Source organism: Propithecus coquereli, unplaced genomic scaffold (assembly GCF_000956105.1).
Source record: "Propithecus coquereli isolate 6110/MARCELLA unplaced genomic scaffold, Pcoq_1.0 Scaffold209, whole genome shotgun sequence".
Classification (NCBI taxonomy): Eukaryota; Metazoa; Chordata; class Mammalia; order Primates; family Indriidae; genus Propithecus; species Propithecus coquereli.
In genome coordinates this window covers 834992-891507 of record NW_012145967.1, presented here as the reverse complement: position 1 = coordinate 891507, position 56516 = coordinate 834992, and the positions used below count along the sequence as shown (strand labels likewise).

The 56516-nt window shown below is 51.6% G+C and overlaps 1 protein-coding gene across 1 annotated transcript; it reads right to left on the bottom strand.

The window, feature by feature from the left end:
• Positions 1–17770: 17770 nt before the first annotated feature.
• Positions 17771–38729, bottom strand: ADAMTS15 (ADAM metallopeptidase with thrombospondin type 1 motif, 15). Its single transcript, XM_012644288.1, has 8 exons — positions 37773–38729; positions 28336–28468; positions 27657–27824; positions 27139–27422; positions 21803–21980; positions 20649–20830; positions 20369–20544; positions 17771–18727 (listed from the first exon to the last, which is right to left on the bottom strand). Exons 1-8 carry the CDS (start codon positions 38727–38729, stop codon positions 17953–17955), a joined length of 2853 nt encoding a protein of 950 aa, XP_012499742.1. The 3' UTR covers positions 17771–17952.
• Positions 38730–56516: the final 17787 nt, after the last annotated feature.

Sequence of the window (56516 nt, the reverse complement as noted above, 5' to 3'; positions counted from 1 at the left end):
TATTTTCTTATGATTGGAGTCTATTACTGGAAAATTATGATGTTCCTTTGGAGGTGTCATGTTTTCTTGCTTTTTCATGTTTGATGTTTCCCTACACATGTCTATGCATCTGGCGGAAAAGTCACCTCTTCCAATTTTATGGAGTAGGCGTCATAGGGAAAGACTTATGTATATTAATGGCTCATAGGGTATGGGTTTGGTAGGGTGCATTGGCTTTGGTTCTAGGAGGACACAGCAGTGTAGTCTCCATGTAGTTTCTTCAGATGTAATCCATGCCAGTGATATTTGCAAGTGTCTCAGTGTCCTAGCTGACAGAGATTGTGGTGGCAGTGGTGCAGTTTGCCAGCAGTTGGGCTCACCAGGCTGTTTCTCAGATCAGGGGTGCATGTATGCACATGATGGATCAGCCAACTTGGAGCTGGGGTTGGGAGCGCAGAGCTGTTACTGTTGCCAGGAGCATGGTAACACAGTTGCTCAACTGGCCTGGGGCTGTGCCTGCCGGGAACAGACTGTGTGGCTGTTTCTCAGGTCCAGGATGTGGGTGTAAGGCTGCTCAGCTTGCCTGGGGGCATGTCTGCTAGGGGTGGCCCATGAGGCTTTTTCTCAGGCCCAGGACACAGGTACTAGGCTGCTTGGCCAGCGTGGGGGCTTACCCAACAGGAGTGACCTATGGGGCTATTTCCCAAGCCCAGGATATAGGCACACTGCTGCTTGGCCAACCTGGGGGCATATCTGCCAAGGGCAGCCCACAGGGCTGTTTCTCACGCCCTGGGTGTGGGTGCATAACTGTTCTGCTGGCCCAGTGGTATGTCAGCTGCTCCAAGGGTTGGGGGCCTCTCCCACTTGGGAGGATGCATGGCAGTTTGGCCAGCTCAAGGGGCAGGTTTGCCCAGGGCAAGACTGCCAGGCTATTCCTCTGGCTGGATATAAGGGTGGTAGGAATTGGTTTCCCTGCTGTGCAAGACCAGAATCACAGCCAATTCTGGACCTAGGCTTCATGCTGCTAGAGTTGTGGCGTGCAGCCACCTATGCAGGCTTGGTGGAATGAAGAGGGAGCCCCAGACCCAGAGAGGTTCAATGACTACTGGCCCCAGAGCAGGGTGCACTTCAGAGGCGGTTCTGGTGTTAAGATGATGCTGTGCTACAGCAGCATGGCTCACAGGGGTGGTGGGGGTGGCGAGTGTACACGTTGAGCTCCTAATGTGGGGCAATGCAGCTGTGTGAATTCCCAGCAGCGCTCCAAACTGACCTCAGGGCTTGTGAGGACTGTGGGATTCTCCTGTAGTAAGGACTGTAGGTGTTTGCAGTGGCATTAAAGGCCAATGGGGATCTTTTGCTTACCTTTTCTGCAAAGTGGGAATTTTTCCATTTGTTTACATCTTCATAGTTTCTTTTCTAGCAAATTGAATCCAACAGCACATCAAAAAAATAATTCACCACGATCAGGTGGGCTTTATCCCAGAGATGCAAGGCTGTTTCAACATACACAAATCTATAAATGCAATTCACCACATAAATAAAAGCAAGAACAAAGACCATATGATTCTCCCCCCTAACTCTCAGCAGTTCCCATCCAGGCGGGGGAGACAGGGCTGCAGAGGCTGGGTGCCCCCACACTGCCCTCCTAGACGGAAGTCACCACGGGTGTGTCTTCACTCCCCACTGCACGCCACCACTCTCCCTTTGACACTCCACAGAAATCTTATCTGTTTACTTATGCCCCGGTCCTTTCTTGTGGGGGAAGGAGTGCCAGGTATCTCCAGTCGCCATATTGCTGACGTCACTCTCTAAAAAGTTTTTACCTTTACAGCAACTCTCTGAAACATGGACCTCATTTCAATATCCAGTGTTTATAATGAAGCAAGTCAACCAGGAGTCAAATCCTACCTCTTTTAAAGATTGTGTTCCTGACCCTCTATTGCTCAAACGCCCCCACCCGTGGCAGGCTGTGACCTCTGCACACCCCTCAGCTCCATCATAACCTTATGGGACCATCATTGCATTTGCTGTCTGTCGTTGAATGAGGTGTTATTATGTAACAAAAAACCATAATTTTCACTTAAGAACAAATATAATCTAGACTTCAGTTGCTATAAGTCACAGGACCAACCTTCAACATGAAGCGGCCAATGGGATGATTATAACAGTAACAACGTAGAACTGGGTGAGTAGACAAAATTTCCTTCCTCTCTCTGTGTTTACTCCATCCTCTGTAAAACAGGGATAGTAGCAGTAACAAAAGGTCCATGTGGCCCTACCTTCTCTCTCCTTCAAGAATCAGCTTAAATGTCACCTGTCTTCACAGTCTGCCCTCCTTCCTCATCTTCACATAACTTCTTCCTCCTCTCCACTCCAGTAAACTTTATCTAAACACTCCCACACTTTCAATCTTGTGTTATAATTAGATGAACATGTCTGATATTCCCTAAACTGTAAACTCCCTAAAGACAAACATTTGTTTTATCTTTATTGGTCCATATTCATAGTGCCTGGTATGAAACAAATAAAGTGGGAAGTGAGTATTTGTTGAAAGAATAAATTAGGAACAAATTGAGACAAGATATGAGGAAGCCCTTTTAAAAAGTATAAACCATAAATTGTAAAGTGTAAATGTACGGCACATATGTAAGGTCTGATTACCACTTAATGAAGGTGTGATCTTGGGCTGGTACTTAAACCCTTTGTGTTTCTCACAAATGTGGCCGGCTCTATGGACGAGGATTGTAGGAAAGGCCCAGTTGTATTCTGTTTGCTTTTGGTTTTAATTTCTACCACTCCTAATTTTAAAGAAACGAAATGAAGTTTGAGTACAATAAAACCTTTGTGCCCATAAAGATAAAAGGAAGAAATTGGAAGAGGAAATGGGGGAGATAAGTTAACTGAAATCACAGGTGAAATAGTCACTCTAATTGAGCTTTAAATTTAGCACTAAGCTTCCTGGTAGACAAGGCAAAAAGCAAAACACAATGATGTTCATAGTCCTCATTGCTAGAAAAAAAGATCATACCAGTTATCAGGAAAGATAAACCCTTTCCCAGAGCTGCCTTCTAGAAAGAATTATGGTGTCATTCCTTTAAAAAAGGAACAATGTTATGGGCAACATCCTCGCCTGCCCCATCGCTAAATCAGCAAGGCTGCAGCTGAAGAGCTCGGGCCTGCTTTTAGGGGAAGATCAGAAAGGGCTTGCAGCAAAGAGCGAGTCCCAGCCAGTGTCCAGCACCAGGCAGCTGCCTAAATTGGCCAGTCTCGCCATTATTTAATGTTGTCTGATTGGATGTAGGAAAATGCTTGCCCCAAATAACATTTTCAATCCGGCATGAGGTTGGGCTGTTCTTTCTGACAATGCTTTGCCGTTGAATTGAGGCACCAATTAAAAGAGATCAGGACTCCTCAGTATAAAACATAAGCCATGACAATAAACCATGATGATAGCGTTGGTTTCCTGTTTACCGTGGCAGAAGGGCATGTGCCAAATTCATCTCAAAAGTCATCAACTGTTTGAAAGTTAAAGAGAAGAGCATTGCACAGAGGTGGGGGGCGAGGAAACAAGCAGCAGAAAGTCGGGGCTCTGTGGATCTGAGCCGTGAGTACTGGGCTTTTCTTGCTCTATTCTCTCTGCTTGTGTGTCTTTGAAGATACCCGTAACAAAAGTGTGCTTTTAAAACATTTATCATACAAGATTCTGAATATGGAAAGGGATCTGAACCCTGCAAAGCACCATCCAGGTGAGACTGACGACTCATTGCCGCTGCTGGGACTCAACTGCTCCGTGGGGCTCCAAGTTCACACATAGGCCTTGTCCTCGGGTCCTGGCCAAGGGCACCCGGTGACCGAGTAGATTCCGAATGCTCCTAGAAGCATCTCAAACAATGAGCCGATTGTTCCTGCCCAGTGGCTGGGCTTCGCTCCCTCACTGCCTGCAACAAGAAACTTTGACCCTCAGTGGAAGGGAGGTGGGGATGAAGGCTCCGGCCCTCCCTGAGTGGGGGAGGGAGAGTGTGGTGCTGGCCTAGGGACTGGCGGGTCTGGGATGGGGAGAAGGAAAGAGAAGGAGCAGAAACGGGAGGGAACGAGGGATGCCCTGCCAGGGAAGCGGTTAGCCTTGCAGCTGGAGCTACAGACGCCAGGAGGCCCAGCAAGGAGGAGCCTGGAGAGCAGAGTCCAGCGCGGGGGCAGGGGGCGCGGGCAGTCAGCCGTGCCAGAGGTGGGGGTTTGTGACCTGGAAGTGGGGGGAGCATGGACATGGTGAACCCTCCCCTCCTAGACCCGGTTCGGAGAGACCGCATGCGGCAGAGCCCTGGGTTTGGGTGTGCTGACACAATCCGGTTCGTAAAGATCGGCCCAAGAAAGGGATCTGCCCAGACCGCAAGCGAAGCGGCTGAGAAGGAAGCTCTCTCTGACCCCCTGAGCTCGGCAGCCCCCAGTCCCCAGGCAGCAGCCAGCTTTGCTCTTTTCCTCCCTTTGAAGAAAGCAGAAAAAGAACACGCTTTGATTTCCCTAAAACAAACACCGTGTTGAGTAAAGAGATAAGCCCAGCCTCGGCTGGCTCAGGCTTCCCCAGGCAAGGAAGTCACACGTCATATTTCCAACACGAAAATCCAAGGAGGGCCAGGCCCCGCGCACGGCAGAAGGCGGGGGCTGGTGGCCCGTGTTCCTCAGGCAGGGGCCTACCTGGCGACTGCGGCTGCGGCCCGTTTCCCGCCTGCCTGGCCTGTGCGTCCAGATCCGGTGATCAGCACTAAAGGGACCCTGATGGCGGATGCTCAAGGAGGTGCCACCTCCCATGCCTGGTTGTTGGAAAAGGGACCTCACTGGGGAGGAGCACTGTCCACTAAGAAGCTGCAGGAGCAACACAGACGTGAGAAGCAGGAGGGGAGAAGGCTCACGAGGGGTGGGAGGACCCCCCTTTCTCTCTGCCATCGCCTCTGCGTGGCACACGTAGGGGGCGGGACAGCCAGGCACTCAGCATTCGGGCGCTTTCCCTGGCATGTCCCACTCAGTCCCCTCAGCGAACCTGTCAGGCAGGTGCTGCTGTTTCTCCGTTTACAGTTCAGGGAACCAAAGCACAAGGGCAGCAACATCACTTGAGGTCACACAGAGTTCCCAAGGAGTCAAACTGGGGTTTGCACCCGGAGCTTTGAACCAAACCCCTGCGCCTCAGCCCTCCGTCTCCACGGCTGCAGGGCTTCCCGCACGCCCTCCCACGCTCGCCCTGCAGGGGTGACTGCCCCTCAGGCCCTCACCTGTTCCCCGCACAGGCTGGGCTGGCCACGCCGCACCTCTCCTTGGGCCTCTTCTTGCAGCCCTTTCGCCAGACTTCTCCCACCTCCCACGCCTGGCACGAAGCCTGCGAGTATATATTCCTCTCTCCTCATCGCTCTCACTGAAAGAGCCGATTTCACATGACTTCCCCCAAAGGAAGGAATGAAAAAAAGAAGAAATAGAATATTCCCCCATGTCTGGCCCAAATAGTCCTTTAATTTTCTGTGAAGTTGGGCTTGCCAAGCCATCTCGTAAGATGAAGTGGGAGGACTGGGATGCCAGCGGCGGAGCAGGCGTTCTGGGGTGCGCGGGGAGCGCAGATGCACACGCGCCCTGAGCACAAAGACGGAGGACCCGAGCCTGGTCGTGACACCAAGGCAGCAGAACCCCAGCAACAGGACATCACCAGCACCACCGACGATGGCCACGGTGCTGTTGACCAAGGGTTGCGGTGGGCTAACAGGGGCCCACAGAGAACGCTGTCTTCTAAGACAGGGAAAAGAGACGAGAATCTGCAAGAATCTTTCAGAAATAATCCATTAAAAGCAAATGTCAAAAAGAAGCCAGTCTCTTCGGTGGGGACAATCATCTAAGAAGCTATGACTTGTCTCTGTGGCGAAGTTGTATTTAAAGAAGTCGTTGGTCACCAAAAAGGAATATTGAGGAGAAAATCTGTCAGATTTCCCCCTGGTGTTGGCAGACAGCACCCTGAACGGCCACCACAGGTATTCCAACCTGCTTGGAGAGATGTCTGGAATAAGCCAGGCGCTTCATGGCTGTGGCACTTCCCTTAAGTAATTTTTCCTGAGTCTTTATTTCCTGAGCTGCCTTCTAAATTTAATTTTCCAAGAGGTTTTGCTACAAAAGAGAAGCCAATAATAATAACAACAACCGTTACCATATATTGAATTCTTACTAAGCGCTTTATAGACATTTCCTCATTAAACAGTCATAATCCCCCTCTGAGTTAGGGTTATTTTATAGATGCAGCCGTATCTGCCTCTGGTTAAGTTACTCACAGGCAGACGCTGGTCTAACTACCTCCATTCCTCTGCACATTTTAGTGCAGTGTCTTGCATATATGGTAGACTCTCGATTATTTGTTCAATTAAATTGAACAGGATTTGACACCACTCTGGGATTAAGAACACCACACTTCTTCACCATAAATTGCAAATGAGAGCCTTTTTCTTTGTTACCATAGTAATAAGAATAGCTCATACTCATTCGTCATACCAAGTGCCTAATGCATTACATTCATCATCTAATCTGACTGTCACAAAAATCTTATTATTTTCCCCATTACAAATGTAGCTCCAGAGGTTTAGAGAAGCCGTTACAAAGGGGCAAAGTCAGGATTTGAGCCTTTTCTCAGATTAAGAGTCAAACATGGGGGAAATGCCCATAGTTCATTCCTGCATGGCCACATCCCTGTCGCCGTGATGTCCAGCACTGTCTCACAGATGTCCACTGTTAAACGTTTGGCATGTATCCTTCCAAATGTTTTTTGGTATAGATATATACATATATGTTACATATATACTATTTGTTATCAAAATGGTTATCATACTTATTATATTAATGCTGATCTGCAATTCGATTTTAACAATTCTAGGCACCTTTCTATGTGAGTATGTATTTAGCTTGTTATGAGCTGAATTGTGTTTCCCCAAAATTTGTATGTTGAAGTCCTAACCCCCAATACCTCGGATTGTGACTGTATTTGGAGATAGGGTCTTGAAAGAGGTAATCAAGTTAAAATGAGGTCATTAATCCCATATGGTTGATGTTCTTATAAGAAAACAAGATTAAGACACAGACACGCTCAGAGGGAAGACCACGTGAAGACACAGGGAGAAGACAAACCAAGGAGAAGGGCCTCAAGAGAAACCAACTCTACTGACACCTTGATCTTGGATTTCTGGCGTCCAGAATTGTGAGAAAATGAATTTCTGTTGTTTAAGCCACCCAGTCTATGGTATCTGTTTTGGCAGCCCTAATAAATTAGTACATAGCTCTACCACATTTCTCTTTAACTGCCACATAGAATTCCATTTTGTAAATGTACTATAATTAATTTAAACAATTCCCTCTTTGGTAAGTATCTAAATCTTGTTTTCTCTCTTTTTCTTCCCTCCTTTTTTCTTTCTTTTTTCTTTTCTTTTCTTTTTTTTCTTTTTTTTCTTTTTTTTTCTTTTTTTTGTGTGACAAAGTCTCACTCTGTTGCCCTAGGTAGAGTGCAATGGAATCGTCATAGCTCACAGCAACCTCAAACTCCTGGGCTCAAGCAATCCTCCTGCCTCAGCCTCCCCAGTAGCTGGGACTACAGGTGTGCACCACTATGCCTGGCTAATTTTTCTATTTTTTTGTGGCAATGGAGTCTTGCTCTTGTTTAGGCTGGTCTCGAACTCCGAAGCTCAAGCAACCATACTGCCTCAGCCTCCCAGAGTGCTAGGATTACAGGCGTGAACCACCGCACCTGGCCTTTCTTCCCTCCTTTCTTTCCCTCTTTCTTCTTTCTTCCTTTTCAATTGCAAGCAATGCTATAATGAACATTCCTGTAGATATATTCTTGCATATTTCTGAGTGAGTGTTTGGGTAGCTTAGGTCCATTAAGGAGGAGTTCCCATGTCAAATAGAAGCATATTTTATAAGTCAGCACATATTGCCTGGGAACATTGAGTTTTGCATGTATGTTTTGTTAAATAATTCATCATATTTCTTTCCCCGGACTAAATTAGCTTCCTGTTCTCCTTCTATGTGGCCTGTTTCATTTTTTGGATTGCATTTGACCTTTTACATAGAGGGAGTTAAAAGGGGAAGAAAAAAAGAAAAGAATCAGTCACATACTTAACTGCTGAAAATGACAGAACCCTCAACTGCACAGAAGTCTCTCTCTCCTTTCAGCTTGGGGTCATCATCTCTTGAGTTCCCTGAGCAATTCCTTAAACGTGCAGAGACCATACTAAACGACCAGAAAGCGATGCAACACTAACAGTCAATATGGTTGTCACCGTTAAATATGTCGTGGTTGTCATGGCTAAATCCCCCCAGGAATAGTTCTGGGTGGAGACAGGCACTGGCTCCACAGTGTTGGAGAGTTCTCCATAGTTGGGTTCAAAGAGCTCAACACATTAATGCAGACGCTCATTTCCGGCACAAAGCATATAAATCTACATTCCTCTCTCCTCTCCTCATTTCTCTTACCTAGGAAAGTCAATACACAGGATTTCAGACTACTATTCCCTTGTTTAGAAACCAGACTCTCATTGGTACGGCTCAGCATACACTTTCTGGGCGGAACGCAAGCCCCCCACGGCCTGGTTCTGCACCCCTGTTGCCCACCGCGCCTCTCAGGCATGGCGCCCCTGCTCCACGCCGAGAGTCCCCAATGGTCCCTGCCTCACGCCTTTGCTCAGGGCAATTGTATACGGTCTCTCCATGGGACCGTGAGATCTCGGAGTGCAGATGGCGTGTCTCGTCCTCCGTACTTCCGGAATATACTGAGAAAGTAATAAAACATTGAAAGGGGGGAAGGAGGAGAGAAAGAACGGGAAGGCACAGCCCCTGCCTCAAGGAGATTACCCTCCCAGGCCCTCTGTGCCACCTCTCGGCTCTCGTCCTCAGCCTCCAAATTCGAGCCATGCTTTCCTCATTCATTTCAATTCCTCCTCCTCCATAAACTGTTTTTGGCTACTCTGTAATATTTCTGTATTTCCAAGTAGATACTCAGTGCACAGTGCCCTGACCTGGACTATAGGCCCTTTAAGAACAAGGCCAATGTTTTTTGCTTCTTTCTTATTCCCCACTGCTCCAAGCACTCACACACTGCAACAGGTAGTTACCGAACTGAACTGAAAATACTGCCCATCACTAAACCCATTCTTCTCTGACGCTTGAGATAGCAGGTGAGACAGAAACTTAGCTGTTTAGAATCTCTATGAGATCAGAGGCCCGGGAGGAACCATTTTCACCGTTTTTAACCCTAAATTCTACCAAGCCAGTTATCACTGGCCAACTTTTATAAACATCAGTTTTCTAATCTGCAAAATGGGGATAATAATAAAATGTAGTTTATCAAGGCACTGTGAAAACAAACAACATGTAACGCATAAACAGTTATAACCTATAAACACACATAACCTATAAACACACACAACATGTACAACATACAAACACTTAACAGTGCCTGAGTGTTGAGAACCTTCCATGAACAACAGCAGCAGCCTTCTCATCTTCCCATCTTCCGGCAGGAGTCCAGGTTTCTTTCCCCGGGGCCCATACAAAGAAAATGCAGTGATGAGAGCTACCCACTGGGCGGCAGTGCAGAGTTCAAAACGGATTTTGTTTGATAGGTATGGGCATGATACGTCCAGGGAAGAACAAGAAATAGGTATCACCTTCCTGGTCGCTGACATCTAAAACTACTTTAAAAGTCAAGAGGAACGAAGGAAACCACAGAGGCTAATCTATATCCTGAGATTTCTCAAATATTTACTCTCCTCTGGAGGGCTGCCTCCAGATGGAAGAGCTGGTGGACATGCCTTGGGTGAGGAACTTCCAAATAGGAGCAGAGAAGCATGGAAATTTCCAGAGCGTATAGTGGAAAAGATACGTCTCCTTTTGTTTCAGAAAAAGTGGCAGACAAAAGCTTTTGGAAATCCTCCTGGAGTGAGCGTTTCAGTTTATGGAATTGACAAGTCTTAGAGCTTGAAAGGGACCTGTAATTAATGATTGAGTCCAATGCCTCGTCTAACAAGGACACGGACGCCCAGAGAAGTCAAGCCATTTGCACACAATGTGACTACGGGGCCCAGTGCTCGCACAGCCTGGACAAAAGCCTGGGTTTGCTGGTTCCCAGGCCACCAGAGCCATGTCTACATAGGTGATTTTTGAAGAAATAAGAACAAAGTGAACGTACCAAGACATAGTGCCCCGGACTCATGGGAACTAGGAGAAACTTTCCCATTCAGCAGTTAGGTATTTATCTAATGATCTCGAAGGCAATCGATATGTGTCAAACTTTCCCAGGATGGTGGGGAGAAGATAGCAGTGGCCTGAACCACTGGAATCTCTTTTTCAGGTAGAGATTGAGCAACAAGGAGATTTCGCCAGACTGCCTCAGGAAGGCTTCCTTGCCCAGATATAACACATAACCTTCTCATTCAGAAGATCTTCATTTTTCTCAGCCTAACTCCAATCCTCTTGCCAATGCCGTCTACAGTGTGTGACACATTAAAGCCACAGGATTCCTTATGGGTAACATATGTTGCTGAAACATATGAAGCCATAATATCTCATAACCCAGTGATATTGTCCCCAGAGTTAATATAACTCCGTTAACATATGTTTCTGCTATTCCCATCCTGAGATACGAGTATTGAAGTATATTATACACAATGTATGGTTAATTGAAAGATACAGGGGGTATATTAAAAAATAAATCTGTTTATATGACCTATGCTGAAATACATTTGAAATACCATACAGTTGCTTTCATACTAGTGTATGTGAATTATCCCTGTTGTTTCCTCTGATCTCTCTCTCCTTTTTCCTTTCCATCTCTTCTGTCTTCTTGTACGTCTTCTTGGTGCCAAGCTAACCACAGAATACCAAGCTTAGAGGTAGGGGTTGTGATGCCAGGAACTAAGGCAGTGAGTAAGGAGGTATGGTAGGAAGAACAATAGGACAAAGTATCAATCATCCCATCCCTCTGAATTGTGGCAGTGCTATATTTTAGAAACTTAATCGCAAGAGGAAATCAAGTATATCCACTTTTCCCCTACACTTCTTGCGTGGTCATATCCATGTGCCAAGGGATGGCCCAATTTTATACTCTTTCGTAAAGCAAGGAAGTCATTGAGATGGAAAACATTGATCTGCAATTTCCTCTGATACTTCTTTTATTGTCATACCCTGCACACAGCTCTTAAGACCAGCTCATACTTCTCCCATATATTTTTAGAATTTATGTCATCCTCTCCAATCCACTTACACTGCCAGGCTTTCATGGTCTTAATTCTGGATTATTGCAGGAGCCTCTTGGTCTTTCTACTAACAGTCACTTCCCATCTCAACCCGTGCTTACTAGCAGCTCGCCCGAGTTGTGAGCTGATAAAAACCTGATCTGATTTTAAATCCCTCCCTGGATCTCTGTTGCCTATCAAACAGGGCACGAACTCCTTAACGTGGCATAGAGGGCCTTCATGGTCAGACCCCCGGGCAGCCGGGGCCAGCCTTGAGCCCACCAGGCTCTCCCAGGCATTCCACATTGCAGCCATGCCTCCGTGCCATTGTGCATGCTGGTCACACTTCAGGGACTCTCTTTATTCGCCCAACAAATTCTACCCATTCTTCAAACCCAGCTCAAGCATCATTTCCTCTGTGAGGTCTTCCCAGGTCCACGCAAAGTGATTACTTCAATTGCTTCCTGTATAATCTCACAGGTCTGTAAACATAACCTCTGTCACAGCACTTCTCACGCTGCGTCATGATCATTCGCTTGTGCCTGTCACCCCAACAAAACGAGAGTCTCCTGAAGAGCAGGATGAGTGGTTCGTTCTACAACTCATTCAATAAATAGGAGCTCAGAGTCCTGACTCTGCCATTTACAAATTGGGGGAACACATACAAGGTCCCTGACATCTTTGGTCCTCAGCTTCCTCATATGTAAAGGGGGGCAGTGATAGAATATAATCGATGATGTTATTATGAGCAATAAATACAATAACACAGGTACAGCCCTTAACACAATACTCACATGCAGTTAGTGCTGGGTGATGGGTATTATTATATTAGCACTGTGTGCCAAGCTCCTACTGAGCCAAGAGCAATGAGGGCCTACACTCAAGGTCCTTAGAGCATGACTAAAGAGACAATCAGTGCAACGTCAGAGGACACAGAGGATGCCACGAGAGCTCAAGATGGGGCACCTGCTGTCGAGGCTAAAAGTCATTCCTGAGGGAAAGGTTGAAAGGGGATGGATCTGGAGCCAGAGAGGCCAGGTACGGGCTACTGACATGCTCCAGGTGAGACGCGGTGCTGGCCTGCACTGGAGTAGCAGTGGAAAGGCAGGAAGGGACGGAGTTTGAAGACATCACTGGACGAATGAAGAGACGCTGGGGGTCCGTGCAGGGGGTCCCTGTGCTCTGAGTGAGCACAGGTGGGCAAAAGCGGTGCTCAGATTCAGGATCCATCAATACGTTGGTTTTAACTGAAGCCCTGAGAGAGCATGTGTTCCCCAGGCAAAGTGCATCGAGGAGCCAAGCGGGGTGCTGCAAGGAGCACCAGCACGACGGTGGCTGTGAGGATCGGTGGGGCCGCGTGTGCAGACAGAACGGAGCCTGCACCAAGAAGCATCCTCGTAGTTTCAAAGAAGACAGGCTCCTTCATCCCTCTTGGTTTGGTGCACGTTCCCAGGGGAGCCCCCGTGTCACAGATACGCCCTGACCACTGCCTGCGTCCCAAGCCCCGGGCCAGGTGCCGTGTGTAACTGAAGCTTCGGAGCCAGACTCCTGCGCGCCACAGACCTGGCCCAGAGAGGGTCCTTGGAGAGGTCATGTCACCCTCCTGAGCACGTTGCCTTCGGACTCCCAAGGGCTGTCTTCTCAAAATCCCCAACAAAAAACCACATCAGGAGTATCTGCTCAATTACCCGTGGCAGAGGCGATGGGTCCTCCCTGCCGAGACTAGAATCCCAGCCCCATGAGGCCATCGAACAGTTGGCCAGAGGTCCGGGCAGCAGTGGCTGAAGCCCCTGTACACTGGGACTGTGGCCAGGTTGGGGAGGGTGGACGGGGGGAATGAGAAGAAGGGGATTGTTTGTAACAACCCAGGGGTGCAGCTAAAATCTCATCGGCCTCCAGCCATTCACCGTGACAATATTTTCACCCTCTTCCCAGTCCAATTTTTAATGAGGAGATTCCCTTCTCTCTTCATCTCCCTCTGTCTTGCCCTTTCTGCCAAAATTGCGCTCCTTCGGAAACAAATAGTTCTGTTTCTTTCTCGGAATGCCTCCGGAGGCCAGGAACTCTCACCTCCTCCTTAACAACGTCTGGTCAGTGCTTGGAATGTGATTTACGTTACTGACCACAGCGCCGGAGAGCAAAACAAAGGCAGCGCGGCCCGGACGGACGAGCACCCTGGGCGGCGGCCGGGAGAACTGCGGTGCCTGCGGCGGCAGGGAAGGGTGAGAGCCCAGAGCTGGCGCCGCTGCCCTCTCCTTCTTCGGGCTCGTGCTTGGGCAGGGAACGTTTCGTGGCAACCCTCTCGCAGCCGCCGTGGGTGGGGGTGCGCCGTGGCCATGGCATCTGAAGGGAGCCGCTCCACTCCTCTGGGATTTGTTGCAGGGATCGCAGGCTTCGGGGCTGACTCACCCACCGAAGGCTGGACGCAAGCCAAGGAGCAACGGCAAGACTCCCGGGTCACACACGCTGCCCGGGCTGTGCCAGCTCAGCCTGCTGGAGCCAGCCAGGGCTGCTAGGCGGGCAGAGGGCGACCCAGGGGGCAGGACCTTCTTGCAAGTATGGAGGCTTTTTCTCACTGGGGCAAGAACGCTTTCCCCTCCCTTGGATGGATTACAGAGCAAATTGTTCCTGCCTCTCTTCAAAGGCCAGTGAGGTTAGGCAACTGCTCCTTCCTTCTCCAGAAAGCTTAAAAATACAGGCAGGCTTCTTGCCCTCCATAACCTTACCTGGAGCTCTTCTGCGCCTCCAGGCCGGGCCTCGAGATGGGACCACGCCTCCTCTGCCTCCTCTTTTATTTGCTGACCCCCCCAGCCTGCCCAGGGGACCTTTTCCTTAGAAAGACTTTACTGGCAGTAGCTACAATAGAAACCAGAAGGGGTAACAAAAGTAACCCCAGGAATGTGACAACGTTTTGGGCAATTTCACAAAGATCTTACAGTTGCTGTCTTCAGCTTAGACATCAAGCCAGATCCCTCCGGGCCTCCAGCTAGCTCACAGAGTCACACAAACTCTTCTAGCTGTTTCCTCTCTCTTCCAGAACCTTCTATCAAGTGCTGAAGCTTTGTCCAAGCACCCCGCCCAGACCCCTCACCCACATGCTTCAAGGGGCAGCTCTCCCAGCTCATAAGGACGTCATTCCCCCGTGGCCTCACCCTGCAGGGAAGGGAGGGGAAACCTATTCCTCTCTGAACCCCAAACTGAAACCAAACAGTCAGCTACCAAAGTCTAAACCATAACCATGCCCGGAAACCCAAAGTGTTAAAGCTGAAGGCGCCCTTAGAAAAACATTAACTCTACCCTTCCCACTTTGCAGATAGGAAGTGAGGTTCCAAGAGAAGATCTTGGACCTGGGACCAACACAAGTTTCTAGATGTTTTTTAAAATGCATCACACCTCTCCCATGCCTGTCTATGTGCTAAAATTGCTGAGTCAAAACAGAACTAGGAAGAGGGAAACAGTCTCCAAAGAGAGGGAAACTTTCCCTCGGAAACTCTGGGTTCCTTTAAGGCAGGGGGCCCCTCTGGCCTCTTCGTGCCTCACCCCCTCCCCAAGGTGCAGCCCCAGAGCCCTCCCTCAGGCGCTGCACACCCGCTCCGCCGGCCCCCAGGCCCATCCCCTTTAACAGAGCCGCTGTCTCCTTCTTCAGTCTCCGCTCAGGGGCCCCGTCCTCCGAGCCCTTCCCTGGTTCTTCCACAAACACCCAGACCCAGGTTCTCTTCTCGGCCTCTGTCGGCATCTTCTTCGCACTTCCCACCATCTGTCGTGACCCCGTCCCTCTGACTGTTGACCTGAGCTCTGCCCCTCCGGCCACCTGGGAGCCGCACAGGACCGGGCCTGTGCCTGTCACAGTCGCTGCCGCCTCCATAGCTCCTAGCACCGTGGCTGGCACAGGCGGGCATTCCGTGAACACGGGGAATGCATGATGAAGGAGATGAAGCCACCAAGGCAGGACACGGTGTTAAATACTCACGACTTTATTAGGAGTAGGCCGTTGTCATGTCAGCAGCCAGCTCCCACGTATACACAGTATACACAGCCCAGCCAGCACCCGGGTCCTCCACCCTCTGCAGTACATGGAATGCAAAAGAACCCCACATAGAGGGGGTCTACCAATGACAGTGTCCAGTGCCTTCGGGAGCCAACTCCCAAGCTGGGGACACTCAGGTCTCTCAAACTGTCCTCGGCTTCTTCCAGCCCCCCACTCCAGTATGACGAAGTCCATAAGGGTCTGTTTGGGTCAGACTCCTCCAATCAGTGCACGTGACAGGCAGAGGAGGCCAGGGAATCCTGAGCCCAAAGCCGTGTTGGTCCCCACCCCACCGAAGAAGCTGCCGGAGCTCCCAGAATGTCCTTCTTCTCCCAGAGACACGACATACCACCTCAACTTTTTATTGCATTGCCAGAAACCTGTGCTTTGGGTCTCCTCTCTGGATTAACGAAATGTTCAAAAACAAGACAAATTTCCCAAGTTGTCTTGGTCATACTTCTTTTAAAAAGGAAAAAAGAAAAGAAAAAAGAAAAAACACCACAACAGAAAAGAGCATTGAGGCCTGGCTTGTGTCAGGAGCAAAAGTGGTTGTTCCTCCTTGAAGTGATTTGTAAAGTGACTGATGGCAGAAGCCACTCTGCTGGGGGCAGCCACCCCCTGACAGCACCTGCCTCCCACCCTCCCTTCGCCCCTGCCCACTCTGCACAGGCCCCCGTGCACCCTCCTCACCGCAGAGGGGATGCCCCATGCCCAGAGCACAGCGCTGTCATCGGCTAGCAGAGCTCTGCTTCCACCTGGTGCCCTGGGTCCCTTTTGTCCCTATGGTCGCAGTGCTCACCGGTGCAGGGGGACTCCCCCTTGCTCAAACCTTCAGGGGAGACTGCAGCCCTGCCCCAGAGAGCTGCACAGCCCCAGTCCCTGCAGGAGCTCTGTCCAAGGGCTCCAGCCCAAGACTCAACAGGTGAGAACATGAGAACAGCATCCCAGAGTCCTGGCAGGAGGGATGGATGGTTGGTTTGTGGATTTCGACTACAAGGGAAAACCACATCAAAGGACTGAACCCCTCTCCCCAAGGAAGACACATGCTTTGATCTTATCTCCATGAAGTTCTCCACTGAGGTCCTGGACTCATCACCTATACTCAGAAGAAAAATATCCCATGTCCACACTGGGATCTGCACCTTCGAGAAATACCCTGCTTGGCCAAAGGAGCTCGAATCTCAAAATATCTCCCCACTTGGACCTGTAGGAAATGTCTGGGTTTCTACTGCCCCGCCACGTCTAGAAGACAGACAAGTCTCTGGCAGTTCCCCCGGGTCAAGTCATTGATTCCTGGTGCCTCCTGAAACCTGCTCCCAAGAAACCTGAAGAGAGAGACCCTGTCTTCGTATGTGGGGCCCCAGCAGGTGTCCAGGCTGTGCGAACAGGAAGCCATGCTCACACTTCTCTCTGTGGCGGAGCAGCAGCTCAGGCTATGAAGATGACAGCTGGGTGTGGTGAAAGGATCAGGGTGCTACTGTCCCAGGGAAGGGACTGGGTTGGGTTCCCAGAGAGAATAATCTGAGGTAGCAAACAGTGAACCCCATCTCCAAGGCCTGGGGAGGATGCCACGTGACGTGCCTGAAACAGACCGCAGTGGCTGTGGGGATGGAGCCGCATTTGCAGGCACGTGGGCGTCCAGCACCTGGCCCTCCAGGGCACATCCCCTTGCAGTGGGTACAGGACTGTGGCCACTTTGGAGGTTCTCTGCAGCAACGCAGAGTCTACAGCACCAGCCTCATGTACACGTGCCTCTCTGGAGGAAGAAATCATCAGAACCAGCACCTCCTCCTCCCTGTCCCACAGTGGCATCCCCCAAAGCCAGGCCCAGAGCTCAGCACCAACCACCCTAACCCCAGGGACGGCAGAACCCTCCAGATCTTTCCTCAAACTCCCTGCTTCCGTCGTGGAAGCCATCACCTTCTAAGCGTCAGCGTCTTTTGTAATGGCAGCTCTCTCTTAAAGAAGGTGGCTGGCTCCCTGCCAACTTTCTACCTGCAGAGCCTCGGAGGACACCTGAGTGGCTGGACGTCTTCCCACTAGTCCTAAGGCCTGGACGTGAGAGGGAGGAGAGGCTGATCCTTTGGGGAGGGTCAAGCGTAGAAGATGAGAAATCTCGGGACTCCCTGGGCTCACCAACCTCTTCCCAAACGCAGTGGCCAGGCTCCAGTGACAGCTGACCTCACTCTCCCCTCGGCTCCCACCCACCCGGCCAGTTTTCATTGCTCAGTCCGTGTCAGTCAGCAAAGAAAAGTGGGCTAAAAGCACCGTGAAAACCCTGCCTTGTTCAGAGATGGCTCAGAGCTCCCGGGGCTGCCCAAGGGTGCCGAGCTGCTGGGCCATGGCTCTTCCAGCAGCCTGTGCATCCCGGAGGGGTCCCTGAAGTACTGCCTGGGAGGCGCCCATCTCCAGGTCCCTCGGAAACTGGGCCTCAGCACCTTCTGCCAGCACCTGCACCTCTCTCCCCGCAACTGGGCCCCGAGGAGCGGGCCTGAGGTAGACTGTGCGGCGGTTAGCTCCCCTGGCCAGTCCAGGAGGACGAGGGAACCTCTCACCCAAGCCCACGGTCCTTGTCCCTGGATGTGGGTGACGTCGTGGCGTGAGCCCCTGGCCACCATCCTCTGCCCACTGCTCCAGCTGGCCAGAACCAGCACACCAGTGGGGCAGAGAGTGAGGGGGAGAAGGGGGCAACCCCGCTCAGCATGGTCTCAAGATGCAGAAGTCTAGTTCCTGGGGCTTGCGGCGCAGGTTGCACTGGTCCCGGGCCAGCAGCCGGCCTCCGTGGCCCATACACTTGAGCGGACGCCTCTTAAATCCCCGGCCGCAGCTCTTGGAGCAGTGCGACCAGGCACCGAGCTCCCAGGTCGGGCAGGGCTCCCCACAGGCCCGCGTCTCCACTGGCCGGTGGGCTGCCTCACAGGCAGAGGCCACACGCTGCCCGGGGGAGCCCCGACAGTCCACCGCCCGCCGCTGCAGGCCACTGCCACAGCTCACAGAGCAGGGCCCCCAGCTGCCTGCCACCCAGCGCGCTGGGGGTCTGTCATCCGGCTGCTCCACCTGGTTGGAAAGACTGAGGACGCTGTTGTGCAGCACAGACGGGCCCCGGGGGTCCTTGGGGTGGGAGGGCTTGTCCTCCTGAGGCTCTTTGGGCAGGTAGAAGGAGTAGCGGACCCGGGGTGGCGTCATCTTCCCCACGGAGAGGACCTCCACGGTCAGGGGCTCCAGGATGGGCCGGGAAGCCTGCAGGCTCTCCACCGCCGTGCCCGTGCCGCTGTACCGCAGCAGGCTGCCCTTCACCACCAGGTCCCGCTCCACCGCCGACACCACGAAGTGCCCGTTGAGCAGGTACTTGCCTTGGCTGTTCTTCAGGGCCAGGTAGTTGTCATCCCCAATCAGCCCCTTGTAGCCGCGCTGGCGGATGTCGATGCTCGAGGCGCCCACAGGGATGGCCACCACGAAGTTGTAGCCGTGCCTGGGGTCAGAAAGGGGGATTGTACGTCAAACAGAAGCGTGGACGTAGGACCTCACGCTCCAGGATCTTTTTTCGTCAGTAAATTTATCTTTTGGTGAATTCTAGCATGGGAGTAAAAGCACAGGGTTTGGAGTCAGGGAGATTCCTGCTCCTTGCGTAGCGGCTGGTCTCAGGTCACGTGGCTTTTCCAAGCCTCCGTTTCCTCACCTGTCATGTGCAGGTCGTAATCACACATTGGATTGTAATTGGATTAAATAAGCCACAGCACATAAGCATGTAGCACAGTGCCTGGCACACGGCGAGGACCTAACAGACAGCAGCCATGGAAGGGGGAGGAAAGGAAGGAAATCATTCTCTGGTCCCCAAGCCCAAGGCCGGGAGCTTGGTGCAGTGGAAGCGCACGGCCCTGGAGGCAGGGATGGAGCTCAGCCCCGGTTCAGATACCAATTCCCTGGTGACTGTAAGCAACTCAGTGTCTGTGGGTTCCAGTGTCCTCGTCTGTACCACGAGTGGGTTAAGCTAGATGACTTCTAAGGTTCCTGCCAGCTCCAATAGCCTGTGCAAGGAACATGTGCCCCTCACAGTGAAGCAAGTCTGGGGCGTGTGCCTTTCACTCCCCGGGTCCTCCCCACTGCAGGTCCCTGTGAAGGGCAGCCTGGAACGCCAGCTGTCTACAGCACCTGAGCTCCCGGAGAAGGGGCTGGGTGTCCTCCCTGTGTGTCACCCACCTAGCGCCTCCACAGAGATGTCGTATCCAGGGGGACAGTCAAGGCTCCAGGACAGACATCTTGGCCTTCCCATAGTCAGCACCTGGACTCCCAAGTTTTCGGGGCCAACCTCCAACTGGGACCTCAGGTGTCCTGCCTGCCCCCACTTCTACCAGAACTTGGGTCAGGACTTTCCAAGGGGAATGTCTTGACCTCAGAAAGCCAAGCCAGGAGCCTCAGACTCTGGAGCTTGGGCTACAAGAGCCCAGGGACATCTCCCAGCAAGTGGAGGCTCTTTCAGTCCCAGCCTCTCACCCGCTGTCCTTGGCAATTGATTGTCATCTCACCTCAGTGCCATCCGCAAGGGCAGGGCCTCGGGCCCAGGGAGAGGGTGGCAGCTGTCAGGTTCAGCCTTATCATCATCATGATGGACAGGTACTAAGCATTTATTATGCACCCGGTACTATGTGAACCATTTTAGTTGGACCAATTCCCCTACTCCTGTCAAGAGCACATGTGAAATATCTTAGTATTATACCCACTTTACAAGTGAGGACTCCAGAAGTCTAGAGACTGAGCCACTTGCCCAAGCCCGAGCAGAACATGGGGAACAAAGCTCTGAATGCCAGTCAGTCTTACTCTAGGATGCTAGAGAGACCCTAAAGACTCTGCCATCTCCCTGAATATCATCTGCTAGGTGGGTCCCAGTCGAGCATTCGCCTTTGCATTCATGTTAGTTTGCTGAATGAAGAAACGAGTGAGTGAGTGAGAGAGTGAACATCAGCCCTAGAAGGTATGAGTGGCGTCCGCAGCAAGGGGCCTGGCCAGGATCTGATATTCACCCCCTATAACCCGAGCTTCCAATGCCCAGGGGGAACTCCACTCACCCCCTCCCGCCCGCTCCCTGGCGGTGCCCTCCAGGACCCAGACTCACATGGGCTTGGTGAAGACTCCGGTCACCTTCTTGCAGCTCTTGTTGTCTCCGCCGCACACCCCACACTTGTCAAACCTCTTCTTGGAGCCCAAGTTGCCGTCGCAGCCAGCCTTGATGCACTTGCCTTGGACACAGACGGAGGTAGAGTCAGGAGTACACGGCGTACCGTCCACCACCTGCAGCACCCAGGGGGGAAGAGAAGGAAGAGCCGGGCCGCTCAGCCAGCAGCTCTCCCGAAGACCTGGTCCCTGTCCGGCTCTCTGGCCCCCCGTGCGCTCACCTTGGGTGCCAGCACATAGAAGTAGCCGGTGCCGTTGGCTCGGCAGATGAGCTTGCACTTGTCCCGGGGAGACACGCCTGAGTACTTGGGCACCCAGGCCACGGCGAGAGTGAGCCGATTGGTGCTGTGGTTGTAGCCATTGAAAGCCTCGCACTGCTCCTCCCGGAAGCTCTTGCCAGAGGCTGGGGAGGGAGGAAGCACGTGAAGGAGGCTAAAGGCAGTGGCTGGAGGGCTGCAAAGGAGAGCCTCCCTCCCAGGGGCCCTGCCTGCCAGTCTCGGAACAGCCCTCTGCACCCTCGGTGGTTTGATGCTCCTCTGCGAAGCTATGACCTGCCCATCTCCAAGGACGAAAGCAGGCTGGAACCAAAGCATGCAGGGCACCGACGCATCCCTCGAGCAGTACGCTACCTCCTCAGTGACCTAGCCTGCAACTCCCTCCAGGGCAGGTTTCCTAAACATTTTTTGTGCTATGGAATCTTTCAGTGGTCTATTGAGACTATTTTCAGACTAATGTTATTAAATGCATAAAATAAATTATATTTACAAAGCACATCAATTCTATTGATATGCAACTATCAATGTATTTTGAAACAAAACCGTGATACATGTGTTTCTTTATTAATGCATTAAATGACAAGATTCAATAATGAATCTAATAACTACTCTAATTTTGAAGTAGGGATGAGCATAAATGGCATTTTGAGAATTCTGCAACAACTGAAATGTCATATGAAAATATCCACAATTCCTATTGGTGACAAAGTCACAGGTACTCCTACCACTATTGTAGTTTGTTGCCTAACTAAAGAAAATACTAAATTTTAGATGGAAAGGTTAGTAAAAAGAAAGATGTAGTTTTTTTCCCACCAAGTGTCCTTGTCAGGACTCAGCTAAGAGGACTTATAGGGTCTCGCTCCCTTGAGCCTTTTAGTCTCCAAATCTGTGCCCCCAGAAGGACACACCCTTGCCAAAGGTGAGCGGATGCAGGAATGGTCCCGAGAGGAATGTGCACCTCTCCACTCCTAGGCTTTGTCTTGGCGGTTGGAATCTCGACTAGTCCTTTTGTGGCCGTGAATTACCCAGAGTTATTGGGGGGGGTTGGCTCCAGCCTTGTCTGCCCTGGGCCCAGGCCACTGCTGCCGTCCACTCCTCACCTGAGCTGGGGCAGGGCTCCAGGTTGCAGGATCGGTATTTCACCCTCACTCCCTCGCAGTACTTGCCCCCGTTGGCAGGGGTGGGGTTGCTGCACTGCCTCCGGGCCAGCTGCACGCCCCCACCACAGGTGCGCGAACAGGGCCCGTAGGCCTCCCACTTGGCCCAGGAGCCGTCCACCTGTGAGGAAGAGCCTGTTATACTCCTCATGCCCAGCCCCTTAGCTGGTAGAAGAGCCGCACTGGTACAGCCTCCAAGCTCCCAGCCCACCCCACCTGAATCAATTCACTTTGTACCGCAAGGGAAAAATGATACGCAAATCGTCCGTGTGCACAGAGCCCGCACTGCAACGGATTAATTAGCAAATACCACCTGCTCCTTGGCACAAACGAGGCCACTCAAAAGAGAGAGGCCTCTTGGGTGGTGGAGTGAGGCACACAAGTTTCGCGCTGGCCTCTGCCCTCACCACACCAAGCGCAAGGCTTGAGCAGGTGGGGCATCGCCTGGGATCGCAGGCGATACTCAGGTCTGAGGTGATGGGTGACAGGAATGATGTAACGTGCAGGAAAAGTCCTAGCGCCATGTACCCCGCGCAGGGGTTCAAAGGGCGCCCATATCTACCGTCAGTTCGTTCACAGGAGTCTCAGCCCCCGGCCTCGCCTGTAAACAATGTCACCTGAGATACCTGAATATTTTTATTTGTGAATGTTCTATAATTCAGACTTTATACCAGACCAAACTGACCTTAACCCCAATCAGGAGCTGCATTTGAGAAAGTGTCACTATAACCCATTCTACTGTTTAAGAGGAGACACAGGCAAGACACTACTAAGCAATTCTAAAAGTCTGTCTATTTGCCTTTGGGGTGAATTATGCAGTGGGTTTTTGTTTTTTTAGTTTCTTTAAGAGGATAGCGAGGGGATAGAAAATTTGCAGTCATCATTATGTTTTTCTTAGATGACAGTAAAATGATTTTTGCCCCCTGAACACACATCGGTTGGGCACTAGAGGAAGAGCCCAGCTGTAAAGGCCTGGGGTAAACCCTGTGTCACGGATCACCCCTGACGTGACGAACACGGCGCTAACCGAGAACTGGCCGCATGGGGTGAGACTGCTTTGACTTCTGTCCGTGTTCGGCATGTCTGTTCCATCTGTCCTCCCGTCCGTTCGTTCCTGCTTCATCGGGCCGACATGCCTCTTCGATGCATAAAAACAAAATCCACTTTCCCTTCGCCCTGCTTTCTCCTCAAACCGAGGTCCCACCTCACTCCATCCTCTCCCTCCCTGAGTCGCCCACATTTGCTCCTTCCACGTCCTCACTCCTCAGGGCCTTGCACTGCGGTGCTGTCCCCATCGTGCCACAGGAGCCGCCCTCTCGAAAGGCAGCGGCGGCCCTCTGAGGCCTGAGGGGTCCGAGCAGAGGCCTCGTTCTCTCCAATCCTTCGGTACTTAACGCTGCTCCTGCGCTTCCGAGACAATGCTACTTGTTTTCTACCTGGAGTCATTTCTTCCCACCCACTCGTAGGAAAGACGTTCATGTGCTCCTGCCCTGCGCCATTCATTCATTCATTCGACCAACATCTGCTGAGTCCCACCACATGCCCGACACCGCGCGCAAGTCCCTGCTCTCAGAGCAACCACATCCGACTGGGCGGACAGAAAATAAATAAATGAAAATGAGCCAGTGCACGCAGAGAGTTGGAAGGGGTTAAAAGCAGGCGGGGGCGAGGGTGGGAAGGACCTTCGCGAGGCGGGCTGCTCTGGACCGCGGGGCGGGGAGAGCTCGCTCGCACGGAGGCCCGAAGGAAGTGCGGTGCGAGCCACACGTCAGGGAAGAGCCTGGCAAGCAGAGGGAGCCGGTGCAAAGACCCTGGGGGGGGCATGCACGGAGTGTGCCAGCATCTCGGGACAGAGCGAGCCAGGCGGAGGACCAGGACACAGAGGCAGAGATGGGCCAGGCCCCCGAAGGGTTCCCAGCAGCGAAGTGGCATAAGCTCACGTCCGTTTCGAAACGATGGCTCAGGCAGCCGTGGCGGGCACAGCCTGTAAGGAGTGAGATGCCTGCCTGCAAGGAGTGAGATCGGAAGCTGGGAGGCCCGCTGGGGAGACCGCGGTAGTCCAGGGGAGGGGTGGCGGCTAGCGACAGGGCGAAAGCAGGTGCAGTGTGGAGAAGTGGCTGGATTCTGGATCCGCTTTCAACAGGGACTGCTGAGACGCCGGATGTGCGTGTGCGCGAGAAGGGTTTGGGCGCGAGCAACCGGGATGTGGCTGACAAGGCGGGTTCAGGGGAGCTGACGAGGAGCTCGGTTTTCAGATGTCGTGCTTGGGATGCACGCCAGGTGTCCGGCAGAGACATCGTGTTCACCTGCACACACCACTCTGTAGTTCGGGAGAGAGGCGAGGGCTGCAGGTGCGAAGGTGGGAGTCTTCAAGCTCCAACGGGCACTTAACCCCACAGTCTAGACGTCTCACCTGAGATGGAGCGCGGGGCGGGGAGGGGAGGGACAGAGGTGCAGCGCCCCAGCCGCTGCACAGCGAGAGCACGAGGCAGAGCGGGCCAGTGTCGCGGGCAGTGGGCCTGGGCTCCAGGACAGAGAGCCACGGCGGCCTCAAATGCTGCTAGCAGGTCGGGCAAGGTGAGGAAAGGGAACAGTCACCGACCTTAGCGACGTGGGGCCATTTGGTGGCCTTCATGAGTGTGATTTTGGAGGAACAGGGGGAGTGGAAGCCTGACAGGGACGGCTCCAGGAGGGCGAGGGCTGGGGACAGCAAGCTGCCGCAGCTCTTGCAGAGAGCGCTGCCGTGGGGGCAGCCAGAGAGACAGACCCGAAACTGCGGGGAAGTAGGATCAGGAGAAGTGCCGTGTGAGACGGGAGAAACGACAGCAGCTGTGCGCCCGATAGGCACGCGGTGACTCGAGGCAGGAGAAACTGGCACGGCAGGAGAGAGCTGACAAGTGACGTCCTGGAACAGGCGAGAGGTCGCCAAGGGGCAGAGTTCTAGCGCAGAGCCCACCGCACGGCCTGGGACCCGAGCGCGGGCGATTCGCCCGCTGTGAAGGGGGCGCGTGGGGAAGGTGGGCACAGCGGAGGTCGGACGGCGGAGGTAGTGGGGGAGCTGGCGGGGTTCTCTTCTGATGACCTGGTCGCTTCTTGTCCCTTAGCGAAATGGTAGAAAGGTCCCCAGCAGGAGCTGGACACGCAGAGGAGTGCGCTGGTCAGGGAGGAGAGAGGGGAAGCGCGGACCAGTGGTTTGGGAGGCCGGGAGAGCGCGTGGGTCAGGGAAACGAAACATGAGCTCCCGGCAGCATCACGGCCGCCTAAGTGTCCAGCTCACAAATTCAAACTGAGCCCAGTGAGCACAACTGCCGATTCCCTCCACCACGCCCTCCTGTGCAGGTACGAGCGGGTGAGTGAGTTGGACTCAAGCCAGGTGGCGGCTTGTCCAAGTGAGCAAGACGCAGAGAGACAGGGGCAAGTGAGTCAGGAGTGCGTGCGAGGGGTGGTCTTAACAAAGGACTGTGGGGTCTCAGCTCACTCGGGAGGAGGCGAGGGCCTGCAAAGAGCGAGAGATACGGGGAGATGGTTACATCGATGGATTGTGGGCCCAGAGGGGACAGAAGAACTGTTGGATCCAGAACCTAGAAGGAGTGGGCCAGGAAGGTAGGGCCTTGGTGGTCAGGGTGAGACCTTTGGAACTGAGAGCCCTGGGGGCTGCGGTGATTTGTAAGATCAGCTTTGTGATTTGACCTGGCCAATCAGGGCAGTGTCCACTGTGAAGGGCCGAGTTTCAGTTAAAACAAGGTGCTGAAGGGACTGTTCAGAAAAGAGGTCGAAGACATAGCGGGCTTTGCTGATGATGGGCTGAGAATTCCGGAAAGTGTGTGGAAAGACGGTGCCCCTCAGACCACATTTCCTACACCCGACATCCTCTCAACTAGTCTCTGCTTCCTCCAGCCTCGTCTTCCCAAGAGGAGGAGCCGGCTGGGAGCCACCTGTCCCCAGGCCTTCCCTGGGCAAACCTGCAGCCCAGCAGGCCAGGTGCTGTGGTCTGGCCCCCAACTGCCTTCCCAAAGATGTTTCCCGCAAAGTCCGCATCCACCCAGCCCTCCAGCTCGTGGGGACCCACCCAGGACCTCCCCGCCTCGCTCCGTCTCTGCCGTGGAGATCCAGCTCCTCCCTCGGGCTCTCTTCACACCCAACCTGCTCCTCAGCATTTTCGCAGTCCCCCCGAATCGTCACTCATGTCTCAGCCCATTCACCTGTGACATGCTCCCGTGCTCCGTCCTAGCACACGACACACCTCTGTGCCTTGCGTGACAGTTACATCTTAGCCCCCCCTGCACTGAGGCCCTGAGGCACGGCCTGTGCTTACTTCTGCTTCTGACCACCACAGTGTCCTACACAGTCCCTGAACACAGGGGTTGTTGCCTAGTCAGTGGTTGAAGGTTTAATTAAATATACATTCCCAGAACACAGGAAAAGATTTGAAATAATTCTGCACCACGCCCATCTCAAGGCAATTGATGAGGTGATTGGTGAATGCTTTTTTACAATATCACCTCTGTGCACATAAAACTCTGAACCAAGTCCTCCCCAGGCTGGGGACAGCGGAGGGGAAGGGCCAGTCACCTCCAGGATCAAGGAGGAGGAAAGACTTCTCATGCCCACCTGGAAAAGTATAAATGCCTGTACTAACCCAAAACAAGCCCTGAAGAATATGAAGTTTTTAATCTATTCAGCTCTGAATTTGTTCTTGTTTAATTGCTATTCCTATGTATCAGAGGGGAAAAAGTTTTGTTCAATTATGTTTCAACGAACAAAAACAACAAAGAAACTGGAGCCTGGTTCAGCACGTGGCAAGTTGCAGAAGCCTGCCCCGGTCGCGCTGCGTTTCAGGCTGAGCCCTGTTCACCTGTGTGGCCCCCAGCGCCCCAGTGGGACGTGCTTGGAGAGGTTGCGAAGGGAAGACAGGAAGGGGCCAGGGGCAAGCCGCTCCTGACGTCAGATGTTCAGCTGTGGGACCAGAGCTCATCTCCAGGCAGGACAAGGCACAGAGCTTGGGGCTGAGACCCCATCTCCTGTGAAGGCTGTTCCCATGTGTCTAAGGCCTCACCAAGTTCTCTGACCTGCCACAGCTTTGCTCTCCAGTCTCAAGAGTACAGAAGGGGACAGGACCATAGACAGGGCAATGGAGTCACAGCACAGCAGTGCAGTACAGTGATGGTCATGCAGCCAGCCTGTGATGGGCGCCTCCCAGTGGAGGCCAGGGGCAGGAGAGGCCCCAGGTCCACAGCCTGCCCCAGCAGCCCCACACGCTGGCTCCGGCCCCCACTCACCCTGTACTTGTTGAGGTTGTGTCTCTCCACGCAGGCCCCCTTGAGGCAGAACTTGCCCTCGCCACAGCTGGTGCCGTCCGCCCAGGGGAAGTGGCGGGTCTGGCACACCATCTGGCCCTTGGCCTTGCCGGTGCACCACAGCTTGGTGCAGTACTGCATGTAAGGACAGGGCTTGGAGCCCACGCCAAAGGCCAGCTCACACTGCTGGCTCAGGGTGTAGCTGGTGCCTGGCAGGTCCTCGGGCAGGGAGATGGGCTTGCTGGGCTGGTCCAGGAGGCAGTCACCTGCAGAGAGCCACGGACATTCGTTAGGATGGGCTGTGGGAGATGAGGTTTGCCACCAGAACCTAAGTGGCAGAGAGAGAACGGACCAAGGGGCAAGTAGAATAGACTCATGTCAGAGTCCAACTCCTAGGGCTTCTGCCCACCTTAGGTACAGAGGACAGGCTGCACCTGCACCAGTGACAGCAGCGAAGCCCCTTCCCAGCCGGCTTTGCGCCCTCCACCTCCCTGGCTTACCGTGCCCACTGTCCAGGAAGTCGGTGACAATGGCAGCACTGCAGGCTGACCAGGGGTTGGCACGGTCGATCTGGATGAGGGTCGGGGACATCATGTGGTTGGCTCGGAGCTTCCCAAACACCTCCTCACACACCTTCACGTTGTCGTGGGGCATGTTGAAGACGTGGCCTGTGGGACAAGGCAAGAGCGCTCAGCGGGCAGGTGCCGGGGCTGTGCAGAGAAGGCCGCGGGGCGGGGTGGATGTTGAGGGAAGAACAGGGGACGCTCGAGAGCCTGTGTCCACGGTCTTCAGGCTGGGGTCATTTCCACCTATTGACAGACTGCTTTGCAAATGTCCTCAAGGTCATGTTCTTGTGGTTTCTGTCCCCTCCATCAGGCTGTGGGCTCCATGGGGACAGGGTGGGTCTCCTTGTCACTGACATATTCTCCCCATGGTGCCTAAGTGATGAGCCACTCTGCAGAGGTGCTCAGATCACATCACTGACCAACTGGGCTAGAAAAAACGAAACAAAGCCACCGCCAAGGCAGACTCGGGCCCTAAGAAAGGACCCCTGAGGCTTCAGAGCATGAGGGAGCAAAGACACACATCCTCCCACCCTCCAGAGCACCCCGTGCAAACCCAGAGGGGTCCCAGAGGGCAGCCTTGCTCCCTCTGCCCAAGAGCGCGCTGCAGCCTTACCCAGCTCATGGGCGGTGGTGAAGGCTGACGGGAGCCCATCATCCTCGATGACAGAGCAGCTTCTCTTGGGGTCACACATGGTGCCCACGTCAGCCATGCCCAGTGTGTCACACGTGGTGGCTCCACACAGGTCCTGCCGGGTGGGGGACAAGCAGAAGCCAGCCCAAAGTTAGAGACAGTGATAGAGGGACCTGAAGGGAAGAAAGGGCATCCGAGGACATTGCAGTCCATCCCATCCTCACCGGGCCCAGCACCGCCAGCCCCGCCCTTTTTCCCAGGGGGTTGTGGGGCATTCACGGAACCAACCGGGCTGAGGGAGGAGGCCCCAGGAAGAAAGTTCTGTGGCTCGCTGAGAAGTTTCTGCCCAAATCCTACCCAGGGCATTCCTCTGGGAGGAAATTAGGAGGTATGAAATTAAACTACAAGGGCCACTGCTTTATATAGAGACAGCCTTCCAGACCAGAAAAATGGTCTGGTCACAGCTCCCGGAGGCAGGTGGAGCTGGAAGGAAACCGCATTCCTCATCCAGCTCCCAGCAACCTCGGTCCTTGCTGGGACGCCCTCAGGACAACCACGAATTAAGTTGAGATTCTCAGCCAAAGAGTCACTGGCCGAAGAACCACCCCTGCCAGAGATTTGGCTTCCTCGGGCTGCGAGGAAGCAGAGTGAGGAGGACACGAGCCATCTGGACACAGCCCAGCTGGCTACAGAAGCTCCAAGGGACACAGGCTCACAGGCTGCTGGGAAGGACAGACGAGTCAAGTAGATCATAACCTAAGCAGAAAAGCCCCTCGTTTTGTGCTGAAGCTTAACTTGCTGCAGAAGCAAGGGCTTTGGAGACAAACCCTGGTAGGAAGTGTCTCCAGAGGACACAGGGGGCAGAATGGGGCTTCTGGGGTGGATATCGCCAAGAACTTACTGAGCATCACAGGTCAGCAACACATCTAGATCTCTTAAGAGCTCAGGAGTTGGAAATAGAATGAGACGCTTGTGTACACCCTGCTCCCCGTGAGAAGACGTGTTGAATCGGGGCTGCTGGCACTCTCTCCATGCTCTCCCTGCCGTTAATGCCCAGGGCACGCTACAGTCTATGAGAAACTGTTACACGCGTCACCTCATCCACTCCTCGTGGCAGTCTTATGAGGCAGATATACTGTTATATCTATTTGTCAAAGGTGCAAACTGGGGCTCATGGTCATAGTTAATTATGGCCAGGATTTATTACAGGTGACACTGTGCATGCACTTTGCACACATGACCCTATTTAATCTTCATGACATCCACTGAAACAGCTATGAGTATCACCATCCATAGACTGACGCTCAGAGAGGTTCAAGTCCCAGAGCAGAAACACGCACTGAGTGTCTGCACGACTCGGACCACGGTGCTCTTTCCCCCATGTCACGGCTACTTGTCCCGCAACTGCTGAGACAGCACTCAGAAGAAAGAGCTCTGCCATTCTCCTGCGGGAGCCAAAGGGTTCACATAAACACACACACAGAGCTGTTCTCCGTTTTCTTTCTCTTTAGGGCTGCGTGTCTGCACGCGTGTGCGTGTGCACGTCTGCAGGCGTGTGCCTGTGCTGGCATGGGGCGGAGGCGGCAGCAGCTCAGCGAGTGGAGCCAGGCAGCATGGGAGGAAAAGGGACCATAGTACAGAAAATCAGCAAAATTTAATCCAAAGCACTCAGAAGTTTACCGCCTGAGCAGTCAACTTGGCTTCCCACAGTCAGGTGACAGTCACACCTCCTAATGAGTTAACAGTTATCCTAAGGGCGATCAGCCTGCACCCAAGTTCACCAGTGTCAGCAGCAGGCAGCATGCAAGCCCAGCCCTGGCTGCTGCCTGTGCCTGCCCAGGGCACTTCTCCCACTCTGGGAACCCCACAGGGGACCTTAAATGCCCTTCTCTTCCCAGTTTTCCTCCCTCCTCAAAGACTCACTTTCCCAGAAAGCTCTCCTTCCCCAGAGTTCTGAAACTTAGAAAACAACCACTGTCAAAACTTGGGAGGGGCAGCTGGCCTACCCATCAGTTTAGGGAATGTGGCTGCCGAAGACACAGCGCAGCTTGTGAACCAGGGGCCAAGACCGGGAAGTAAGGGATGAAGGCAGGGCACAGTGAGGTGGGGTGGGCCATGGAGCCCGTGTGTCCCTAGATGCTAGAGTATAGGGTCCTGGCAAAGGTGAGGTCTCTGGAAATCCTACCCTGCTGGTTGCGGCCTGCAGGGCAGCCTGTCGGGCAGGCACACGCCACCCCGCACGCTCACTGCTGGCCTGTGTAAGAGAGAGGGCACAGGAATAAGAATCGAGAAGCCTAGTTTCTGGTCCTGGCCCCGTCACTAAGTACATGTGTGACTTGGGCCAAGTCCCTTCTCTCCTCAGGGCCTCAGTTCCCCGGTCTGGGGAAGAGCCAATCCTCAGCTAAAACTGTCCAGTGCTTTAAGCCTCTGCTCCTGCCCCAGTCCCCAGGCACTCAGCCCATTCTGGCCCTGTGGGTTATAAAAGGAACCCACAGAGTGAAATATTTTAGAATGGAAAGAACCCTAGGGAAATCTTGTCTACTGCCCCAAGTCGTGTAGCTGACAGCACTCACGCGCATAAAAGGCCAGGGCACCGCGTGGAGATTCGCCGTCCTGGCCCCATCTAGAAACGGCCAGACCGGATTGAGAGCCCGGAGTGGGATCCAGAGGGCTGCTGGGACCCAGCTGCCCCGCACCCGCCACTGTGGCTGGGAAGTCCTTACAGCCAAAAGGCTCCTTCCTCTCAGGGAGGGTGGATTCTCTCGGCAGCAAAGACATGCAGCTGCAGGCCCTTCCTGGCCAGGAGCAACCTGTTCTTTCCATCAAGAAATCCCGGCTTCCCTGGATCAAACAAGAGGAACAAGGAAAGAGCTGGCAGAATTCCTGAGGGTGAGGGTGTAGCTGAGAGCAGCCGCCCTGCAGAAACCAGCGCCTTCGCTGTGGGAAGACGCAGCTGTCTGGGGCCATGGGCTCTGCCTGGACCTCTTCCCCCAGTCAGGGACTCGATGCAGAACCGCTGGGCCTTAGTGCTTTGAACGCCCACGAGAGGTTGTACAGGGGCCCAGCGGGGCCTCATCTGTGGCTTCGAATGTCTCCACCCTTCTGGAAGGAACTCGGAGGCACTCAAATTGCCTTAACCTCTTCAGCTCAGGCGCTTGTCTCCAAAAAGCAGACACTGTTCCGGTTCTTTCCTCCTAGAGGGTGTAGGCATTTCCCAGCCCAGCCCCCGCCGGCCTCACTTTTGCTGACAGTTTGCCATTTCTCTGTGTAGCTGCAGCTGCTCTTCCAGATGACCCAAGAATTATCTTGGCCAAGAACCTAACACTCCGAGACTATTCTTTTCTAATTGTCTCTTCTTATAAAATAATTTAGGATTGGGGCCACAATTTGAATAAGTAAATAAGGATAACACCTTGCAGTGGCCTGATCTGTGCTCCCCAAAGTCACTCCAAACACACCCCCACCGTGACCCCCACTAGCTGCCTTCCTTGCAGACCTCCTTCCCACACCCTCTCATTTCCCAGGCCTGTACTGCAATGCTCGATGTTTTCCAGCAATGCAGACAGAGAGGGACCCATAAAAATCAAGCACATGAATTTTTTTATGTGGCCGAAGATGTACGCGTTCTTACGTAGCCAATTTCATGCTTCCACTGAAGTCCTAGGCATGAGAGCCAGGGCCCATCTTCAGGGACGCGTGACAGCATCCAAGCATTATATGCACGGAACTTCAGAGCTGTCCTCTCGTTTTGCAGATGAGGAAACTGAGGCACAGTGAGTTGAGATTATGCACCCAAGGCCACGTGGCTGTTAAGGGAAGAATGGGATCCTGCATCCAAAGCTGTGTTCTTTAGTCGAAATCCCACCACACTAGTTAGGGAACCATAATTACTGGTGAAAACACCCTGTGCTAGTAACAATACTTCCCCTTTAACTTGTTTCCCATCTGAACCTCTGCCATGCATCACTGCATTTCCTTGCCAGCCCAAAATCCATTTCTGTTTGTAATCCCCAAGGATGGGAGGATTGCTTTGCTAGAAGAAATAAAATCTAACAACTCAGTGCCTGGGCAATGTGACTAAGGCTGCCTGGTGGAGAAGAAAAAGGTAACACGCCCTGGAAGGTTAGTTACTTCTATTAGCAGATTCGGTTTCACTGGCGTATAACTCCCTCCAGATGTACAAAATGGTATTATTGCAAGAGACTGACGTAACCAAAACAACAAAAATTACCTCAATGAGAAAGAACAGGAACCCAAAGATTGCAGGAAAACTAAACCTTCTCTGAAAATCATCACTTCAAGAGAGAGTGCCCACCAAATATAATCATATCTAACATTTATCAAGTTGCTACATGTGCCAGACGCTGTTCCAAGAGCTCTGCCTGTATTAGCCCATTTAATCCTCACAACAGCTTTCTGAGGAAAATACCATTATCAAGTACCATCTTACAGAAGAGGCCCAGAGAAGGTAAGTAACTAGCCCGGGGCCACACAGGGAGTCCGAGGTTGGACAGAGAGGAAGAAGGCAGAGTGAGGACTGAAGTCCGGGCGGTGCAGCCACGGAGCTGAGCCCTCACGCGACTCCCTACTGCTCCTGGTGCACGTCACCCCAGGAGGAAGGGACCGGGGAATCCCAAGACGGAAAGATTGGCCACCCCATAGTACCTCTCCCTAGAGCTCAAGCTAGTGCTGGTTGACACAGGGTGGAGAGGGTCCCGGGGAGAGGGAGAGGCGGGATTCGGTGCCGAGAGTGCTCTTCACGCAACGTCTGCGCCTGGCGGGCTGAGCAAGCTGCTGGCTCCTTGCCCCACACTTGCGCTGACACAGTGACCCCGTCCCTGCTGTGCACCCTGTCTGCTGACTCCAAGGTGGATTAGCGCACTCCTCTCTGGGGCCCCCTTTCTCCAGGGCAAAACCTGATGGCAAAGAGCCAAGATGAAATGCCAGAAGAACCTAAGACTACCTCTCCCAACCCTGCAGCCAGACAGCCTCGAAAGTCAGATTAACGATCCCAGGAGAGGAGGTGAACAGTCTAAGCACCCACAGCCACAGGCAGGCCTTGCACCTCCGTCTGCGCCTTCCGTCCACGATCGCTTACTGAACGGCAGCGTGCAGGGGCTGCGGGGCCCCGTGTGGGGCTCGCAAAGACGTAAAGAGGTCCCTGCCTTAAAGGAGTTTACAGATCGCTGGGACTAGCAAATGTTAGTGTCCACAGTTTCCACACAAAAACAGGAATCTGTAATCAGACAAGCGTTAAGTACACTGGTAAGAGCAATGGGACAGAATACTTTAAATTGGGGCTACCCCAAATTTAAATTCTGGCAAGGGATCTGTAGGTAATTATCCAACAACAACAAGAAACATATACTTCTGATAATAATAACTGCCACATTGGGAGCCATTTCTGAAACACGCAGTAACTTATCTTTGCAACAGCCCTTAAGTTAGGCATCATGTCATCACCATTATCCTCATTCTAAGGATGAGGAAAGTGAGTTCAAATTGCTGATTAAGTCAATGTCCATTGCTAGGAAGTTGAAGCACCCGAATTCAAACTCAGGTCTGCCTGCCTGTGTTCTTTCCACTGTGCCACATGCCTGAGTCAAGGCGTCAAGGCAAGGTGGGGTGGGGGAGATGTGAGCAACTACAGAGAGGTTCAAAGGCGAGGGAAGAGCAAGACCTAAGGAAGGAGAAAACCTCCCTTGACTTCCTGACTTAACCAGTGGTTAAAAAAATAGGCCAGGCACGGTGGCTCACACCTGTAATCCTAGAATTCTGGGAGGCCGAGGTGGGAGGATTGCTTGAGCTCAGGAGTTTAAGACCAGCCTGAGCAAGAGCAAGACCCCGCCTCTACAAAAAATAGAAAAATTAGCTGGTTATGGTGGTGCGCACCTGTAGTCCCAGCTACTTGGGAGGCTGAAGCAGAGGCTCACTTGAGTTGAGGAGTGTGAGGTTGCAGTGAGCCATGATGACACCACTGCACTCTAGCCAGGGCAACAGAGCGAGACCCTCTCAAACAAATAAATAAAAAGATTACCTCCAACCTTCCTCCCCCATCTTCCCACACTACCCTACGAGACAGGGAACAAATCATATTCCACTCCTTCCCCCCTCTCTTCCCACCTCTCCCCTCCTCCCTCCCAGAAGGAATGGGACTGCGTTTCCATTTAGTGACCAAGAATGACAAACTATTCAATATCAAACCTACCTTCGGCCTCTCTCTCCTAAAATCTTCCAAGGCCTGACTTCAAAAAAGATCCTAATGATACCATGATTCCTTTTTATTACATTGGGAGATATATGTAATATATTTATTATCACTTCATTATTAACTTCTTTTTAATCTGGACACTAAATTTCACCGTCCTATCGCAAGTGCGTTACTATCCTTTCACGTCCTTTCTGGAGGGTTCCAGAGTGCTGCTCCACGCTGCACAGCACAGAGCATCCACGTACGGAAATGGCACTGCTCAAGGCCAAAACGAGAAGATAGCAGCAAGTGAGCACGACAAGGTCAGAGCGTGAATGAAGAAAGTAAGACAGAACAGAAAGACGAAAAAGAGCCTGCCTGGAAGATCCCAAAAGAAGAAGATGAGAGTGTGGACGAAGAGAGTGAGAGGAGGAGAAGGCAACCTTCTGCTAAGGCGCCAAGCACACCTTACTGTAATTAGCTGTCGCCACGTGGGCTCCCCACACACAGTGATTCCTGGGGCCCTGAGGCCACATCTTATTAATATTTGTAGCTCCGCAGCCCAGGACAGTACCTGGAAATACTAGATGCTCGGTAAGTATTAAAATAATGTACAAATAAATGAATGAAAGCCATTCCACCACAAAGGGTTGCCCACACGGCGTGGGACCTAAAGCCCAAGCAGTCGCAGGGAGCGTGGGCCCATCGAGCCTCAGCAGTACACGTCTGGCTCCTGCCACCCAGAGCAGCAAGAAGCCAAAGGAAATTTTCTCCTCCCAGAAATAAATGAGAAAGACTCTGGCTCCAATTCTCTGCAGATTCTGGTTCCAATCCTGTGCTGACCTCACCCTGCTGTTATGAGCCTGCAGGCCAATCGCTTTGAAAAATTAGATGTGCACTCTTTCTCCGCGAACTTACTCTGAATCTTTAAGTAAACTCCCCAAATTGTCAAAATATTTGTTGTATGATCAATGTATTCTCCTTTCCAGACAGTTAAGGCTCCTGGAGACCACATCTGACTTAGTCTAGGAAGAGCAGCTGTTCGCTGGTGTGCTCATGGAACACTGTACCTTCCTCCCAGGGGAGTTCGGGAATGAGAAGTTCCTGAGACTCTCAGAATGCAGCAGGCCCTGAAGTCTGTGCTGCTGAGGAGGTGGGGAAGAGGTGTTTGCTCTAAAGCATAAAGCACGTACCTTGACGATGGACCTGCCAACACAGCCGCCCCACTCTCTGGCTTTGCCCTCTAGACGCCTAAGGGAAAGACAGCTTCTAAAAGTCACATCTCGTACATCACTGCTTCTGACCCAGTGGTCACGCATCTTGTACCCATTACGCATGGACAACATAGACCCCTGGGGGTCTAGCACACCCCACTGAGAAGCAGAAGCTGTCGCGCTGTTTGATTGCTTCTTCTTCAAAAGGCGGGATCCTTCTGGCAGCATGGCCCATGTTCCAGCAGAAGTCTTCTTCCTAGGGCTGGTTCCAAAAGCCAGCCTTAGCCACCAGGCTGCAGAGACTGAGGTCTGTAACTTTCAAGCCAGTGAATGACCTCCACAGGGGCATCCCGGATGGGGCAACAGCTGCTTTGCCCATTAAGATATCCTGTTTGTGGCCTTTGCTCTTTTTTCCAGCCCAGCAATCTGACTGCCGAGCTGGTCTGTGTGCAGAGGTCGAAGCCACCTCCTCTGCAGTCCTCCATGACTCAGGCAGTGCTCGCAGGGGCTGGGCAGTGGCAGCTCAGCAGACCTCACTTGGAAGAATGAGAGCAAGGAAATAGATTCAGGCCAAAGACCTCCCTAGAGAAACCAGGTGGTGGGAGGAGAAGAAGGCTGGGAAAGGAGGAAGTTCAACTCCAGGAAGGGACTAGCTGTGCCAAATGGGTTACTGTGGAAGACTCCAGCTCCAGCCCGTGTGCGCCAGTCCAGCTCTGAGTGGCCATGTGGAAACAGTGGAGGTTTAGAGCCCCAGAAGTAACCAGGGAGTCTCTGCCATCCCCAGAATGCTGTGGTTTTGATAATGACAAAACAAGAGCATGGCGTGGATGAAAGTCACAGCCCCTAAGATCAGAGGAAGCAGATCACTTGCACGGCCCTTTTCCTCCCAGCCTCTTGTATCTGAGAAATCTCAAAATCCAAAACCTTTACAGGGCCTGATCACTCCAATTCGAGACAGAATACAAGCAAAGACTTGAGAAAGGCAGAGCTGCTTTCCCGGTCTGGGTCCCTCTTTCTAATCCCAATACTCAGTATCTTTCTAACCCTGCAGCTGGAGTCTCGAGATGTTCTTGACTAAGCTCACATCACTTCCACCCCAGCAAGGGCAGAAGGTAGAGCCCGGCAGTCAAGTGTGGTCGTAAGAATTTCAGTGAGTTGGGAGCAGGAGGAACCTTGCCTTCTCTGCTCTGCGGTGTACATCTGGGCAAACGAGTCACGCTTGACAACATTTGGACAAACTGGAAGAAGAGATTTTCCCAACTCAGCTCCAAGTGAAACTCCACTTGCAACTCCAAGTGAAACAGACCCAGCCCCAAACAGGTGCTCTAACTAAACTGCCTGCTCGGAATGATCTGGAAGCCCCGGGACAAGGCCCAGCAGAGAAGGGAGCAGGAGAAACAGCAGTGAAGGAGGGATGTTCCCAACACTTGTCTGGCCTTTTACTGCAACCCACAAAATATCCCAATGATTCCCTCCATCCAAACCCTGGTTTTCCGAACCCAAGACAGAGTGAGGACAACATGTGACCCACAGGAAATGTAGCAGGTGCTGACCTTGGACCACATTCCCGTTCCACAGCCAGTGAAAGGAAGCCTCGCAAGAGGTGCCTGAGAGGACTTAGACGCCCCACACGACCGGGGCTGACGGTTCCCACCTCTTCAACACCATCCTCATAGCGCCTCCTATCGGCTGTGGAGACAAACTGCGGCTCCGGGGCGGCAACTTCTTGGGTTCCAGCCCCTTAGCGCCCGATCCAGGAGGCGCTGATTGGCCGCGCCAGGCCAACACCTTCGGAAAGAGCGGCGCTCCTCCAGTGGCCCCGACGCACGTGAGCCCGAGCTCCGCGGAGCCTAGGAGAGGTCTCTCCCTGGGTGCTCCAAAGTTGGAGTGGGAAAAGATCAACGAAATTTAAATTCGGGGGCACTGAGCGGCACAAAGGGGATTTGAAGCTCTAATGGTAGTGACCCTAAGAGAACGGGGCTATCTGGGTACAAAGAGGTGGCAGATCAACTCACCTGCCTGGTGAAGAGGATGGCAGTGTCCCAGTACTCAGGGTGCTTGTCACTCACTTTGTTCAGCTTCTTCTGCCAGGCGCAGAAGTTGCGCAGAGTCAGGGCCGCGTTGCCCGTGACCTTGGGCCCGGTGTCACGGTCTCCGAGAAGCAGCACCTTGACCACGACGATGTTGATGGGGTTGAGGATGCTGGGGTGGCGGTAGAGTCGCGCCGCCGTGGCCAGCAGTGTCAGCAGATAATGCTCCAAGTCCGCGCGGTGGAACTTGACCATGGACTCGTCCGCCACCACCAGCGTCTCCACGTACCGCGGGATAGACACGAAGCGCTTGGCGCGCCCGGACCTGCGCCGGCTGCGATTCTCCCCCAAGCGCGCCCGCTGCGGATTGTAGGGGTCCAGGGCCCGCAGGATGGCAGGGTTCCAGCCTGAGGCCACCCCGCAGCGAGACGTGGGGTCTCCGGAAGGCCCGCCGGGGCTACCTCGGCGCTGGAGAAGGTGCGCGCCCTGGCCGTTGCGCTGCGCCCCCGGCGCGCTCGCGTTGGGCAGCGGGCTAATGACATACTCGGCGCCTCGGTAGCCGAAGGCTCCGCGAAGCCCCCCGCACAGGCTCACAGCGACGAACGAGTCGGGCTCGGCGTTCACGTCCCCGGAGTAGAAGCAGCGTCGCAGGTCCGCAGAGCTCCCAGTGAGCCCCTGGAGGGGGCCTCCCAGATGCTCAGTGGCGAAGGCGGGCGCCAGAAACTGAGCATCCGGCGTCAGGTGTAGGTAAAAGTCCTCCTGAAATGCTGCGATCTGAAAAATGAGTCCCTGATCCCCGGAGTCCTCGGGACCCCCCCGGTAGTAGTGGCGGCCGTTGATGTCCGGGTCCAGTCGGATGGGAACGACTACCTCCCGCTCTGGCTCAGAGCCGCCAGCGGGTGGCCCGGCGAAAGCCAGGGTTAAGATGCCCAGCAGAAGCATGGCGCCGGGCCGCGCACAGCTGCGCTCTGGGAAGGGGCTTGGCCCGGCTGCCCGGCCGCGGACACGGGCTCGGTGCAGCCAGCACACCGGAACCACCAACGCTCCTGGACAGCCGGCAGCTCCCAGAGAGGAGAGCAAAGGGAGGGAGACTCCTCCGGGAGCAGTGAGCGCGCACCGGGCAGCCCGCGCCTCCTACCTGTGCCTTTGCAAGCAAAGCGCGCCCTGGGAGCTTAAGTGCAATCGCTGTCAAGTGCAAGGGCGAAAATTTGCAGCCGAGAACTAGCGGGAGGTGCCGGGCGGCTTCTCGAAACCGCAGCCACTCGCAGCGCAGCAAACCAGGCGCTGGGTGAGCCTATTAAAGGCCCCCTCCTCTTTGGACTGCCCAGTCGGCGCCCCTCCCCTCTTTCCCCTCCCAGCCTCCCAGAGCTCGCAGCCCCGAGCCTCCAGGGGCCACCCGAGAACTCGGTCCCGCCTCCAGAGCGGAGAGCCACTTGGCGGGGAGGGAGTGGCGTTGAGCTGAGGCAGGAGGCGTGGGCTGGCCAGAGAAACCAGCGCTGGAGTCTAGGTTCGCGTTTTGCCCTCTGTTATGCCCCAGTGCCTTGACACATCAGTTACTTCTGCCCCGGTGGCCAACTACCCATCCTCTGGGTCTTAGCCTTTATCTCGACGCAGCTCAGGTCAGGACTTACGAATGAGGACTCACCGCTGACCCCTCCCCAGGCCCTCCTCCTCTCTCCTGTTGCAACATTCCTGCTGTTTCTTAATCACAGCGTCCCCCTAGAAAACCCAGAATCAAGAATTCTCCCTGTAAATGTCCTATTGCCAGAAGAGCAACTTCCCAGGAAGGTGGAGAGCCCTTCTCAAACCCAGGGCTGCCTGCGCCCAGCGTCCACCCTGGGGTCATGGTGTGCTGTATGGGCTGGTGCAGACTGTTCAATTTTTAGGAATTTTGCCAGCCAGCTGTTAAATAGCCATTTTTTAAATTAAATTATATAAACTCACAATTAAACAAATTCTATTTTAAACAAAGGCAATCAATACTCAAAACCCATCTCTTCCTAAGTATTTTACTTATTGTCTATGCTCTTGAGCCACTGGAGCCACCAACCCTCTGGGACAGTGGTCAAAACCCAGAAAAGAGAGCGGAGGGAGGTGGACCATGAGGGAAGTACTAAGTGGAGTGCCGCTCTGCACCTCCGCACTCAGAGCCATTACAACTAACCCTCGAAAAAGCGATCCGATGCATCTATACCACCTGCATAGGCAAACGCTACCAATCAGGGCTTGAGGGCTGGGGGAGACGAGTCCCAGTTAAACATTTACAGGCAGGAAGGGGATGTGGAGAGCAGGTGCCGGGGCTGCAGGTGCAAGAGAAAGGGATTGTCTTCCTGCCAGGAAGGGGCCAAGGGACGGGCAAACCGTAGAAAAATCAGACGGCGCTTCTTCCATGGATTCTCTGCTTTGGTTGTCACCAAGTGTCGGCCAGGGCACTGGTCGAGGCCGAGCACGGATCAGCTGGAGAAGATACAGTAAGCCGTGAGTCCTCACTCGTGTGAAAGGAGCCCCGCTACAGGCTCTCGGCCTCAGGATACCCCCTGTCTCTCCAAAAATTGACTTCTCTCTCTGATGAGGAAGAAAGAGGCTTTCCTACTCCCTCCTGATGCCTAGAAAATCTTTCTGGAACCAAAGGGCTCTGGTTTGAGTTTGCAAGAGGAAAGGACAGGAGAGGGGAGTGTGCAGTGCTTTTGAGCATAGAAGGGGTGGTGTGGAAGAGTTTTGGGATTTTCTTAGGGAAGTGGCTGCTCAAATAAACAACTCTATTGTTGAAGGAAGCGGGGACCGCTGCGTCTTTTTGCCCATTATCTTCTCCCCGTAAAGGACCCACTCTTAGAAGAGCCCCTAGGGGCCTTGGAACAGGAAGACGGCTCAGATGCCCATGATTCTACTGGGCCCCCCCCTTGACTGAGACTCAAAGAGCTGAAAGTCATTATGTGACTGAGTAAGAGACGGGTGTTTATCTGAGAATGAAAGGGAGAGTACCATATGGGAGGACTGTGGGTGAGAGAGTGGGAGTTCAAGTTTACAAAGGCCCTGTGTGTTTGAGTGTTCGAAGAAGGCCTATAATTAAAGAGAAACTCAGACAACCAAGGGCAATGATAAGTCACTTATTTAGGGCAAGTGACTGTTTTCCTACACCTAACAGTTTAATGGAGGCTTGCAAGGTTTCCAATGACATTTTACTGTCACTGTGACCAGTGGGTTTTGGCCAGAGCTGCAGCACGTCAGTCAAGAGAGCAGCAGGCCCAGGCAGAGGATGCCCCTCCCCACCAGCGTGCTTTGCTTCTCCTTCCCCAGTCACAGCCTGACTGTCCTCACCCCTGAGCACAGAAACTGGCCACATGGCATTGCTCCAAGCCGTTAGCGTGTCTTGCACACTTACTATGTGCGAAGCACTGCACCTAGAGTTTGACGTGCATTATCTTAATTAATGCCTGCCCGTCCCCCTTGGGAACCTGTAGTTCCATCCCGTCAATTTTGCCAGGGGCTCCTAACCAGGAGTGGAGGATCTAGGGACATGCTGGGCGCCTGAGTATAGGTGAGGAGCACTCAGGATTGACACTCCATTTCCATCACTGATCGATTCTCAGCCTCTGCATTTCCTCATCTGCCAAAAGAGGAGAGATTACCCTAGATCAGAGGTCTTCAGTCAGAGGACTGCATCAAAAACCTCTGGTCTAGATAACAGCTAAGATCACTTCCAGGTCAAATATTACGTGACTGTTTGAGGCCTATGGGAGCAACACAGCGTGATGAGTAAGAGCCCAGGGTCAGAGGTCCTGTGTGCGTCCCTCCACCAGATCTGAGTTGTGCAATCTTGGGTAAGTTACTGTATCTCCCTAAGCCTCATTTTCCTCATTATTAAAATGGAGCTAATAATACTACCCACCTCCTATAGTTGTTGTGAGGATTAAGGGAATTAATGCTTCCAAAGTGCTCAAAGTACATTGAAATAGTTCTTTAATGTTATCTAATGGTACTGTTAATATCCTTATTAGCTGTTATTAGTACTACTGCTTCTACTACCAAGCTTTACGAGGCCCTCCAAGACCATTGCCATCATCATCCTCTGAAGGTTTTTGGGATTCTTAATAGGGAAGGGAGAAAAGCTAATAATGGGTGTGTCCTCTCCCAGCTCCGCTAGGGGACTTCCACATTGGCTCAAAAGTCCTTCTACACTAGGACTCCACAGCTGCCACCCACTTGCTTCTCCTGTCTTTTATGATCTCAAGATCTTTAGGAAATGAAAACGCATCTCCCTATCGACGTATGAGGATGAAAGGAAAAAGAAAAAAAAAGCAACTCCCTCCCAGGTAACGGTTGGGGGCCTAGGCCTTTATGCCCTTCACCCACAAGGCTAGTCTCAGACCACATGCAGCCCCCTCAAAGGAGCCTTCCAGGGCCACCCAATCTAAGAAGTCCCAAAGCACAACCATGATTGCATGTTTTATTTTTTCCGTTAGCATTTACCTCTATCTAAACCTATTTTGTTCATTTCCATCTTTCCTTTTTTTTTTTTTTTTTGAGAGAGAGTGTCTCTCTGTTGCCCAGGCTGGAGTGCAGGGGCACAATCATAGCTCACTGCGACCTCGAACTCCTGGGTTCAAACGAGCCTCCTGCCTCGGCTTCCTGAGTAACTGGGACTACAGGCGTGGGCCACCAAGCCCAGCTAATTGGATCTTTACTTTCTTATTGCCTGACTTCTTCCCACTAGAATGAGAGTGGAAACTTATCTGTCTCATTCATTATTAAATCCCCCAGGGCCTGACACAGTGCTGGGCACACAGGGACCCTCTATAAATACCGAACGAATGAAATTAGACCCGATTCTAATTTCAACTTGGTCACTGGCTATATGTAAAACTTTGGACAAGACCTTTCATCTCTAAAATAGGGAAAGGCTACGTCACAGAGTGGAGTGCCTGGAATAGCGCTCCCACAATGATTAGTTTCCTGCCCTCTCGCCGATCCTCAGCCCAGTGTGCTGGTCACCCAGCCCTCGTTGCAGACTTGAAAGGGCGCAGGGCCAGAGAGAGGAAGTTACTTGTCCAAGGCTACCCAGCCGGCTGCTGTGCTCATCTCATGAAATCATTTCTCTTTGCTCTTTACCTGCAAACCTGCCTCTGGCTAAATTAATTCTCTTGGCTGCTTGTGCTCAGAAGCTGTTATCTCGGCATGCATATCTGTGTAAGCCATTTCTCCCAAATGGCTCTCTCGACCTCCTCCGTGCCTACCCAAACAACCCTCACCTCCTACAGGAAGCCGCTTGATTTAACTCACACAGCTCCAGGTGCTCTTTTCCCTTAGTTCCTCTCAGCATGTATGTATTCCATTTCTAGCACAGGATGTTCAGTTTGAACTTGCTTGCCCTTTGCTAGTTGTGTTAAACCTTCTCCTGAGATGGGGCCACGGCCACGCTGGATGGGAAACTCGTCAGAAGCAGGGCTCCCTTTCCTTCTGTAGCAGTCCCCATGGTAGTGCCCAAAGGACTTGACTGCTTGGCTGAGCCAGGAGCTTGCAGGTAGCAGATTAGCCCCAAAAGGTGATGTCCCGAGGCCAGAAGGAAGCAGCCACAGGATTGGGTTTGGAGACTGAGATTTCACTTCTTTCAGCTCCTGATTATCCACCATCATCAGGACCAAGGATGACTTCTGCCCACCTATAAAGTCAAGCATCCTGGAGGGTCTCCCCAAAAAGGAGAAAAGAATTAAGGATAAAATGAGGGTGTGGGGGTGGATGAGCACTGTGATCCAGGCAAGATTTTAACAGGAAGGGAAGTGACTGCAGGAAGTCTCCTGACTCCCCAGATCAGATTTAAAGCAGGTTTTATGCAGCAACATGAAAAAAGATTTACAAATTTATCTTTTTTTTCGTGCTTTACATCTTTATCATTCTTTGTCAAAGATCCCTAAAAAAAATCCCAGATGTGTCTGATCTGCTCTTCATGGAATCTGTGCCACAAAGGTGGGCAGAGCAGACAACAGCTAGAAAAAGCACAAACTTGGGGAAGCCCCTTGGAAGGCCCAGGAAGTGCCGAGCGACTGAGCTGCCATCCTCCCCTGGCTTCTACGCTGCTGGAGCCCGTGGCGGATCTTCTCCCCGATGTGGAGATGGCTGAAGCTCTGGGGCTTCGTCTAAGGCCCTGGCCTGGACCCGTGCTTCATTGCTCAGAGGAAATATTTTAACTCTATTTTTTCCTTCTCAGCCACCCACTCTGTTTTTTTCCCTCTGGGGCTAAGTATTTAAGTAGAAATCCCTCTGGTACTAACTCCTGTACTTGTTCTCTTGGATGCTAGGAGGTTAGAACAAAGGGTCCTGATTTGGCTTGGGCAAACTCAACAAATATTATTTCCAGCCTGCCTCCACCTTGAACCCCGCTTATACAGTCTTAAATAACAACCACCACCCTCGTATCTGAGGGTCCCCAATTTAGCAATGCATTTTGTAGATTTACACACACACACATACACACACACCCCTCAGTGCAAATTATTTTGGCATTCTTGGCTACTCAGGATAGAACTGCACCGTTAGCGTTCAGGCTGGTCGAGGGTAAATGCCTAGAAAGGAGATGAAAGGAATGCTAAATCCTCCACTCCTGTGTAGGGATTGAGAAAGCAATTAGTTTTTGCTGCCAAATAAGCTCCTATCTCATCCACTCCCAGGATGCCCTTTTCCCATCGCCGTCTGCATCCAGAATAGTAGCTTCCAGATTGCGCGTGGCCCCGAGCCTCAAGCCCCCACCCACCAGTAGGAAAGGACCATCTCCAGACCCCTCTTCACCTTAGACGAGGCTCCAGGATAAAATTCATCATTTCTCCAAGTACCATGGTTTCTTCCACCAGCCCATTAATAAAATACTCCTAATAAAAATATTTGACATATACAAAATACTGTATGGTTTGTAAGTGAGTTGATATATATTATCTCACTTTACCCTCACAAAAACCCTTGGGGAGGGAAGCGTGGGACAGGAATTATTACTGTCTCCACTTAAGACTCAAAGAGTTTGAGTGACTTGATAAAGATCACCTCCTCACTGAGCAGCAGGACTTAGACTAAAACACTCCTCCCGTGTCATGTTCCAGCCCTGGGTACTCCTCTGACCCCGGCTGCCTTGCCCCTGGCAAGACCACCCGGTTTCCATGCTCGTTAGCACTGTGGGCGCACCCCTGCCGGCCTATCATATACGCCCAGCCACACTCGGCTCTGCCCCGCCTTCCTTCCGTTCCGGCTCTCCTTGAACACACACTCACCGGCCACTGTAAATAGAATTTACAGAATCCAGTGAGTTGCCTTTCAGCTGAGTCTAACAATTAACTTGATGGCCCTGACGTGTCTCGGTCCACAGTCTTTGGAGCTTCTACGAGAAGCCACGAAGAACACTCATAACAGAGGAGTATTATTGATTTCTGTTGAAAGAGCATTTTCTCCATGACATCCATTGTCACTTCCCTCCCTGTGCACTATGACACGAAGGGGACTGGATTCATGGAGACAGCATAACTCACATGGGCTCTGATGCAGCATCTCTCCATCATCCGGGAGCCTTGGAGAATGTCGTAGACACTGCGGAACTTCATCCCTGAAAAACATCGAGGCACATGGACACACAAAATTGTGCCCACAACTTTGGGAGGTTTATATAGGCTCTCAGAAGCCCATTCTTCAACTCCTAGAATGTTTGGCAAGCCTTGCCCATGCCCAAAGAGGAGGAAAAGTCTCTTCTCCCGCAGAAGGTAAGTCCTCAAAAATATGTGAAAATCAGAAAAGGCCATGGCAGGACCCAAGCCCAACACCCAGCCCTTCTGTGTCTGAGAGGGTGGGAGCGGGGAACAGTCTACTCACTGCCCACATGGCAGATCCACAAGCCAGGGCCCAGCCCGGCTCTGTTTGAGGTTGGTTTATTTGGGGGTGCTGGCTAAATGACCCCGTCTCCTGGAGTTTTGAGTTCCTTGTTTATGAAAGAGGAAGACTGTTCTTATTATCATTAGTAATGACACATTGAGCCCACGGAGTGAATAGCATTATTCGGGGCTCTTGTAATTAGAAAATATTAAATACAATACAGTTCTCACTTCGGGAGTTTGTGATTTATTCGATTGATTCTGCCAAGACAAACTGAGGTGAGCTGTAGGCTCTTGTCCTCATCTGGGTGAAATCAGGGGCAGGCGTTCGGCCCTTGCTGTCTGCACCCTGCTCCTCCATTCTAGTCTCCCCTGGCACGCCCTCCCCTCCCCCCACTGTGCTTTCTGCTCTCCAGCTCTTCGCATGCATCCTCATTCCCTTTGCTCAAAATTTGCTGCCAGTATTTTCATTTACCATGGTGAAAATAGCTGATAACAGGTTTAAATGTCTCCCATTTGTGTACATTTACACTTTAAAAGGATCAAAGTCTTTTTCAAAACAAAGTTCTGATGACAGAATTTCAAACAGCAGCCAGCCAGCAAGTCTTCAAGGGGGCAGGAGGGAGAAAGCGAGTGGCAAAAAGACCTTCCCAGGCAGGGTTACCGTGGACAGTTGTGCAGGTTGTGCACAGCGCAGCCCTAGGCGGTGCGATTCTCATAAACAAGGACCCCGAAAACAAGCACATGCACAGCAACTGATTCCATCTACCCAGCCTGTTATCGTCCATCAGGCTTTTTTCGGAACCCAAAGGGCCTCTACTTGGTGAGCTACTGCCCTCATTGATTGGTCTGGCACCTGCTTTAGAAAGCTTTAGTGGGGTGCCTAGCTCCTCCCCCTCTCTTTCACTAACCACCAGGACAAACTGCCTCACGGCCTCACTGCAGGCGTCGTGCCTCTCGGTTTCCCCCCGGAAGTGTGGAAGTGAGTGGGCAATGGGAATGAGCATCGTGATGGTCGAGGGGAGGGCATGAGCCCAAAGCGGCGGGTGCAATTTACAGCTGAGCCCCACAACAGAATATGCATGAGGCTTACAGGCGTGAGTTTTCTCTGGTCCTCAAGGACACTGGAAATTAAAGGGCAGACAACTCTGGCATTTAACTAAAGAAGAAAATAAAACCAGCCAGCCCGGTCACAGGAGAAAAGCTGCTTCTGAATGCCCTGGCCCAGGCCCCCTCCCACCTGCACGTGGGTCCCAGAGGACAGCCCGAGCCAGGTGCCCTGCAGACCTGCCATGCTCCCACCTTGGGTCCCTTCATAAAAGCTCTCCACACTCTGCCTTCCCTTGCTCCCTCCTCTCTGCATCTCTGTGCAACCTCCCTTGTCACCATGGAGAGCCAAGAGGTGACAGGATCCAGTAATGGCACTTCTTAGCCAGCCTGGCAGGAGCAGCCCAGCAACTGTGCAACACTTTCAAAGGGTGGTTGGTGAGACTCCAAAAGTCAAGTCACTCCCAAGCAAAAACTCCCCCCTCCCTTTTTTCTCCCTGAACTGGCCAGGAATCTCCTCCTTCACGTCGGTACATCCCACCCTGACATCTTCAATCAGCCAACAGGCCACGTGGAAGACACTTGTAGACCACAAAACCCAAACGGGTGGAAGTCACTGCACTCTGAAAAGGAAAACCGAGGGTGCTTAGTGTTTCTGGAAAGGCCTCAGGTGTGTGGAGAGAGGAGAGAGCAAGAGTGGTGATTGACAGGCAGATTTCACCTGTGCTTTTGGGAAGAGAAAAGTGGAGGAATTAGGAAAACTACAAAGATGAGTAGAATTTTAAAAGGAAAAAAAGAAGACCCTCAATTTCCCATATACCCACAGAGCAGGATGTACTTTCACTTCGACCTCAACTGCGCATGTCTGCATCTGGCCCCAGATCCGCCCCTCTAACCACCCCCAATGCCTGAGCTCCATTATGTGCCTGCATCTCCACCCCCATATCCCAGAGGGTCCTTAACAAACCTAAAGCCCAACTTCTTCCTGCCCCCGCGCAAGTGCCCAAAGCAACACACATGTCCACGTACACCCTCTCCCTCCTGTCTTCCTCATCTAGGTCAATGGCATTTCCCTTCACCTCCCCCTCTTCCCTTGGCCCCCCACACACCTCCCCAGGTCCCCACAGTGCTAACTCAAAGGGGCGCCTGTGTCTTCCCTCCATCCCACTGCCTCTTAGCTCAGACGCCTGCCATCTCCTGAAGTCATGTCCTAACGTGTCTCCATTATCCAATCTCTCCCTTCGTGTAATCCTTATTCTACATAATTGCTAGAGCTATTTTTCTAAAAGATAAATACAATCACGTCACTTCCCTGTTTAACAGTCTTTACAAGTCTGCATTGCCCTCTAGAAGACAGCTCGCAGTACGAAGGGTGACAGATACACCCCTTCACACGCCGCCAGCCCCAGCCAACGTTTCCAGCTCCATTGCCGGCGGTGCCTCGGCAGCCCGACGCTCCAGACCTGCGAGACTCAACCAATTCCTCCCTTTCTCAAACATACCAGGCTTTTTAATGTCTTCGTGTGTGAGTGTGTGTGTGCCTCCACCTTTCTGAAATGGAATGGGTTTTCTCCCTCCAGTGCCTGGCGAACTCCTACTCATGCATTAAAGTCCAACGAAAATATCACTAAAATGGAATCTTTCCCAACCTGCTCTTTATCTGTCGAAACACACTTTCTCTCGACTCTCATAACCTGTTAATTACTTCCATTAACAAATGTTCACTGAGCTCCTACTTTGTAAACATTGTAAACAGGCTGTTTGCATACAGCTTTATTCTTGTCCTTGCAACCTGATATTCTAGTTACTGGGCTATTCAACTTTCTCTTTCACCAGACTAGGAGTTGTGTCGATGGAACAGACCATGAGAACACAGGAACCGTCCTTTGCATTTCTGTGCCCCTGGTGTCTAGGCCCTTCCCTGGCACAGAGTAGGTTTATGGAATCGCTGCCTGACAGTGAAGGTGCAGGGAGTGCGGAGCTGAGGAAGGAGGAGGGGAAAGAAGAAAATTCAGTAAAGTCCAAGGAGCAGAGAGAAGACTGGGGCAGCCCAGAGATGGGAGCAAGAGAAGAAAAATGACAAAGAGGAGAAACAGAAAGACATACGGCTTCTCCCATCACCACCAAACTGCGTGTGTGTGCGCACGTGTGCAGGTAGGTGAGTGGCTTTGGGTGTGAGTGGGTGTCCATATACACACAAAAGCAAGATAGGAAAAAAGCCTTTGATATATGAAGCTTCAATACTAATTAAAACGCTTTCCATCGATTGCACCGGGCACACCTACTCCCTTCCTCTCCTGCCACACGGCTGCTGTAAGTCCCACGCTCTTCCTAAGTCCTTCTTCTCCATCACCTTTTGAGACAATCAGAAGATACCTTCACGTGCTTAGATAGTTTCACACAAAGTAAAACACTCCTTTGTAAGTCACTAAGTGTGGCTAAATTTTAAATATTTTGAATTCCTCCACAGTGGAAGGTTCTTTTATGCAAGAAAAACACATCAAAAGGGAGCAGTCTGTGAAGATAAGGTGGTCCTTTGGGTTAGGGAGGATGCTGAAATGTATTCGTACGTTCCCTGCCCTCCACGGACCCAGATTTGACTGTCAGCCCTGCCTCTCGGCAGCTTGGGCACTTCCGTCATGCCATGCTCAGATCCTGCTCTGCAGGACACAGTGGAATTAAATGTGACAAGGAGAGAACACTGGCTGAGAGCCCACGTGCTAGCCCAGAATCTCCTGCTATCCAGCTGTGTGATTCTGGTCGAATGACATCCCTTAGGTCTTGATTTCCCCATCTGTAAAGTGAGAGGTTAGAGAAAGGGATCTCTTAGGTTTCAACTCGCTCTAATGTCTATGCCCCTCTTTAAAATTCCCTAATGCCAGCAAGCATGATGGGACTCCAGACAGAGCAGACCTCCAGGAAGAATGTTCTGACAAAAAGAAACAACTCCTGTAATTTCAGGAAATGGGATCAGTGGACAGCTGCATAATTTGCACGGGGCATAAATGTCTAAAACCCAAAACAAAAAACAAAATACTAGGTTTCTTACCCAGAATCAAAAGAATCCTCCACTACTCAAGCGTGTTTAAAAAATTAGAATAGATGGGTCCTTAAAGGTTCTGTAATTTCATCTCCCACCCAATCCAAGAATTCTCTTTTAATACCCTGCAGGTGCCCCCGTCATTGCTTGAACACTTGCGATGATGAAGCTCCTTGTGCACAGAGCTCTGCAGAGCTGCAAGCAGGAACAGGTAGCGCAGTTACTTAGGGGCCCTGGCATGTGCCCTTAGCTCCCGGTTTCCCCCTCATGCGAGATCCACAGTGTCTGAAATTCTATTATTAGTTGTTTATTTCTTTTCGTTCCCCTTTCTCAGGTCTCTTAAAATTCAAACATTGCTAGTGGTACTTGCTATCTAACTGAAGTGTTCCTGACTCATTGGATTCCCTTTTGTTCATGATAGCAAAAGATCAGATGAGACCCCGGGCCACTCTAAAAGAAGAAAACCCTGAGGATGAGGGGAAAGGTGGCAAGATAAACTCCAGATATTTCATAACTATTCTACCAGGCCAGGTGGGAGTATACACAATGATGATGATGATGATGATAGAAAACAAACATACGCTTACCATGTGCCAAGCATCTTCTTAGCACTTCACATTCTAACTCATTGTAAGCACATTTATACAAACCGAATAGTTTTACACCAAGTCCCTTGATGACTGAATAAGCTCCTCATCTGCTCTGAGAAATCACCCTCCATCCTGAAGGTCCCAGCTCCTTTCCTTCATTTCTCTTTTCTTCCTTCTAAAACAAGGATACAAACGTGCAATTTGATATCATTTTATACGTATATATAAAATCAGAAATGGTTAAGTGGTGGTGAGGTCCATTGTTCAGGGAGCTTTCAGACCCTCTTCTTAAAAGGTAAATGTGTCGAGACTCCCATCTGGTGGTTAGAATTAATAGTGACGATTCGGGGGAAATGTGTTGTCTGCTTAGTTAACTAACCCAGGTGTGCAGACACTGACGCATCCTCGTGACTAAGGTGGTCCTGGGCCCTGGAGACATCTCAGCCAGGCCAGCTCTCGCAGACTGACAGTTTGAGTTGAGAGACACTGGTCTGATGAGGACCGGAAACCAGGGCGGAGAAAGGCCAGCAGGAGAGAAGCACAAGTTCCGTTACACAGACAGCTGCACACCTTCAACCTTCTCCAGTGACTGGCTGTCAGAAATCTGATGAACGCTCAGCGCTTTTGTTTGTACAGTTTTAAAGAACTGCTGCCTTAGATGTGCGTGACATGATAAAAATGCCTGATTTTTAAGAAAGCTGCTCTGAAAACAGTGAAGACCAAAAAAAAAAAAAAAAAGGCCGGTGCGGGTGCGCGGAGAATAAAGATTTAATAAAAAGTTCCAACAGTGCCACCTTCTGGTCATAGTGTGGTGAGACGGGCCCGACCTAAGGCTCTGTTACGGCGGCCGTTGTTATTGCACGTAACGCTCAAATGCGCGTGCGGGGGTGCCATGGCTCACGCCTGTAGTCCTAGCACTTTGGGAGGCCAAGGGAGGTGGATTGATTGAGGCCAGGAGTTGGAGACCAACCTAAGCAAGAGCGAGACCCCGACTCTACAAAAAATAGGAAAATGAGCCAGGCGTGGTGGTGCACACCTGTAGTCCCCTGTCTTGAGCCCAGGAGTTTGAGGTTGCAGTGAGTTATGATGACGCCACTGCATTCTAGCCCCAGTGACAAGGTGAGATCCTATCTCAAAAAAAAAAAATGTGCATATAACTCTCATTGGCCAGTTACAGTAGTAATCACAGATTGCACAGATTGTAATCACGGACGCCTTCCACATGGAATGCTGAGGACCCTTTATATGTGTCTTGCTCATATATTCTGTCATTAGACTGTGTTTAGAGTCTTGCATCTCTTATGCAACTTTGGGCACCCAATACTTCAGCAACTACTCACTGAAAATACAAATGGCAGGAACAAAAAGGGTTGTTTGTGCGTTTGTTTCTCAGTGTATTAAAATCAATTAGAATCTCATTAGCAAGCAAGTCAGTGTCAATATCGCAGTAAAGTTTGGACTAGATCTGGTTCTCAGCGACATAGATAACAGGACTAGGAGCAAACCCATTGAGACTGTGGACACCGGAGCAGCCAGATGAAGGGAGGAAAAATCATCAGAGTTAGCTAGCATTTTATAGGGGATCAATCATAAAGTGGTCTCAAGAATATAAATTAACAGTTCGCAAAACACTAAGTGAAATTTTAAAGGTTCCAAAAAATAGACTATGTAGGACTAAGAAAGAATTAAGCAGATAAAGATACACAGGAATGCTTGCATACACATAAGTGGCTGTCACAAAAAACCTGCATTCCAAGGGGAAGACAAGGTGAACATCAGCACAAAAGTAATGGCAAAAATCAAACATGGCCTGCCTGGGGTGCGAGTTCATTAATACAATAGAGAAGGACCAGGAAAGCCTTTCTCTACTGCAGGCAATGCAGAAACACAGCCATCGCACAATGGCCCAAGTTATAGAAAATGGACATGAACTGTAGCAAAAAAAAGGGTATTATTTAGTTTAGAAAGAAAGAGCTCTGTTTATATTTAAGTGCTCCAGCAGGCTTTTGAAAGAAGTTGTTTATTCCCTTCCTTGAGATCTTTAAAGAAGGGCCAGTCTCAGAAGACTTCTTTGGAGACTGTTCCCAGTGAACTCCTAGAGTCCCTTCCATCTGTGCGATACCATGATTTAACCCTTGGTTCTGCTCAAAGGAACTTTAATTCTGTGTAGGACATTCTCACCAGAAAAGTTTTATATTTAATTGGTAGTTTGTGAATTCAACCTTGGTTAAGAACTCTGTCTCTACCACTTATTAGCTCGGTGATCCTAAGCAAGTTATCTAACCTCTCTAAACTTCATCTACCTGCAAGATGTCTTTTTCCAACAATTTTCATGATGATTAAATAAGATAAGGTTTGTGAGCTGTTTAGCACAGTGCCTAGCCCACAACAAACACTCAAAAGATGGAAACTATTATTACTAAGGATTAATGAAAATTCAATTAAATTAAATTAAAATGAGTGCTCAGAATAATACCTGGCCCAAAGTAAGCACTCAATTTTAATGAAAAGGTATGAATTATAAACGAAATTTTAAAGTAAAACAATTTCTTTAACTTTATGTAGGAGCTACCATAGTATTTTAGGAAAAAGTCCACCACTAGTTATTTGACTTTGGGTAAGTCACTGAAACCTCTGCATTTCTACTTTTTCTCTGAAAAAAGTGAGTAGAAGTAGATTAGATTACCATTAAAGTTTCTTCCAATTATAAGGAGTCTGGAATTCTAGAGAAAACTAGAATTTAATATACAGTAAAAATTTATAATACACATTACATAAAAATCTAGTTATTAGCCAGGTATTGTGGCTCACACCTGTAATTCCAGCACTTTGGGAGGCTGAGGTGGGAGGATGGCTTGAGTCCAAAAGTTCAAGACCAGCCTGAGCAACATAGCAAGACCCCATCTCTACAAAAAAATTTAATTTTTTTAAAAAAACAACTCCAGTTATAAACTAAAAAGTAGCCAGTCACTAATACTGTAAGTGAATTAAAAACTTAAAATTTGGCTTCTCTTCCTAGTTCTTCCCAGAGTTGGGAAAAGCTGGGTTGAGAGGGTGAAAAAAAAGAAGAAGAAAAACTTAAAATTCACAAAAGGCCTGCAGTATAAAGTACCATAAATTTTGAAAGTTCTTTAATTATTTAAGAACTAATTAAATGATGAATAACTGCTAAATACAAAATTAAAGACAAAACAAAGATATTTCAATTTTTTATATAATTTCCCCTTCTTATTCAAAGCAAAAAATTATTTTGAGTTTCTTATTCTATAAGAATCACACGTGCTGAGTCTAAATAATCCCAGACTCCAAATTTGAGGAATCCAAATTAATGCTGCTGTATATTCAGGAATCAGCAAAGAGCCAGATAGTAAATATTTTAGACTCACTGAACCCTTCCTTACAGCTCAAAAGCAGCCAATGCACACATGAATGGCTATGGCTATATTCCAATAAACTATATTTGTAGACACTGAAATTTGAATTTCGTACCGTTTTCTAGTATCAGGAAATATTAATACTCTTCCTAATTTTTAAAATTTGCTATTTAAAAATATAAAAACCATTCTTAGTTTGAGGACTGTAAAAAAACAGGCAGTATACAGGATTTAGCCCACAGGCTGTAGTTTGCCAACCAACCTCCTGTAATTATATATTTTGGGAAGAAAGTGGTGATGTAGGAAATCCGGAATTGGGAGAATTCCCTTACGGGATTTTTGCTAGTTGGCTTGTTGGTGTTTATTTTGCTGTGCTGTTTTCATCTGCCCCTCCTCTCAGGGCTTCTACTGCAAACCACTCCCCCTTGTCCCTGCTGCAAGGGCCCTAGGTTTGAGCATAGCCAAGGTAAGCCTGACACCTTGTGGTTGCATTGCAAATGGCAGGTGCCGCCCTGGAAGCTACCGGCAAGGCACCGCTCGTGGGGAAGAGTAAATCCAGGAGGCAGAGGGTGGCCAGGCAGGCTCAAGGGGCAGCGAGCCAGCCAACAGTTGCTGCTGTTGTTGTTGTTGTCCTAAATCCACAGTTCACTATCTAGCTTCTCTCTCCAAAGGGAGCTTCCAAAAGGCTGTCCCTGGAGGCACCTCATTCTATTAAAAAAAAAAAAAGCAGCAGCTGCAACTCCAAGAGCCTCCCAAACGTAAGGCTCTAAGGACATTCAGGACTCGCCCTGGTCTGGTTAAGTCTCCCACTGACAGCATTAACATACAGGTAGGAGGAGAGAAGGGGGAAATGGGTGTGCGTCTCAATCCCATTGCTCTCGGATGCTTACACAGGGGAAAGAGGAAAACATAAAGGACCTAATTGCTACTGAAAAGGAGTTTTAATCTGGGAAATGGTTAAAAAGGGGCTTCAAGAAGGTAAAGTGCAGTGACTGAAATGTTACACGAGTGCCGAGGCAAATGGGATTACTCACTGCCTGCCCAGGTCAGACCGTCCCAAGGCTATTACACTGTCGTGCTGTGATAAAGTGTTTTGCCTGTTTTGGGAAAAGGGCTGAAAAGGCCATTCCTTCCATGCCCCTGCCCCTCCAAGTGCTTCCCCAAAACATCCCAGACTCAAGTTATTCCTATCCTGTACGTTATATAAGAAAGGAGATCCTGCACCAGGCTAGGCTGGGAAGTTCATCCTTCCGTCTAATTCACAGCTGTCCCTCTGTGTTTCTGAGAAAGCAGACAGAAGGGACACTCAGAGGGAATCTGCCAGGGCTTCCCCCCGGGTTCTGTAGTCACAAAGGTACTTTGCAGGTAACGAGCCCTGAGAGTCGCAGGTGCATGCTGAACTACCATAGCTACGGAAAGGGGTCAGATGAGCTAAAAAGAATCAGCCCTGACCTCAACCGTCAAGGTGCCCAGCATAAGCAGGGGGCTGGGTAGCTGGGGCAGGTGATTGGGCAAATGATTTAAAGGCCCCGGGTCCTGGGGATCCCAGTGGGTCTCCCACACTGAGGAAGGCAGAGAGGGCTGAGTCTAGAGTCTGTACTCAGAGAACAGGACCCTGGACCCAATCCTGACCTGTGCCATTAAGACTGGGGGGGGATGAAAATGCTGAGTTTGGGGGTCCCGTGTCCATGTCATCCCTCTCTTCCTGGGTTCCACCCCGTTCCCCAGGGAAAGGCTGCAGTGTGGGACAGAATAAATCAACCTCATACACAAAGGGACCTGGAGCTGTGGGCAGAGCAGTGAAAGGGGCTTTGCCACCTTTCGCGAAAGCCCCCAGGCAACGAGCAGTATTCCAGAAGACAAAGTTTCCAGGGACTGGAGATGTGCTTGCCTCCCAGGGAATGCTAACTTTCCAACCTCACTGCCGGTAATTTGCCACTGTGCTGGGCTCTGCGCTACCAGCCCGCAAACATAGCAGTGCCAGAGCCCTTGGTAGCATTAGCCAGGTGTTTTTTTTGTTGTCCTTTTTCCCCAGATCTTTAGCTTGGAGTGAAAATTAGGAAGGCTACGCAGAGGTTTTCAGTGGAGAGCGTGATTCTAGCATGCCCTTTCCCACCTCCATCCTGTGCTTTACAATTAAAAGCCTTGGAAACTTCTCTCCAAACGGTCGGATCTCCAGACTCCGCAGGGATCCTGAGGGTGTCGCCGAGACCAGTGCGGGAGCCTCTTGGGAGGATGCGTCCTGGGCACCCGGCCCCGGAGGGGGAGCGGCTGGAGTCTCCCCAGGGACTCTGCCCGAAGGGTCGGTCCGGCATTGGAGGGGTTAACGCGGGTCCGCGCTTAAAGGGAAGGGAAAAAAGTTGGAGTTGACACTTAAGGAGGGGCAAGGCGGACGGGTCTCGCTGACTCCTGATTGGTTTTACATTTCATCCAAATTTTTTTCCTCCCCTCGCTCCCTCTTTTCAGTTTCTCTCTGATCCCAGGGGGGGGAAACGGGAATAGTGAGAGATCAAAAATAAACCTCTTATGTCAAGCCGGGAGGAAGTATAAATACAAAGGGCTCGGCAGCCCACTCGGTGCTTCCCGGGGCGGGGAGGAGCAGGGGCGGAGGACGGGCGCGCGGGCCGGGGCGCCAGCTGCCGGAGCTCAGCGCGGCGGGCGGCGCGGGCGGAGCGGGCTGCGCGCGCCAGAGGGGCCGCCGGGGGAGCGCGGCCGCCGCCTCCCGCCGCCGGGCCCCGCGGGCCGAGCCGGCCCTGCCTCCGATTGATTCGCCTTTTCCCGCAGAGAGCGGCCGGCGGCGCTCGGGCCGCCAGCACCTGCCCGCGCCGGGC

Coding starts and splice junctions, on each gene's coding strand:
- ADAMTS15 (XM_012644288.1), bottom strand. CDS start 38,729: ATGCTTCTGCTGGGCATCTTAACCCTGGCTTTCGCCGGGCCACCCGCT. Junction 27,423..27,656: donor CTTCCTGGACAGTGGGCACG/GTAAGCCAGGGA, acceptor GGCTCTCTGCAG/GTGACTGCCTCCTGGACCAG. Junction 18,728..20,368: donor GGAGTCTTCACCAAGCCCAT/GTGAGTCTGGGT, acceptor TTCTGACCCCAG/GCACGGCTACAACTTCGTGG.